This window comes from Solanum verrucosum, unplaced genomic scaffold (genome assembly GCF_900185275.1).
Source record: "Solanum verrucosum unplaced genomic scaffold, falcon-dt-bn FXZP01000262.1, whole genome shotgun sequence".
Taxonomy (NCBI): domain Eukaryota; kingdom Viridiplantae; phylum Streptophyta; class Magnoliopsida; order Solanales; family Solanaceae; genus Solanum; species Solanum verrucosum.
Window position 1 is genome coordinate 1,422,923 of NW_026020366.1, and position 72,089 is coordinate 1,495,011.

Sequence of the window (72,089 nt, forward strand, 5' to 3'; positions counted from 1 at the left end):
TAATAATCAGATAATGGTAATTCTTTCAATCAAGTTGTGATATTATTTTATTGTTTGGTGCTAACTAATAAAACTTGATATGCAGCATGTTGATGTGATAATGTATTATCTTCGCAAGTTTTGCAAGTATGGTCCTGATAATAGTGCAAGAGTTACTACTACTGACCCTTTTTTCATCAGTTGGGTTGTTCAAATTCATGATGCGTGGGAGGCCAATGGCAAAGATAAAAGTCTGATCAGTATACATCATGAGGTTGCACAATATATAAGAGGTGATAGGATTCTTGCTAATACTCCATGGGTGGATGTTGATCATGTATGCATTCCAGTCAATAGTAGTGCTGCATTCCACTGGTTTCTGGTTGTTTTTTCCATCAGAAAAAAGTGTTTATATATTTATGATTCTTTAAATGGTTATGGGGTTAAACATACCAATGCAGTAACAAGTTTGGTTCAAAAAATATCTAGAATGATACCTTTGTTCCTAGTTGCTACTGGTTATTATGCTTTAAGGAAAGACATTGACTGGATACAGATGTGCATATGTTGGAAGGCCAGTTGGTGATCCGTTGGTATATGGTAATCGTGAAAACATCCCACAACAATGCGACAATTCAACGTAAGTATAATGTGGCTTTTTTGTTGTTGATTATACTATGTATTGTACTAATTATGCTGATTGGGTAATATTTATAGGGATTGTGGTTTGTATACCTGTGCTTTTGCTGAATATGTGTGTTGTGGATATAGGAACGTATCTATGTCGGGTTTAAATGCTGAAAATCTTCGGTTGAGATTTGGAGCATTACTGTGGGAATATGGAAAGATGAAAATGGATACTGAATCTGTTAGTGAAGATGAAGCTTCTAACCAAGGTGGTCGGTCAAATCGGAGGGTCAAGGAGTAAAAAGTGTCATTTCTTAAGACAAAATTTCATGAATGTTTTATGCTTTTGAATTTTTTTTTGTAATTTTGGATAGTACTTTAGTTGCGTTTATGGTATTTAGTTCGTTGGATATTGTCTTTATTCTGTGATTATGCATTTATTTGGTTGTTTTTTTGATTAAATATTGTGATAAATTTATAGTGTGAGTTTGGTTTGTACATGTATGAGTTTGGTATAAATTTAGGTATAAATTGGGTTTTATCATTATTGAAAAATTATATTAAATGCTTTCATATGATCGCTTGGATTTCTTTCAAAGTTGCAGGTTGGTATACATACCAATGTGTTTACCCAGTTTGGTACTTTTTTTCTTTCATATGTAAACCAATTTTTTTCTTTAGCATAGTGTGTTTTTTTTTTGGTTTCAGTGTTAACCAAGAGTGTAGTCATAAGCCATTTATTGAAATATCGAAGTATTTTACCAAAAATTTAACCATTTAATGATTTTAAAAAAAACAGTCAAAGAAATACCAAAGTATTTTATTTATTTGTTAACCATTTAATAAACTTAAAATAAAATAGTCAAAGATTACATACCCTTAAACCAATTCTTAAAATTTATGATTTTATCAGGTTATCATCAATAAATGTTGGAAATATTTTTCATATTATTATTTACACCAATTCACATACTTAAAATACACTAAAATATGTACCATATTTTTATTTTGCGAGGTTCTAATTATATACCATAGATCGTCAAACTTGTAGTTTTTTACACCACCAATTACACCAAATAATTTATTAATGCACTCATTGTAATTTATGTATGTTCATATGTAAGATAATATACCATCATCATTATGACATTTGGTTTTAATATATACCATCATTTATACCAAGCTATGTACCAGTTGTAACAAGAGTAAACCAATTTTACAGTAAGTGAGTGTTAATTACTGTAGCGTCCAAACTAATATACTAACATTTATTACTTTTCAATTTATTGTTTTAGGTTGGTAAACTGCAAACATTTGTTTTACTAAATACACAATTATTATGATCCTTTATTTTTACCATATATTTGTTCTTATTTACCATAATTTTATCAAGAATTTGGCTTATATTTTTTATCAATATTTCTGGATATGTGACAACACGTAATCCAAAAGAGTTTATGATATCTACTATATGCAACCATTTATAACAACTATGTATTCAAAAATATGAATAAGATAACAAAAAGTAATCAGCTTTGAAATAAGGTAATGCAATTAAGAAACAGTACATCTAATAAAAGTAATATAGTTCAACTGTATAACTGCAAAGTAAAAATAACAACAAAAATATCACAAAGCTAATTATCATGAGTTTTTTTTGGGCAAGTCTTCTTGTTATGCACAACTATACCACATTCACTATAGGTTACTTTCCTCTTCTTCCCCTCTCCTTCGGTGAATCCCTTTTTGCGATCATTTTTTGGAGGTCTGCCAGGTTGCTTTCTTGTAATTGGTGGTAATACTACCTCTTCCAAGACATGTGATGGAACATCCCAAGTGCTTTCGCAAGGCAAGGGTTCAATTGGTATTGCATATGTATCTTGATAATTCTTATTACTATAATAAGCTGAACAATAATCATCGCGATGTTTATTCCTATGTCTGATTGCTGCAAGTGCATGACTACAAGGGATCTCATTATGTTGAAATCTGCCACAACTACACATTCGTGTATTAAGACATACTGTAAACCTCTTTGCACCATCTGTAATGGTATGAAGGTGTATTGTTGATGTCACACCCCGAGCTACCCCCAAGACGCGGACACGGGACCTAGGACCACAAGTGATCCCAAGCTAACCCTGCTGGCATGATCATGAGCATAATAAAGATAATAAACTGATGCGAAAGCTAATTCATAAATAAATCTGAAAAGATGGGGAATACCCATATACTATAACTGAATATATCAAATCTGAGAGTTTAATACAAAAGAAATATCAAACTCAAAACACTAAGCTGAATCTAACTATGTCTGAAATAAGCCTCTAAACTGACTAGAAATGTTAGGACATGCCCCAACTAGATCTAGCAAAACTGAAACTAAAGACTAAAAGTGATAAAGATAAATATGTCACTAGTCCTCGAAAAATGAGGACTCACCACTGATGCTGCTGAACTGAAGATCGGGAACCGATCTAAGCGTGATCTGGATGCTGAGAACCTGAACCTACATCACGAGAAGATGTAGCGCACGTATGCGTCAGTACTTGAAAGGTACTAAGCATGCAGGATAGAGTAAAACTGAAATAACATATAACTGAACAAAGCAATGAAGCAATGAAATAATCTGAACATAATATAGATACTGAAAATACTGAATACTGAGCTAACTGATGAAATGACCAAATTTATAACATGCTGAGACTGAATACTGAGCTAAATGTGGAGTCCGATGTATACGCCCCATCGAGAGGACCTAATATACCTTGCCAGAGGTATAAAGGCATGCTGGCGTGATCACTAAACTGATGTTGCCCACATAGGGGACTTACACCTACGTGGCTCGTAGTTCTGAGACTATATGGGTACGCTAAAACCCTAGTCCAACTCGGTATTATGCTACTCCCAATAGATTAAGTGGTTAACACATTATGACTGAGTTTCTGTAAATACTGGATAGCTCGAAACTGAACATGCAAACTGAGAATGCAACAATTAATCTGATAATGATGCATTTATAAACTGAGGCATGTAAAACTGAATACTGAAATATCTGACATAACATGTGTAATTCAAGAACTAAAGAAATACATAGCTAGGGTTCTGAAATTCATGCGATAAACTGAGCAATAACATGATAATCTGATTTGGAACATTTAAATAACTAATTCATGATGATCTGCTATAATTCTAGAAACCCTAGGTCTGTTCATAATCATGGAATCAAGAATCTGACTGAATTCTAGGGACCTAATGGGCGAAAGGAACCCACTAGTGAAATCCCACATACCTGGTGACGAATTCCACGAAGAAATCCTTTGATTTCTGGGCTGGAACTGAAGAAACCTCGCTGCGTTCTTGAACTAGGGTTCTTGACTTCTCTTCTCCTTTTAGCGTTCTAATTCTTCTAAGTTGGATTAATGATTTGACTTAGGTAAGTTCTAGTTATGTTTCTAGGCTTAAACTGATTAAAATCTCATGATTTAGGGTCTAAACGACGTATCTTAGGGGTTAAACGAAAAAGGAAAAGACCAAAAGACCCCTGAATTAACTGCTGTCGGAGTGACTGACGGACTGGACTGACGGTCCGTCAATCAATCGACGGTCCGTCGATTGGGTCCGTAGGTCGAGTCTGCCCAACAGGGCTTCACTAAAACGGGCATAACTTTTTACTCGAAGGTTGGAATTTAGCAAACTTGGTGGCGTTGGAAAGATAATTCAATTATATATCTAACCATAGGTCATGGTACACATAATTCATTTTGTGCTAAGAGTTATGACCATCTGAAGTTGATCCATCAACAATTTTCAGCTAACTGGCTGCTGATCCTCATCTACGGTCAAACCTACGGACCGTGGATCGAATGACGGTCCGTGCTGGTCGACCGTAGTTTGTGTTAGAGGCTGGTAAGGGAAGTCTCGATCCACAGACACAGACCACGGACCGTGGTCTGATCTACGGACCGTGGGTCTGTCCGTGAGTCGGGACTTAGCCAATTTTTCTGAGCTGGTTTGGGGAGGGGTTGCAGTGGTGAACCACAGACCACCAGCACGGGCCGTGGTCTGACCTACGGTCCGTGGATGGTAACCGTAAGTTGCACATGCAACTTCTCAAAATCTGTATTTTCGTTTGTTTCGAATACGGGGTGTTACATTATCTCCCCCTTGGGACCATTCATCCTCGAATGAAGACTAAACTAGCTGAAATAGAGGGAGAGGGCTGCAATCCCTACCACTAAACACTGAGAACTGAATTTCTAACTGAACTGAGTTCCAAGAACATGCAAATACGCTGAAAATGCAAGTACAAACTGAAGGAACATGATTCTAAGACTGAATTTACGCATGAATGACTGAAAAACTGAAGAGGAACTATTACCTCAAGCTGGAATGGAATCGGAAGGAAAGAGGTGATGATACTTGGACTTCATGGCTGCTTCTGCTTCCCAAGTAGCTCCCTCTACGGACTGACTCCTCCACAAAACCTTGACTGAAGTGACTTCTTTGTTTCTCAACCTTCTAACCTGACGATCGAGAATCTCAACTGGTACATCCTAATATAAAAGGCTATCTTTCAGGGCCACACTCTCTAATGGCATTATGGATGCTGGATCACCCACACACTTCTTCAAAAGAGAAATGTGAAAGACTGGATGCACTACTGCTAAGTCTGCTGGCAACTCTAACTCATAAGCCATTTTACCAATCCTTTTCAAGATCCGGTAAGGGCCTACATATCTGGGACTAATCTCATCACCCCTTTCATAGGTGACACTTTCAAGAAAACCCAATCATCAACTTGGAACTCTAGTTCCCTTCTTCTCACATCTGCATAAGACTTCTGGCGACTCTGAGCAGTCTTAAGTCTATCTCTAATGAGTTGCACTTTCTCCATAGCATTAAGGACCGAATCTGGTCCTATAAAGGCTGCTTCACCTACTTCAAACCAACCAACTGGAGATCTACATCTACGCCCATATAATGCCTCATAAGGGGCCATTTGAATGCTAGAATGGTAGCTATTGTTGTAGGCGAACTCTATTAGAAGAAGGTGATCATCCCAACTACCCTTGAAGTCAATCACACAAGCTCTCAACATGTCCTCTAAGGTCTAAATGGTACGCTCTACCTGACCATCCGTGTGTGGATGAAATGTTGTGCTAAGGTTAACCTGAGTACCAAGACCTTTCTGAAATGACTTCCAGAAATGAGAGGTAAACTGGGGACCTCTATTTGAGATGATAGACAAAGAAACCCCATGCAACCTCACAATCTCATTAATGTAAAGCTTGGCGTAATCCTCTACCAAATCTGTAGTCTTGACCGCCAAAAAGCGAGAAGACTTAGTAACCCTATCAACAATCACCCAAATGGAGTCATGTTGTCTGCGAGTACGAGGTAAACCTGTGATGAAGTCCATGTTGATCACTTCCCACTTCCAAGTAGGAATGTCAATCTCTTGAGTCATACCTCCTGGTTTCTGATGTTCTACCTTGACTCGCTGGCAATTGGGGCACTTAGCCACAAAATCTGCTATATCTCTTTTCATACCATTCCACCAATAGATTTCCCGCAGATCGCGGTACATTTAGTGGCGCATGGATGAATAGAATATCTGGAATTGTGGGCTTCTGCGAGAATATGCTGTCTCAATTCCCCCACATCAGGAACACATAATCTACCTTGATAGCGAAGTACACCATCTCCCCCTTGGGAGAAAACCTCCACTCTCTGATTATGGACTGCACCCTTAAGTTCAAGCAAGATTGGATCATTATCTTGCTTTTCCTTAACCTCCACTACTAAAGAAGATTCTGCCCCATTCTGAACCGTTACACCACCATCTGATATGCTCATAAGACGAACTCCTAGGCGAGCAAGTCTGTGAACATCTTTTGCTAACTCTCTCCTTTCTTCCTCAACATGTGCTACACTACCCATGGATAGTCTACTAAGGGCATCTACTACTACATTTGCCTTACCAGGATGGTAATGCACACTCATATCATAATCTTTGAGGAACTCAAGCCACCTTCTCTGGCGAAGATTCAACTATTTCTGGGTGAACACATACTGAAGGCTCTTATGGTCTGTGAACACCATACAAGTAATGTCTCCAAATCTTAAGTGCAAACACCACTGCTGCTAGCTCGAGGTCATGAGTTGGATAATTCTTCTCATGTACCTTAAGCTGTCTAGAAGCATAAGCTATAACCTTACCTCGCTGCATCAACATACAACCTAGGTTGACTCTGGATGCATCACAATAGATCACATAACCATCTGAACCCTCTGGTAGAGTCAAGACAGGAGCTGTAGTCAACCTAGTTTTCAGTTCTGCAAAGCTTTTCTCACAATCATCTGACCATTGGAACTTAACCTTTTTCTGAGTTAACTTAGTCAATGAAAATCCTTCCACAAACCTTCTGTAATAACCTGCTAGACCCAAGAAACTTCTGATATCTGTAGCAGAGGTAGGTCTGGGCCATTGTTTCACTGCTTCTATCTTCTGGAAATCTACTCGAATTCCTTCACTAGACACAACATGCCCAAGGAAGGCAACTGATTGTAACCAAAGCTCGCACTTGTTAAACTTTGCAAATAACTGTTGATCTTTGAGAGTTTGCAGAACAACTCTCAAATGACTTGCATGTTCTTCCTCATTCCTAGAGTAAATGAGGATATCATCAATAAAGACGATAACGAACAAGTCCAAGTACTGCTTGAACACTCTGTTCATCAAATCCATGAAAGCTGCAGGAGCATTGGTTAGTCCAAATGACATAACTACAAATTCATAATGACCATACCGAGTTCTAAAGGCTGTCTTTGGAATGTCACTATCTCTGACTCTAAGCTGATGATAACCTGATCTGAGGTCTATCTTTGAGAAATGACTAGCACCATGAAGTTGGTCAAACAAGTCATCAATCCTAGGGATGGGATACTTATTCTTGATTGTGACCTTGTTCAACTGCCTATAGTCAATGCACATTTTGAGAGAACCATCTTTCTTCTTCACCAACAACACTGGTGCACCCCATGGCGAAATACTAGGTTTGATGAAGCCCTTATCTAGAAGGTCTTTCAACTGCTCTTTCAATTCCTTAAGCTCAGCTGGATCCATTTTGTAAGGAGGGATAGAGATAGGCTGGGTATCTGGAAGGAGATCAATTCCAAAGTCTATTTCCCTTTCGGGAGGAACTCCAGGAAGATCTTCTGGGAACACTTCTGGAAACTCATTAACCACTGGAACTGACTCAAGAGTTGGGGTTTCGGAACTAGAATCCTTAACCCGAACTAGATGATAGAGATAACCCTTAGAGATCATCTTTCTGGCCTTAAGGTAAGAAATGAATCGACCCATAGGCGCTAAGCTACTACCCTTCCATTCTAAGATTGGTTCATCTGGAAACTGAAAATGAACAATCCTAGTTCTACAATCAACTGAGGCATAACATGAATGTAACCAATCCATACCTAGAATGACATCGGAGTCTACCATCTCTAACTCTATAAGATCTGCTGAGGTGACTTTCTGAGAGACTGTGACAGGGAAATTTCTGTATACCCGTCTAGATATAACTAGGTCACCGACTGGAGTAGAGACTGAGAAGAGTTCTGAAAGAGTTTCTGGACTAACACTGAATTGGACTGCTATGTAAGGAGTTACAAAAGACAAAGTAGCCCCTGGATCTAACAATGCATAAACATCAAGATCAAAGACTCGTAACGTACCAGTGACTACATCACGAGAATCTTCCTGATCTTGATGAGCCTGAAGAGCATAAAGCCTGTTTTGGCGCTGTCCGCCACCAGTACCAGAAGAGTTACCCTGCTGAGTCGGGCGACCTGCTGGTGCTGCTGAAGTTGTAGACTGAGCTCTACCATTATTTCCTCTTTGACCTTGTCTTAAAGGACAATCCTTCAATCTATGACCAGACTGTCCACACCCAAAACATCCTTCTTTACCTGCAAGGCACTCGCCCGGATGGTTCCTACTACATTTCGGGCAAGTTGGGTAGGTTTTGGTGCCTGAAACACTACCTTGAGACTTAGAGCCTGACGCCCTACCTTTCTGATCATTACGAAACCTGGGGGATGGAACACTAGCTGATGAAAGGGGTGGAGTCGAAGACTTCTGCTGAAACTGCGAGCGATTTCCACCACCCGATTTCTGTTGGGAATACTCATAGTTACTTGTTCTTGCTTTCTTAGTCTCCTTAGCCTGTTCCCTAAGCTTATCACCCTCAACCTGCTGAGCATGAGTCATGAGCCTAGAGATGTTCATGTCTCCCAACAACATAGCATTCCTGCACTCCGTTTTCACTAAGTCTGACACTCCATAGAGAAACTTATTCATCTGAGCCCTGGAATCAGCAACCATGTGAGGAGCATACCTGGAGAGTTGGTTAAACTTGAGCCCATACTCTTGGACAGTCATGTTACCCTGCCTTAAGTTCATAAATTCCTGGGCCCTTGCTTCTCTCAACTCTATGGGGAAAAACCTGTCTAGAAAGGTTTCGCTGAAACATTCCCAAGTAATAGGAGCAACATATGTACCCCTATTCTCCTTCCACTGAGTATACCAGATATGAGCTACATCCTTAAGTTGGTAAGATGCTAACTCAACCCGATCATTCCCAGTGACCTGCATTACCTCGAAGATCTTCTTGATCTCATCCAAGAAATTCTGGGGATCTTCACCAGTCTGCGATCCTAAGAACTCAGGAGGATTCATCCTAACAAAGTCACGGACCCTCGCTGCTGCTGATCCACCATTTGCATTCACAGGAGCTTGAACCCGCTAATTGTTCTGGTTAGCGACACTCTGAGCCAACATCTGAATGGCAATCCTGAATTCAGCATTCGACACTTCTTGATCTGGAACTAGAGGAATTGCGTTTGCGTTCCTGGCATTCGCATTCCTAGCATAAGCTCTACGAGGAGGCATGATCACTGAAATGTAGAACGTCGAGTTAAAATGGAATTGAGATCATACCTTACGCACGATAAGAGTAACAAGAAAATGAAGATTTTTCCTAAAGACACTTTGTAGCCTCACTCTCATTAGATGTGGTGCGCACTACACACCCATGAAAAGGAATCTACCTAGTGCGGGTTTGTCACGACCCGGGATCACCCCCTAGTCGTAACCGGCGTACTCGACCTCGAAGAGGTCTAATACAAGCCTCTTAGCATTCATTCATCGCATAGACACTAAAACCATAAGGAATTAAAAACTTTCTTTACCAAGAAAACATTTCATTAAAAAAAAACAATAGCAAGCAGAAGACTTTCTAGACTTTATACATGATGTCTCAAAACCATCTAATACTTTAGATTACAAAATTCGGGACCAATCCCATACACAACTTAAACAATACTAAAAAGACATAAAAGGACATATGGGGTATTATCCTCGAATATATGAGGACTCACCAAGTCTTCATCTTCAACACTTAGAAACCTATCAAATAGCCATGACATGTCACCATCTCCAAATCCCTACACTTTAGTCAAAAAGGGAAAGAAAGGGGTTAGCACAATTAAGTACTAAGTATGGAAGCCATGCAAAAACATGCTAAAAGGGACGTTTATTGGAGAAACATGCTTTTATGCCATTTGGTAAAACTTCATGAAAAAAAATACAAGTATAAGAGTCACAATATCCAACCATAACCAACATACAAGTCATTAACCACTTTAGCACATACTCCACACATAACCCATTCCTTCACCTTAAACCATCCACCTCAAGTAACCCTTGGACAACACTTTGTGCAATGTATGGATAGCGTCCCATACCACCATCCACACTAAAGCATCATCCTAAGGCCACCAAATGTGAACTTACCACTTATCATGCTTCATATCACAAGCCATCATGCACAACTAGTACCAATGTACAACACATGAACATAATTGACAAGTAAGCCTTTTCATCATTTCTTGACCTCTATCTCAAGTTACCCAAAGCCACACTTAAAGTGAAACATGAAGTGACCGCCCATACAATCTCTTCATATACACCTAAGTGTTCCTAAGAGTTACCATAGATAAGGAGATTTACCATTACAATATAACATACTAAGTCAATGTTCACGTATAAAATCATAGCCAACCGTATACATACTCAACATATATTCATATACAACTCATGCTTAACTTTAAAGGAACACATGCCATTTCATTACCATAGGACCTCTACCTAATATAACCTTAAGACACACTTGAGTAAGACAAGAAGTAACCGCCCATACAACCTCTTCAAGCACACTTAAGTGTTCCTCAAGATTACCTTAGATAAGGACATTTCCTTTACAACATAACATCAATAGACCAACATTCTTTAAGAAACCATTTTTGGAGACATTCAAGCACATAAGGGGACTTTCACATAATAGTCGTTAGACTTAGGGAACTCACTTTAGTATCTTCAAAGCCTACTCGTGCCATGTGTAGATAACATCCCATACTACTACCTACACGTTGTAGAACCTATCCAATAACTAGAGTGTGCATCCCACATGATGGGAATAGGCATAACCGACATAGACCATACTAGTTAGGTATGGAATCCGGAGTCTATCCTACTCCGTGGAGGTTGTTCTACTTGCTAAAGGTAGAACTAGTAAGCAACCCATGTAGGCACATGGTTTAGGGGATGTCCAAGGAAGTTCATTGTGCCTAATCTCATACTCAACTAGGCCACCTTCCTAACCACATACACTCGGTGCTAGCCTTGTTTTCCATAGAGTATTCAATCACATATGTACTTAGAGAAGGTTCTTTTTCTAGTTCAACCAACTCATAGTACCTCTTCCCAAGAAAGGCCCCATTTCTTAGTCATGGCCAATCAAGGTTCATAAGGATAGCTCATTAAATTCCCCTGGAAGGGTGCCTTAGGCCTACCGATTTTTCATTAAGGGTGCCTTAAGCCTGCCGGTCCAAGGTTCATCATTTCACACATGAGAAGGGCTACCACCATTAGGTCTACCGATTTCATGGTTTTACATTTACTTAGGAAAGCTAGACTTATGAAAGGGCACCATTTCTTAGTTTTTCCGATTTAAGTCTTGGCCTAGAATTCCTCTTTTAGCATTTATAGAAAGGGCACCATTTCTTAATTCTGCCCATTTCACACATTCATGCATTCAAGACTTTAAGTAACAAGGAGGGACACTTTAGTCTACCAACTAAGTCACAACATTTTCATTTAAGGATACTTCATAATCCAACATCATTTCATAGATACATCATGAGAAATCATACTTTAACTCACAATGCTATCCACTTTACATAAGATCATCACAAGATCACATAAAACTCATTCACATCATACCTTCACATATAGCTTCACATAAAACTCATTCACATCATAGCTTCACATATAGCTTCACATAAAACTTTACATATAGCTTCATATACGACTTTACATATAGCCTCATTCATATATAATAATATAACAATACAATAACACTCATATAATGCCCTTCATGGCCTCAATTCACAATAATACAATATTCCAACATTATGCAACAACTTCCCCAATGCCTTCATGGCTACAATTCACAATAATACCACACAAGAACAAGATATAACACTTCCACCAAAGGTGGATTCAACCTACCAACAACAATTAATTCAATAAAGAGAGTTCAAGCTTTCTTACCATAATTCAAAGCCATAGCCAAAATCACCAAAAATCCAAGCAATCACCAATACTTCACTCATAAGGCTTACCACCCTTAATTAACCCATTATCAACAATTAATCATGAATAAACATTAAACAACACAAGATATATCAATACAATTCACTTTACACATAATTCCATCAACTTTGAATTTATAGAAATAGACCCACTTCATAAACACATTTTGGGGTTTTGTAGAATACAAGGATTCATGGATTTTTTCATCTTAAGACATCAAATAAATATCAATAATATCATAACTTATCATTTGAAATCATTTCATGCAAGAACCCATGAGTTTGAGTAGAAATTAGGCTTATTCACAAACTTTGGAAAAGTTGAAAACAATTTGAAATTGGCTCTAGGGTGATAGCTTGCCCTAGATAAAGAACTCCCATACCTTTACTAAGATTCCCCAAGAAATTTGATGAAGAAAACGTCTTGCATCCACAACCCTAGCTCCCACTTCTTTTTCTTCTTCTCTTCTTTCTCTCTTCTTCTCTTCTTCACTCAAGAACCCTAACTCTTACTCTTTTAAAATGGAACAAAAAAGATCCACAATCAGCCTAACACAACAATATAACCTCAAAAGAAATGATTTGTGAAAAGACCAAAATGCCCTTAAATTTCCGAACGGACTCCCTGCCAACTGCCCAACTTTCAAAAGGCATAACTCGCTCATACGAACTCGGAATCGAGCAAACTCGGTGGCGTTGGAAAGATCGTTCCAAGGGCTTTCCAAACATAACTGGAACTACTCCTGGATCATCCTGAGCTAGGAGTTATGACTGCTCAAAGTTGGCCAAAAACTCACTGATTTCCACACTTGGCCGAATTTCCAGATTCTGAATTTTTTTCCAAAAATGACTACTTCCAATTTCAAGCTTCTTCATATTCATTTTAAATTGTCGGATGTTATAGGCTTTTCAGACATCCTAGGACACTTAAACCTAATGCTCTGATACCAAGTTTGTCAAGACGCGGACACGGGACCTAGGACCACAAGTGATCCCAAGCTAACCCTGCTGGCATGATCATGAGCATACTAAAGATAATAAACTGATGCGGAAGCTAATTCATAAATAAATATGAAAAGATGGGGAATACCCATATACTATAACTGAATATATCAAATCTGAGAGTTTAATACAAAAGAAATATCAAACTCAAAACACTAAGCTGAATCTAACTATGTCTGAAATAAGCCTCTAAACTGACTAGAAATGTTAGGACATGCCCCAACTAGATCTAGCAAAACTGAAACTAAAGACTAAAAGCGATAAAGTAAACATGTCACTAGTCCTCGAAAAATGAGGACTCACCACTGATGCTGCTGAACTGAAGATCGGGAATCGATCTAAGCGTGATCTGGATGCTGAGAACCTGAACTTACATCACGAGAAGATGTAGCGCACGTATGCGTCAGTACTTGAAAGGTACTAAGCATGCAGGATAGAGTAAAACTGAAATAACATATAACTGAACAAAGCAATAAAGCAATGAAATAATCTGAACATGATATAGATACTGAAAATACTGAATACTGAGCTAACTGATGAAATGACCAAATTTATAACATGCTGAGACTGAATACTGACTGTACTGAAATATGGTCAATGCAATAGAGTCTGACTAAACTGTGGGAGCTACTAATAACCGACATAAAATCACATGAGCTAAATGTGGAGTCCAATGTATACGCCCATCGAGAGGACCCAATATACCTTGCCAGAGGTATAGAGGTATGCTGGCGTGATCACTAAACTGATGTTGCCCATAGAGGGGACTTACACCTACGTGGCTCGTAGTTCTGGGACTATATGGGTACGCTGAAACCCTAGTCCAACTCGGTATTATGCTACTCCCAATATATTAAGTGGTTAACACATCATGATTGAGTTTATGTAAATACTGGATAGCTCGAAACTGAACATGCAAACTGAGAATGCAACAATTAATCTGATAATGATGCATTCATAAACTGAGGCATGTAAAACTGAATACTGAAATATCTGACATAGCATGTGTAATTCAAGAACTAAAGAAATACATAGCTAGGGTTCTGAAATTCATACGATAAACTGAGCAATAACATGATAATCTGATTTGGAACATTTAAATAACTAATTCATGATGATCTGCTATAATTCTAGAAACCCTAGGTCTGTTCATAATCATAGAATCAAGAATCTGACTGAATTCTAGGGACCTAATGGGCGAAAGGAACCCACTAGTGAAATCCCACATACCTGGTGACGAATTCCATGGAGAAATCCTTTGATTCTGGGCTGGAACAGAAGAAACCTCGCTGCGTTCTTGAACTAGGGTTCTTGACTTCTCTTCTCCTTTTAGCGTTCTAATTCTTCTAAGTTGGATTAATGATTTGACTTAGGTAAGTTCTAGTTATGTTTCTAGGCTTAAACTGATTAAAATCTCATGATTTAGGGTCTAAACGACGTATCTTAGGGGTTAAACGAAAAAGGAAAAGACCAAAAGACTCCTGAATTAACTGTTGTCGGAGTGACTGACGGACTGGATCGACGGTTCGTCGATTGGGTCCGTAGGTCGAGTCTGCCCGACAGGGCTTCACTAAAACGAGAATAACTTTTTACTCGAAGGTCGGAATTTAGCAAACTTGGTGGCGTTGGAAAGATAATTCAATTATCTATCTAACCATATGTCATGGTACACATAATTCATTTTGTGCTAAGAGTTATGACCATTTGAAGTTGATCCATCAACAATTTTCAGCTAACTGGTTGCTGATCCTCACCTACGGACCGTGGATCGAATGACGGTCCGTGCTGGTCGACCGTAGTTTGTATCAGAGGCTGGTAAGGGAAGTCTCGATCCACAGACACAGAACACGGACCGTGGTCTAATCTACAGACCGTGGGTCTGTCCGTGAGTCGGGACTTAGCCAATTTTTCTGAGCTGGTTTGGGGAGGGGTTGCATGGTGAACCACAGACCACCAGCACGGGCCGTGGTCTGACCTACGGTCCGTGGATGGTGACTGTAAGTTGCACCTGCAACTTCTCAAAATCTGCATTTTCGTCTGTTTCGAATACGGGGTGTTACAGTTGATGCGCGTACCTTCATTTAAGAGCATTCATTATCAATAATAAAACCAAAACATAATATGCATAGTAGAGAATTGTTAATACTTACAAGCATACGATGAGACAAATTTCTATTGTCCTCTAACATTTCATTGTATTTACTTGTCAAGGTTGTTGTAGTATTTCTACCTTCTTCGTTGTGTTTCTCATTCCAAGCTTCAATTGTTTTTCTAACAAATTCCAACAATGGTACCACTGGTAACCTTCTTCCAACAAGAATAGCGTTATTTAGTAACTCTGTAATGTTACTTGTTAGTGTCCAAGTCCTTTTTACTGGTGAATGTGCGCATGACCATTTCTCGTAATTTGCATTTTGTAGATAAGCACGGTATTTTGGATTAATTTGATCCATCTTTGTCATCAATTCATCAAACTCTTGAACAGTGTAAGCTTTTGCTAAACTGAAGAATAATGGTCTAACCTCTTATGTATCTCTGTATGTTTTCTTTAGTAAATTGGTCCATATATGGTATATGCATGCGTAATGTCTGAATTCGGGATAAACAGCTGCAGTAGCATTCCAAATGCTCTTATTTCTATCAGAAACAAAGCACATATCTTCCCTTTCACCGAATGCATTTTTAAAATTCTCAAAGAACCATAACCATGAATCATCATTTTCTGAATCAACTATTCCGTATGCAAGCGGCAAGATGTGACCTATACAACAAATATCTTCAAAATAAATACAACATATATTGATTATATATAAAAACAAATCAATCTAGTTGCGGTAATGGTATAAACAGTACCTCTTGGATCTAATGTGCTAGCTATCAACATTGTGCCTTCGTATGTTGATTTTAAATGTGTACCATCCACGACTACTATTGGTCGACAATACTCCCAGCCTCTTATACTTGCATCAAGTGCTGTAAATGAATATAAAAAATGATTTTCATCTGCTTTTTTATAATTCACAATTGTCCCTGGATATGTCTTCTCCAATATATATAGATATGTTGGAATTTTTCCATATGATTCGGCAGGGTCACCTCTTAATGTCTCGAAAGCTTTTTTTTTACCTCTCCATGCTTGCATGTATGTTAATGAAATACCATGTATCCTTAGCATGTCTGCTTGTATGTCTGTTGGTGTGTAAACGGTCTTCAGATCGACATACTTTTCAACCAACATTGCCCCAAGCACACCACTTGTTGATTGTCGCTTTGATTGAATCCGGTCCTTCAATGGACATGAATGTGTATCATAGAATTTCCTCACTTTGAATAACTTTGAATTATTCAAACATGAGGATTTAAAAACCCATGAACAGTTTTCTGTAGCACACTTTAGATAGTAACTGCAAAAACTCATCCATTAAATACATGGTAAGTTGTTAAAATATATTGATAATTTTTAAATCAACATATATAATAACTCACCAGGTAGGACTTGATCTTTTTGCAACGAAACAAAACTCTCTTAGAAATGCATATCGCTTCATAACTTCCGATATAGTTTGCTTGTTTATATAAACTTGATCCTCGGCCACCAAATAGTGTTGAGGATTTGCAATTATTTCCGTTCCTTGTGATTCTTCAATGTAACATTCCAAAATTGGATCCATGTTAGTCAAACATAGTGTGTTGGATCCCACAATATGTTGACGCGTTGTTTGGACATTTGTTTGGTACTCAATGGATTCCATAGCTTTGTCCACACATGTCACACATAAAGGATATTTTGAAAAGAAATCTGAATTGCATCTCTTTTGATCTAAATAAACTTGCACTCCCGTATCGTTATGTATCTTCATTGGTGGAGATGGACCACTCACGAAATACCTTAGTTCCAAATGATAAATTGTTGTGTCCACTCCCAATTGTGAAGCTATAGCTGTAAGCAAGCCTTCATATTTGGCGGTTGGATCATACATAACTCCTTCAATATTGTAATCCACGTAATTGCCTGTTTAAAATAACAAATTCTTTGTTAATATTAAAAGGAACTTTCAGAATTACCTACTACAGTCATCAACTTATTTAGATTTGTTCATACATTGATTTTCGTTGGTATATAGGCCATTTATTGAATACCAAATTATTTACCAAAAATTTAACCATTTAATTATCTTAAAAAAACAGTCAAACAAATACCAAATTATTTACCAAAAACTTAACCATGTAATTATCTTAAAAAAACAGTCAAACAAATACCAAAGTATTTACCAATATTTTAACCATATAATAAACGTAAAAAAAAACAGTCAAAGATTACATACCCTTAAAACAATTTTTAAAATTTATGATTTTATCAGGTTACCATCAGTAAATGTACGAACTATTTTGCACATTATTATTTACACCAATTCACATACTTAAAATTCACTAAAATATGTAACATAAATTTATTACGAGGTTCTAATTATATACCATAGATCGTCAAACTTGTAGTTTTTGACACCACCAATTACACCAAATTATTTATAACTACACTCACTTTAATATACGTTCATAAGTAAGATACTATAATTTGACCAAACAATACACCAAATCATGCATCAAGCTATTTGTTTGGTGTCAGCTATTAGTGACAATTATACCAGATCAAATACCTAAACAAATACAGAAATACATATTGAAAACTTATTGATATAAAATATTTGCTACCATACGGAACACATCATACCAATTAAACATAAACTTTAACTAAAAACAAATTTTACACATCAATGTACAACAAAATCATACGAAATTGTTGAAATTACACCAAAATTGTATGAATTAATTTTGCCGATCCCGAACGTCAACCAAATTGTATGAATTAATTTACACCAAAATTGACAAAATATATAAAACGAATAACTACCAAAAAGTACAAAATAGATATTTGTGAAAAATAAAATTCAATCACAAAATAAAAAATCATGAGAATTATTTTTTATATAATTACCTGCCGAGTCCCATCGCCCATTGTGTTGAATTAGAATTGAGAAATTATTGGTATGCATTTTTTTCAATAATCATTTTTTTTTTGGCCGATTTTTCAAGTCAGAGAAAGGAGTTATGCTTTTGGTAGGAAACCTTTTTTTATGGGAGATAATATATAGCATATTTGAATAAATTAGGGAAGGTAAAATTATTGGAGAAATTTATGGGAAGTGGGATAAGCATGGCTGATTTGGAAAATCTTTTTTTTTTTTAAATTTAAATTATACTTTTGAAAAAAAAGTATTGCTATATAATTGAAAAAAAAAGTATTGCTATATAATTGAAAAAAAAAGTATTGCTATGTTGGTGTAAATACAATTGTTAATTTGTATACTTAAAAAATCCGCCCTTTTAAAAATTAGGTGTAAATATCCGTAATTAGCGACTAATAATAGGTTTAACCAATGGCGGACCCAGGATTTTCCTTTAGGGGGTTCGAAAAATAAAAGTATAAACGTGTAAATAAGCCTTTAGAAATGGGAACCTTGAATTCTTTTGGGTTTAAAACCACACTTTTAGCACGTTTTTTAAAGTAAAAAAAAACCTAAAAAAAACTTGAAAAACAAACTGAAATTAAAAAAAAAAAACTACAAAAAACTGAAACAAAAAAAGAGAAAGATAAAATGCTTACACAAAGATTCGAACCATTGACATACAACTTAATTTCAGGGGGACTTGCCACTACGCCATCAGTTTCTCTTTGTTATTGAGGGGGTTCAAAATATATATATCTACAGAAATACATAAAATTTACCTTATATATACCGTGTAATCTTTTGCCGAGGGGGTTCATGAACTCACGTGGATCCACCCCTGAGTTTAACAGTACTTTTCATCATATGTCATAAAAATCAATGACATTTTTCAACATATGACATAATATATTCGATATTTGTATAAAAATGTCACTGTTTTAGTGACATTTTCACTATATATATGTCGATCGAATCAACGACATTTTGCAATAAATGTCTTAATATATTCGACATTTGTATTAAATGTCGCTATTTTAGCAACAGTTTTGCTAAAAGTCGCTAAAATCAATGACATTTTACAACAAATGTCACTATTTTAGTGACATTTTTTCTAAATGTCACTAAAATCAATGACATTTTGCAGTAAATGTCATAATATATTCGACATTTATATTAAATGTCACTATTTAAGCGATATTTTTTCTAAATGTTACTGAAACCAATGACATTTTGTAATAGATGTCATATTATATTCAATATTTGTAGCAAATGCCATCATTTAAATGACATTTTCGCTAAATGTCGCTAAAAACAATGACATTTTGCAATAAATGTCATTATCATAGTGACATTTTGGACCAAATGTCATTATTTTTACGATATTTGATACCAAATGTCATTTTTTTTACGACATTTGACATCAAATGTCATTGTGTTATGACATTTTGTTCTTAAATATCGTGAAATTCTTTATTTTCCGACATTTGTTTCAAATGTCACCAAAATAATGTCGTCGTATGTATATTTTCTTGTAGTGGTTGCTGAAGGATCATCGCTAGAAACAGTGAACTCGTCGTCTAGCTATGGAATAAAGGAAGAGGAAGTGACCTCATATGAAGAAGATCGCGAAAAGGAAAAGAATTACAGAGGTGTTAGAAAGAGGCAATGGGGAAATTTCCTACTGAAATTCGTGATTCTATGAGGAATGGTGTTTGTGTATGGCTAGGTACATTTGATAATGCTGAAGAAGTTGTGTTAGCGTATGATCAAGCTGCATTTGCTATGAGAGGTTCGATGGCTATACTTAATTTTCCTGTGGAGATAGTGAAGGAGTCGTTAAGTGAAATTAAGTGTAGATTTGATGAGAATTGTTCTCCGGTGATTGATGAATTGAAGAAGAGATATTCAATGAGGAGAAAGTGTGAGTAGAAGAAACAGAACAAGAAAAGATGTTGTGGTGTTTGAAGATTTGGGTGTTGAGTATTTAGAGGAATTGTTAATTTCGTCACAAAGTATCACAAATTGGTGATTTCTTCCCCTGTTTTTCAGCTTGCTCCGTTTTATATAATGTTGAATTAGGACTTCATTTGTTTGATTGTTTTTTCATGGGTTAGGGTTGAATTATTAATTGGGTAAATTTTTGTAGTGAGTATCCTAGTTGGCAGGCCTATGTGGCGGAATTAGTGCCATGTGGCTTGCTAAATCACTTATGTTAAGTCTTAAGGGTAATTGTGGTTTCTTAGGATAACGGCAGGGGTATTTTTTATTCTAAAATATAACGAAGGGTATAAATGGTCTATATCTCATAGTTTAGGGGCAATTTTGACCCTTTTTCGTATTAGCTATCACATATAATATAAAAAGACAATCCTTAAAAGTATCGATAGCTTTTTCATAAGCGAAAAAATTGAAAAAAGAGAACATCTCTTCTTATATTTTGGATACAAAATCTCAATTTAACACTATGAATTAATATAATCTTATTTCGATTACATGTTAAATTCTATATGATGACAAAATTAAAATACACAATAGAAGATAATTTACAAAAAGAGTGATTGAGATAATATGAAAATATGTTCACTGAGAATTCGTTTAAAAACTAATGCAACAAAATTAAATAATACAAAAAATTGCTATCAATAATTTAGACAATAAAGAATTGCAAAAAATATAATGTTATTTGACCAATAAACACTTCGCATAAATCATATTTATTTTTTGTTGTTATCTTTAAATGCGTAAAATTATATAATGATTCAATTTTGAAGTAATATAACCGCGCACTGTAAAACTATTTAATGATTCAATTTTTAAGTAAAATGATTGTTCATCGTAAAACTATTTAATAATTTAAGTTTTGAGTAAAATGACCACGCATCGCGCGGGTACGTATACTAGTATTTTTAATATATACAATATTCTTGGGCGAATTAATATTTATGAAGAACTCTTCTTATCACAATTTTTTGGCTGTTAAAACATCTTTGGAAGAAGTCATCATTGTTTCTTGTGAAAAAATTGTTTTAGAAGACAAACAAATCATTTTTTGGGTGGGGGAGGGGTGGTTTATAGTCTTATTCTTGAAACGACTTTTTTGGAAGAAGTTATTTTAGTTTCGGATTATAACTTTTGTTGATATACTGTTTAATTCCTAATTTAAAAAAAGATAAATTATGCACATTCAAATATTGAAAACAAACAATATTAATGATTCAATGTTTAGACCTAGAAACTACATCTTAATATTCAGATGTGCATTCAGATTCAAACGTCTTAATCTCAATGAAAACAAATGAGGCCTTAGAGTTGATATGTCTCTCGTTACAAAAGTGGCTCACATATGCCCATATCGTTACAAAATAGGCTCACACATGTAACACCTCGGATCCGAAAGAGGGCATTATGGCTGACTTTAGAAAACTGCAGGTGGCAACCACGAGGACCACCCACGACCCGTGGATGGGACCACAGATCGCAGGTGTGGTCCGTGGGTGGCCCTGCAGGAGAAGAGCATAAAGCTCAGGACCACGGCCTGACCAACAGACCATTGGCCCGACCACGGTCCATGGTTCGAGGCCCAAGAACCCTTTCTGACCTCCATCAATGGTCCACCAGGACAGACGGTAGGTCAGACCACGGTCCATCGACTAGAGTCCGTAGATGGGAGGTCGACAATTAAGTCTAGGGGCAGTTGAGTCTTTTTATAATTAATTAACTTCTATACTACGTCGTTTTACCCTTCATTAAGACCTCTATATAAGTATTTTAACCCCAAATTCAAGTCATTCAGGCATTCTTCCTAATTCACAAAAGAAAGATCAATTCTCATCTCCAAAATATTTCTCTCTCTAGAAACTTGAAGAAGAAGAAGGGTTCAAGCTAGGATCAAGGTCAACATTCAATTCCTCAATTGAAGATAAGCATTTGGCTTTGAGGTTTGATATTTTTCATCCATGGATTCCTTCCATTCGTGGAGTTCCCAAATTCCTCTATTTTCAAAGTTAGAAATCCCCAATTGAGTTAGGGTTTTCTTCAATTATCACGAGTTCTCTTGATTATTGATTTAAATGATTGAATTATGATCTCTTATGAATGAATTGATGAAATACTATGATTTTATGATGATTTCCCCATGAACTCATATTTTCCCATGTTTTCAAGTTATAAATAATATGGATGTGGGATTTTGATTGTAAGGGAAGAGTTTTATGAAATTAAGCATGTATTGCTAGCTTTACATGAATTTATGATGAATTCCATATCTAACCCATGTTTTCTAAATGTTGATGATTGAAAGTGAGTTTTGAGCCTTGAAAGGTAAATTAGGGACTTATGCATTTTCTTATGAAATCTATGCAAATGTTTTAAAGATGCTTTGAGAGTAAAGCATCAAAGGTGATGTTGTTGTTACGTTATTAAAAGGATATTCTCATATATGCACAAAAGTAAGATGTGAAAGGTTTTCTCACATAATAAGGATTCTATGGTTGAGAGTTTTTCTCACCTAATTGAGTCAAAGATTAAGAGTTATCCTAATGAAACTAGCTTTGATTGGTGATTGAAAGATACCTTTCCATGGATGATGACTTAGCTTGGATTGGCAAGGTGATGTGCCTTTCCATGGATAAAATAAGAACAAGAAGAAATGACTAATTTGTGGGATTTATGCTTAGCACCGAAAGAATATTGAGATGGAAGCTCTTCCGTTAGTAGATGCCGGGTTTCTAGAAACAACCTTCTTATCCCTTACCTATGTACCCCCATAAGATGATTTTCTAGATAAACATTAGCTAGTGGATCCACTTTAGCTTAGATTTATGGTCTTTACCTTGGCAAGTAGGACACCCCTTTTCAGTGTGGGAGACACTAGGGGATCATGTTATAGCTCACATGGTCTATATGTTGGTTAAGATTAATTCCCCACATTAATAATGAACTAAGGTTACTTCAAGAAGTATCTCATTGTGTTCAAAGACTTTAAATGATGTTAGCTTGCATTGGCCATGGTTTCATGACTTATGTTTTCCAACCCTTTTTTATATCATGTGTTTAGCTTGGTCAATTGCATGCCATGAAATGAAATGTCCTTTTTACCATGTTTTAAATGTTTTATGCATAGCTGTTATACTTGTTACATTGTTTTGTACTAACGCATACTCTTGCCTACATTTCTCCAAATGTAGGGTCCGACAGTCAGGTTTCTCAGTTTCGTGACTAGTGGTTGATTTCGAGATTTCCGAGCTTTGGTGAGTCCTCATGTTTTGAGGACTGATGTTCATTGTTTCACCTTCTTTCATATATTTCACTTTTGGACATGATGTATGGGCTAGACCCAATTTCATTCTATTTTACTAGATGACTATAGTGAGACAAGTGTTTTAGACTTCCGCTTTTCTTTTATAAAACTATTGGACTTGGACTATTGTTTTACTCTTATTGTTTAATTTCTTATGTGTTAAAAGCTAAGTGGCTTGTATGGAGTCCTTAAAGTTACAAAATTAATTTTAAATTATTTTTTTATTTTTAATATTTAATTTTTTTTATGTATTTAATATTTTTCACACATAAATTATTTTTTGACTTCTTTGATTATTATTATTTGAATTTCTTATTCTTATTTCATTTTTTCTATCATTTGTCAGTGTAAAATAAGAGAAATAAGAAAGAAGTATGAATGAAAAAAAAGAAAAAAAAATTAAAACTATTTTTTTCGGCTATATTGTAATTTAGTTTTTATATCTGTAATTTTTTTTAGGACATCTATAATAAAATTTATAAGAAAATAAGTGAAGAAAATAATTTTGACAATCAAAATAATAAATTCAATTAGCCGTAGAATTTAAAAAGTAAAAAAAATATGTGTGAGAAGAATAAAATATACCCCTCCTTGAATTAATTTTTAATAAAAAAATGTTCTTCACTTTCATTAGAGGAAAATGATATATGTGAGTCATTTGTGTAACAATAGAGATATATATGAGCCACTTTAAAAATAAGAATATATGCGTTCTAAATGACAAAGTTGAGGAACTTATTATCAAATCCCACGTGAATGGGCCTCCTCTATATTTGAAGCAATTATAATAAACTTTAGACATTACGGGTACACTAAGTTAAAAAAGATGTGAAGGATAAAAAAAAAATAAAAAAATACTAATTGTAACAAACTTGTCCACATTTTTCTCCTGATGGAGTGCTTTTATTGAATTGCGGGTTTTAATGTTTTAGACATTTTGCAAGGATGGCGAAATCGAGCGCGGACGATGAGGAGCTACGAAGAGCTTGCGAGGCGGCTATTGAAGGCACAAAACAACAAGTTGTAATGTCGATCCGTGTTGCCAAAACCAGCGGCATCATAGGCATTGCCGGAAAATTGAGCCGTGGTGCTATGGCTAAACCCAGAGTTCTCGCAATCTCCAGTACGACTTTTCAACTTTTGTTTTTCAGTGTTGTTACATGTAATTTCACAGTTTTCTCCTTCATAACATGTGCTTTGTGCAGCAAAAGCTAAAGGCCAACGCACTAAAGCTTTTCTTCGTGTCTTAAAATATTCTAATGGTGGAGTACTTGAGGTAAATACTTACTTTTTCACTACTCCACATTATTTCACAATGTTCTAATTATGCAACATTTATTTGGTTCTGTATAAGGAAACTCTAAACTTGCCGGATTATTTTACTTACCCTCATAGATAGACGGACCCAACTGAACTTGTGCTAACTACCTCTCACAATAATGTTATGCTTCCACATGTAGCCTGCAAAGTTGTACAAGCTTAAGCATCTTTCAAAGGTCGAGCTCGTAACTAATGATCCAAGTGGCTGTACATTCATGCTGGTAATACTCAAACCTAAATTATTTTCCAATTCCACGTCCATCTAATATATGGACCTTATTCTTCATACAGGGTTTCGATAATCTCAGAAGTCAAAGTGTTACTCCACCTCAGTGGACAATGCGTAACGTTGACGATAGGTATTTCTATAATAATGACTACTCTCTATTTTATCTGTATAATCACTTTTCTTTTAACTAATTGTAGGAACCGCCTTTTGCTTTGCATCCTAAACATCTGTAAGGATGTCCTTGGTCGTCTTCCCAAGGTTGTTGGCATAGATGTGGTAGAGATGGCTCTTTGGGCAAAGGTACATATAAAAGTTCCGCCCAGTATCTTCCAACATATAGCCTAGGCCCTCGCTTGAAACTTGACTTGCTTCATTTAGTTACTCCATGTCATAAGGATTTTTTTAGTTAGTTTCGCCTAATTTGGTATATTAGAAAAATAGTTTTCTTGCTAAGCATTAATTTCTTTATGATGTAAATTATTTTAGAATTAATTGTTATGCAATATATAATACACACAAGCTAAGTATATGTTTGCCTATAGGTTGAACTACTAGCAATTTCTTCTCCCAGACATGACTCCCAAGAAATGAAATAGACCCACCAAAATCTCTTCTTTCTAGGGTCCTTCTGATCACCGGGAATCTCCATCTCCAACCTTCTCTTTTCTAAGCCTTCCTCTACTCTAATGGACGGTATCTACTTTGCGATAGGTTCAAGTCTTTTGACCTCAAGAGAATTAAAGGAGTGCTAGGGGAATGGTACGAATGGCCTGAGAGGAGCAGAAATACCACCACTTGAGCTTTTTTTAACAAGGTATTTTATGTGTGAACAAGATGCATGATTCAATGGGCATCTATTCCTTCATTGCAGAACAACTGCAAATTGTGGAGTATGTTCTTATGCATTCTTGGTGTGTGCTGGGTAGTGCCAAAAATCACAAAGGAGTTGCTGAATAGCTGGAAGGAGATAGGAAGAAAAGAATCTGGAGAAGACTTATGGGAATTAATCCCAACATGCATTTGGTGGGCTTTGTGGAAAGAAAAAAATGCAAGATGCTTTTGAAAGAGAAACAACATTCATAAGATTAGAATGAATTGCCTATGGTGGGGGATATAGAACTTTTTGTTGATTTCATAGGAAACTTGTAATCTCCCATAGGGTAGTTTTTGTTATGCTCTGATGAGATTGTAAGTGGCCTATGCTTTGATGAGATTGTAAGTGGCCTATTCTCATCATTTGTTTGACGATGAGTTCTGTTGTGAATACACAGTTACCTTTGCCTCCAAAAGTATATGTTTTCCAGAAATCTTCAATCCCACCTTCAATTCTGCATATACAAAACTTGAGATACCAATATTTTTATTTATTCCCAATTCCATGATTATATGACTAAAAGTTCAATCCCACTTTGGCCTGTCCATGAACCAGAGAAGCCTAGGTGGTGGCATTGATCAACTTATTGCCTCTTGTCTTCCTCTTAAAATCCCTAATGTTTCCACTTTTGTTAATTTAGTGTTGTATCTCCCCTCCCCCCTCTCCCCCTTCCCCCCTGATTTTAACTGCACAACAGGCATGTGAATGAAGTGATAAGGTTGCTCTTAAGATAATATAGTCATTCATGTTGTTTCTTCGTTTGATGTGAGAAAATAAGATCATTCCCATTATCTGATAAAGTATACAAATGTATTGTCTAGTTTCTGAAGATGGACTCAATTAGTGTCAATTTTTCTTCTTCTAATCTATATTATCAATTACATATTTGATAGAGCTAGTTATCTCTTCTTCTTTTTTTGAGCAAGGTAAAGTTGTATTCCTTAGCAATGTGGGTATGGTGTCAACCATCAAAAAAATTACAATGCAAGTAATCGTAATTACAGAGCCTAGGAAGTTTGCTAGCTGTTCTACCTCATCTATACCCTCTTCTTTACACCAAAAATATAAGTATTAATGCAGTTTTCTTTTACTTTATGCATTGGATAAGTAATATTCTCAAAACATCTTTATTTCTTTCCCTCCAGACTGACCACCATATGTAAGAAGGGACTAGGCTCCACCCTTTTTTCCGTTTTTTACTCCCACCTCTCCTCATCCAGCAGGTTAGAAGATCTGCCGTATGCTCAGGCATCATCCATGGTTTTTGGAGGAGATTGAGAAACATATGCCACACCTGAGAAGTCACTCTACAATGAAGAAGCATATGACTATTTGTTTCCTCCTTTTCATAGCAAAAGAAGTACCTTGAGACAATCTCAAAACCTCTCTTTTTCAGTTTCTCCCTAGTCAGACATGCTCTTCTACATACCTGCCATGTGAAACACTTGATCTTGGTAGGGATATTAGATTTCCATATTTTTTTCCAAGGTCCATGGATGTTCCAGGCTGTGAGGACAAATTTCTTCAGTGCAATCTTCCAACTGAAAATTTTCCCTCCCTATCATGTCTCAATCTTATAGTAGTAGGGCTGGTATTTAAATCAGAGAATCATTCAATCTTTGGAGTAAGTTGGCCACTCTCTCCTCCAGTCATTTAGAAGCCTCCTAAAGATGATATTCCATCCTTGGTTAGTGTAGGTCTCAGCAATAGATGCTTCAGGGTTGTCACAGAAAGAAAATAAATCTGGAAAATCTTCCATGAGTGAGTTCTGGCCGATCTATTTGTATTTCCAGAATAGAATTCTAGTCCCTTCACCCACCTTATAACTTATGCTCCCAGACAATTTAGGCCACAAATTTCTGATAGTCCTCCAAACTGAGACCCCATATGTGTTAGTCACAGTATTGGTTGTCCATTGCTTAGTCCGTTCATATTTGCTAATGATAACATCCTCCCAAAGAGCATGATCCTCTTTACCAAACCTCCACAACCATTTTGATAATAGACATATGTTTTGCAGCCCTAAATTCTGAACACCCAGCTCACCAGATTTCTTACTGAGTTGCAAGGTGAATACCCTTTCCTTCCTTGTTACCCAACCAGAGGAAATTCCTCCTCAATTTATCCAATCTCTCCTCCATCAATTCCTTCTCAATTGATAGAGCTAGTTATCTTTTACTTTTGTGCCTTATATCTGTGGAAGGAAGATCACAAATGTGTCTGTTAAAGTTGAGATTCTTATCTAAAGAAGAAGTTCTTTTAAGTGAAATTGATGGGAAAGTCTTTCCGAAAGGTCACTACACTTGGAACAACCTTTTGCATGTTCTGCCCTTTAAAGTTCTAATGTTACAATTTTTGCCTGTTAGTAGTTTTTATCAAGTTTGCTGAATGAGTCCTCTCAAATGGAGAGTTCTTCCATTAAATAGAAAGAATTTTGATTTACATGCCTAAAAATCTGCTATTCACACCCCTAAATATTTGCTATTCCTAATTATAATATCACTAAAAATATGCTACATGAATCCCTCATATCTCCTATATATGGAAATCAATTGACACAATCATTACACAAATATTTAGAGCTATTACATAGATATGTACAACTATTTAGAATCTATCCAACATACTAACATCCCCCCTCAAATTGATGTCGGTGAATTAAAAAAACATCAATTTGCCTACCAAAAGCTAATGACGTTGTCGTGTCAAAGATTTTGTATAAACATCAGCTATTTGAAGATCACTGGATACATGTGGAAGAGTAATGGCCCTCTTATCTACAAATTCTCTAATAGAATGACAATCCACTTCTATGTGTTTGGTCCTTTCATGATAAATCGGATTATGTTGCCAGAATGGAGAGGAGTGGGACTAGATTGAGGAAATCCAATTTCTGCAAGTAAACCACGAAGCCAAACAATCTCTGAGCAAGCAGCGCGACTCAGATTCTGTTGAAGATTTTGAAACACGGTCTTGCTTCTTGCTCATCCAAGATATCAAGGAATCTCCAAGAAACATACACCAACTCGTGACAGAACAATGAGTATCAGGACATCCAGCCCAATCAGAATCATTGAATGCAGTAAGCTGAATCAGAGAACTACTAGGAAAGAATAATCCACTAGTAGATCTTCCCAAGGGATATCGAATAATACGACGAATAACCACCAAATGTAGATGGCAAAGAGCCTGCATATATTGACTCACTTGTTAAAATGCAAAAGAGATATCAGGCAGAGTAATAATAAGATAATTTTGACTCCCAACTAGTTGTTGATACAAAGTTGGATCAGGAAGAAGATCTCCTTCCGCACGATGATACTTTACATTCAATTCCAATGGAGTATCTACAAAGGAAGATTCTTGAAGACCAACCAAAACAATCAAATCTTGAGTATATTTGTGCTGGTTCAAGAACACACCTAAAGAATCATAATGAACTTCTAACCCCAAAAAGTATGTAAGAGTACCAAAATCTTTATATGAAAGTAATCCTTAAGCTATGGTTGGAGGATAGCAATTAGTGAAGAATCAGTTCCTGTGATAATAATATCATCTACAAACACCAAAAAAATTGATGTTTTTTGAAGAAACAAAGATGAATCATATTTGCTCTCCTCAAAAGAGAATTAAAGCAAAGTAGACCGAAACTTGTCAAACCAAGCTCTAGGAGCTTGTTTTAATCCATACAAAGACTACTTCAACTTACATACATCTGATGTAGGTGATGAGAACAAACCAGAAGAGGGTTTCATATAAATATCTTCTTTGAGATCACCATGAAGAAAAACATTTTTGACATCTATTTGATGAACATGCCATTTTTTTGACGCAGTTATGGCAATAATAGTTCGCATTGTAGTCATTTTTTCTACCGGTGCAAAAATCTCCACATAGTCCATACCTATGCTTGTTTGTTAACAAGGACCACCAATTGAGCTTTGTACTGATCAAGAGTTCCATCAGAATGAAGTTTAATTGAATAAACCCATTTGCATCCAATTGGACGGACATTCAAAGGACAAATAACAATATCCCATGTGTTATTTTCTTTAAGACCCAAAAGTTCTTCCTCCATTGCTTTTTGCCAACATTCAAGCTTGGAGACTTTTGAGTAACCTGTTGGAATAGAGATGGTGGATAAAGTAGAAGAAAAACCATACAAGTTAGGGCTACGAGATATGCTAGTTGATCGGCGAGGAGGCATAAGAGGAGAAAGCCTTGAAAAAATCTCAGATTCTGGTTGTGGAGCAGTCTCAAGTGGCAAATCTGTTTCGGGAAGGGGTAAAGTTGGTCGACGTCTTTCATATACAAATCCAGGTTTGAACAGCTTAGAAGATGATGACAAATCCTCAAAAATGGAAGAGCAGGAGAGATAGAAGATGACTCAACATGAGTAGGAAAGAAATACTGATTCTCAAAGAAAACAACATTTCTGGAAACATGAAACTTATTAGAACTTGAATCGTAGCAAATAAAACCTTTCCACGAAGTACTATAACCCATAAAAGCACATTTAGTAGACTGAACATAAAATTTATTGCGTTGAGAAGGAGGTAAATGCACAAAACAAATACAACCAAATATATGAAAATTATGATAACTAGGATTTTTGTGATAAAGACGATAATATAGAGACTCAAGATTTAATACTTTAGATGGCAGTCTATTAATCAAATATACAACACTAGACAAAGCTTCCACCTAGTATTTAGACGGGATAAATGACTGAATCAATAAAGTATGATTGACATCTAAAAGGTGATGATTTTTACGCTCAACAACCTATTTTGTTGTGGTGTATATGCACAAGAGCATTGTGAGATGATTCCTTTCTCAAGCGAGAAATTATTGAATTCATGAGACATATATTCTTCACCAGAATCAGATCTTAATATTTTGATAGAGGTGGAAAATTGTGTTTCAATATAAGCCAAAAATTTCTGGAACATGGAAAATACCTCAGATTTGGAACGGAGAAAATACACCCATGTAAACAGACTATAATCATCTCAGAATGTCACGAAGTACTTGAAATGAGTATGAGAAACAATTGGTGAAATGCCCCAAACATCACTATGAATGAGATCAGAACACTTTGCAACATAACTACCAAAATTAGGAAAAGGAAGAGTTATACTTTTGTCTAATTTACAAGTAGAACAATCAAAAGAAGAAACTGAAAATTATTTTTTATTTCCCAATAAACCAGAATTTGATAAATGAGATAACACAATAGAATTTGGATGTCCTAGATGTTTATGCCAAAACTCAGTCTTACTAGTTGTAGAAGTACAAGCAAAAGAGAGACCATGAGGAAAATGGAAAAGTGTATAGGAAACAATCTCCCAACTTTAGGCCCCTTCGCGAATCATCCCCGACACCTTATCCTGCACAAGGCAACCATTACGTGAAAAATTCACATCACAATTGTTGTCTACCAATTGACCAACTAAAGTAAGACTAGTTGAGAGCTTTGATGATACAAAAACATTCTTGAAAGTTTGAGTAATATCCCCAACCTTGGTAATGGGTAAAGTACTACCAGTGGCATTCTGAATTGGTGAGGGACCATGATGCTCATGAACATTTTTTAGCACACTAGCTGAGTTAGTCATATGATTGGACGCACCAGAATCAACAAACAAAAATAAGATGTAGTATCGTTACCTTGTATCCCTAAAGTTGAAAAGGCTGACACAATCATTTGTTGTACCATTTCAGGAATAAGAACTTGTCCAGCTGCTGGAGTAGCAAATTAATTGTTACTTCCCAATGAAATGAGCTATCAGAAGTTGGACCATTTATCCCTGCTTGAAAGACATTGATCCTGCGATTTTGAGGACGTGTGGGACACTCCTGGATGATATGCCCATGTTGCTTACAATAATTACAAAACTTCTTACCATAATTGCTAGCAATATGGCCATATTCTTTGCAACTATAGCATTGAGTTCGGCTCATATCCATTCCCCTTCCTTTTCCCTGAGCAGCAAATGCAACAGTGTTAATGTTTTCTTGCTTGGAAGCGTTTTGTGTGAAAAGATGCTGCTCTTCACGAAATAATTCCCTGAAATAGATATCCAGGGAGGAGACGGATCACGATTCATCAAGTTAGAGCGAACACTCAAATTCAAATCGCAATTTCATAAAAAAATTGTCTCTCTTGCTTTGCTCATGAAATGCTTGAATTAGAGATAGAGATTCAGCAAGTATTTTAGCATAAACAATATCAGTAAATTCAGCCCACAAGGTCTGAAATCTAGAAAAATAATCCTGAACAGAGAGACCTCCTTGAGAGTAATTAGCAATTTCATGCTCTAGCTGAAAGCGTCTTGCACTATTCTCTTGATTGTAAACCTTTTATAAATGATCCCACATGGCTTTTGCAGTCTTGTATGGCCTGAGATTAAGGACAATTAAATCCATGTCGTTATCCGAGCATCTTTAACCTTCCACTGATCGTAACTTCGTACAATCAACTAGAGCAGGATCACTTCCGTCCATATCCCTATAATTCTTTTCCGGTGACAAATAGTTGAAACTGAAACTCCCAGGCAGAATAATTCTTCCCGGTGAAACGAACATTGAAGGACTCAAATTGATGTGAAGTCATGTTCTCGAATACACAAGAGCCCTAAATGTGTAGGACTAACTATTGACAAATAGTCAGGAAGACCAAAACTTTCAAAAAAATATTTTTTTTTCTTGAAAGGAATCACTGAAGAATGACTTGAAGAATCAAACCAGTAGGCTCTAATACCATGTCAAGTTTGTTGAATGAGTTCTCTCAAATGGAGAGTTCTTCCATTAAATAGAAAGAACTTTGATTTACATGTCTAAAAATCTGCTATTCACACCCCTAAATATCTGCTATTCCTAATTATAATATCACTAGAAATATGCTACATTAATCCCTCATATCTCCTATATATAGAAAGCAATTGACACCATCATTACACAGATATTTAGAGCTATTACATAGATATGTACAACTATTTAGAGTCTATCCAACACGCTAACAGTTTTACATGTAAGAAACTCTCTATTAATCTTGCTTAAGCATCCAGAGTCGTTTATGAATGTTCTCTTATAAAATATGCAGTTGGAAACACTCTACTGGTTAAGGAAGGAAACTAGTGGTAAAACAAATAGTCATTCATTATTATAAATGAAGTGTTGTCACTTGTTTCTCTAGTTAGAATGTCTTTGCAGGTCATATGCACATTCACTATTTAATTGAACATAAACACTTACCTTTTTTTTGACATTAGAAATAGTTATTCATTGCAATGAATTACATGATATGTTTGTAAACAGGAACTAAAATAAAAGCGATTGCTTGATGCATTTTATGTAATTCTAATTTATATAGGAAAATACTCCAGCAATTACCAAGCAACAGGCTAATCCCCAAGATGGGCCGGTCACTGCTGTAGCAGAAGAAGGTGAGATGACAGTTACTGTTGAAAGAGAACTGGTATCTCAAGCAGAGGAAGAGGACATGGAGGCTCTGTTAGGCACGTATGTAACCTCTTTCCCACTTCTCTTGACATTGCATTGTGCTGATTTTTGCTCGAAATCTAAACTTCTTATGTATGCTTTACTTAAGTTGACCTCTTGCCACGACTTTATCATGTCATGGAGGGAGCTGGCAAGCTAAGTTGTTCAGACTCTCCAACATTCTTGCCACACCCGTGTCGGATCCTCCAAAAATATACTACTTTTGGAGGATCTGACACGCAACTGTCGACATCTTTGAAGAGTCTGAGCAACATAGCTGGCTAGTATTCTCACTTCTTTTTTCTTTAAAAAAGCACTTATCCTCATGCATCATAGAATTAGGGTCTGTAGGTAGGAGTGTTACCTACTTCAAAAGACAGATTCCTTGCTTTTAGATGAGTAGATTTACAAAACATACAGTTTTAAGTGGAATAATGATTGAAACCTGTCTTGAAGTACTCTGAATAAAAATAACTCTCTACCTTGTTTTGTGTCTATTCCCCTCCAGTCTCTTTTGTGCTTTATTCCTAATGGTGTACAAGCAGCGATCCCATGTCTAATCACTTTATTAATTGCTAGATTTAAAGTTTATGATAGGTTCAGTTTTGTCTTGAAATAATTAGGAAACAATTCCTGAAGAGCAGAGTCGAGTACAAACAACTGAAGTTTTGGTTACAAAGTGTGCATATGACTATGAATGCAAGACTTCAGAGTTGTAAAATTAGTGTGAAATCTTGTGGTTACAATTGGTCTGTCTATGTTAACTTCTTGCTGAATTAACAAATGAACATAGTAATTCAAATGCCAGTACAATTTCTGAATTTTGTGTCTACAGTGAACCTACAGTTTGGTTGTTCTAACCTGCAAGCTGCTTTACTGCTGAGCTTATCTTGCATCAGTCAAGCTAGTTGCTGATAGAAATTACCTCGCAATGCCTTGAACTCTCCATGCTATGGAGAATTGAAGAATCATCTACTTTTATATATTTAAAAGGGAAAAGGGTCTGATATATTCTTCAACTTTGTCATTTAGAGCTGATATATCCCTCCCTATAAAATCGGCACATATATACCCCTTATGTTACACAAATGACTCACATATACCCTTTTTCTGAAGTGAAAAAAAAATCAATTTTAAATTTATTTTTTAATTTTTTTTATAAAAAAATAATATTCATGGAAGGGGGTATATTTGATCCTTCTCACACATATTTTTTGGCTTCTTGGATTCAACGACTAATTTAGATTTATTATTTTGATGGTCAAATTTATTTTTTCACTAACTTTCTCATATATGTCCCAATTTTTTTTTATGGATATAAAAAATAAATTACAACATATTCGAAAAAATTGGTTTCGAATTTTTTTTTTCATACTTTTTTCTTCTTTTTCATTCGCACATCTTTCTTTCTATTTCTCATATTTTTATACTAAAAAGTAAAAGAAAAAAATAAAATAAGAATAAGAAATTCAAATAATGATACCCAAAGAAGTAAAAAAAAATCATGTGTGAAAAGGATCATATATCATGGTTTTTTAAACAAATCAAAAAAATAAATATAACATAAAAGTTTCACTCTGTTAAATAAAAAGGGTGTATGTGAGCCACTTATGTAACAGTTGGGGTATATGTGGTCCATTTTTATAATGGTAGGGGTATATGTGAGTCACTTTTGTAATGAGTGAGATATCAACTTTAAATGACAAAGTTGAGGGGTATATCAAACCCTTTTCCCTATTTAAAATACCTCTTCATCTATTATATGTTTACAAGACCATATACTTCAAGTGTAGTTATGCTTTTTTGCAACCTTGATTAGTCATCTAATGTTGAGTTTGATATTACACAATAGGGGTTTAAAGAATCAATTAAAATATTCTAAATAACCGTGTTGGCTATCATTGTTTTCTTAGTTGGAGAATCTAAGTTGTTGTAGACAGCACTATTAGCAGACACTTGTTTGGTAAGGAGGAAAATGTTTTCTTGAAAAATAAGTGGGTTTCTTTCTTAATTTGTAATGTTTGGTAGGTCAGCAAAAGAAATATTATCTCAAGAGTATTTATATGTTATCTGGCAACACACTATGGGGGTGGGATGTGGTGGGGAGTAGAGGCTTTGGGGTGGCAAGGATTGGGATGGTTAAGGAGAGGGAAGGGGGTGGGTGGAGTAGAGATAATGAATCCATATTTTTAAGGAACTTGTTTTTCTAGAGAAAATATTTTGACCAACCAAATATGGGAAAATTGGAAAACATTTTCTGGAATGTTTTCTTTCATGCCAAACACACCCTGTACTGTGTTCTCCCTGATCTAAAGTTTCCTACTAAGTTGTGTTGCTGTTTTTTTATCGACAACCCTTTGTTTCACCCTTGCACTATTTTGGTTGATTTCCTGATTCTGGTTTTCAAATTCAACAGTTATGTAATGGGTATTGGTGAAGCTGAGGCATTCTCTGAGCGGTTGAAGCGAGAGCTTCAAGCTTTGGAAGCTGCTAATGTGCATGCCATTTTGGAGAATGAGCCATTAATAGATGAGGTGACCCATTTATTTTTGTGAAGAGTTCTTATTGCTTTGATGCTAGTGGCAGAGAAGAGTTTGGTTTCTATTTCAGGAGTTGCTACAGTTTTCCTCTTTATGACAATTGATAACCTTTTACTTTGATAAGACTTTTGGCTCGTTCTTTATGAACTTCTTCTCTGCCAAGAGCAATAGCAGGCAAAGTTTGTCTTGTTCTCTGTTCCTTAGATTCAACTTACTACCATTTCCCCGATATGTATGCTCTCACACTTGATTATGTGTAACATTTATATCTTGCCTTGGGTAAGATGAGGTGACCATTCCATATTTTGCCTTTAGTAAGATGAGGCGACCATTCCATTTTTTAAATAAAGATAAATGTATGCTTCTGTGCCTAAATTTTTGGTCCTACCAGGTCTTGCATGGGCTTGAATCGGCCACCAACTGTGTTGAAGATATGGATGAGTGGTTGGGCATCTTTAATGTAAAACTTAGACACATGAGAGAAGACATTGAATCAGTAAGAATTTCTGCATGGCGCTTCTGTTTATTTTATTTTATTTTATTTTTAGTTTTATTTTTATTTTTTATTTTTTTTGGCGCTTCTAGTTAATCTTACCAGAAATGTTTATTTTTCTTTTCCTAGTTAATTGATTCATATATTTAATTGGCGAATCACTTGAATGTGAAACTTAACTTTGAATCATAGTTCTTTCCCTTCTTTGTGAATCCACCACAAAAATTTGCTTGTAGTTCCTTTCCAGAATTCATGGATTTTAACACTGTAGTAACTAATTAATCAAAAAGGAATATGAATCCCTTCTTGATTCAAACCATAAATTACTTATCCTAAATCTAAGTAACTTATTATGCTAAAAAGTTACTTCAGTAACTGAAAAAGAATTTCAACACTTCTCCTTTGCTTTAATTATTGCAATTTAGAATATGCTCCTCCTCAATTTCGACTTTGGCAGTAGATGCTGAATTATTTTCATTGTTTTTGAACTTGCGAATTTTCTTCTTTTGATTTTTTGCTTAAAAACATTCTCAATAATCTTGTCTTGTTTATAAGCTCTTTTGAAAGTGCTTTTTTTTTTGGTACAATGATAGACTTGCAAGGAGTTGTTGCAAAAAGTTTTCTTCCATCACGATATCCCATATAACATAGGTTTCAAAATATGATTTCATTCTCACCAGTCAAATTTGCTAGTTTTCATCGGTGAAAATTTTTGGGGCATTAAAAGAGAGATTGTTGCTTGCCATAGTTGAAAAGTGGGTTAAAAATTGATATTGGTTAATGCAATTGAGTGGAAGATCTTATCTTGTTCCAATAGGTGAACAGTGGATAAATACAATACATAATGTGCTAACTAAGGAAAGAAATACGTGTCGATGCCAAAAATTTAAAACCCAATCAATTTAGCCAGACACACACCGTTACGTGCCGGTGCGTGATGAACAAAAGAACTATATGAGGGGTGCGTGACAACCACTCTCTTCACAACCAGATGCCAGTGAAGACTGGTTTGGCCGGAAAATATACTCCGCCTCCTTCTGTGGTGGTGATAGTAGACTGACCACTTTAAATCAGTGGAATAGAAATCTAAACTTCTTCCGTAAACCCAAAATGACACGAGCCTATAGGCTCCGATACCATGTAATTGAATGGAAGATCTTATCGTATTCCATTAGGTGAACAGTGAATAAATACAATACATAAGGTGCTAACTATGGAAAGAAATTAAGAGTGATTCCTATAGATCTGCAGTGATCCCTTTAAATCTGCTGCCTATATATAGCTATGTATATTACTAAGATTAAGTCTACATACATTCTATAACAGTTATTTTTTATTTTTTTTGGCGCTTCTATTTAATCTTACCAGAAATGTTTATTTTTCTTTTCCTAGTTAATTGATTCATATATTTAATTGGCGAATGGACGGAAAGAAGCAAGAACTCGATTGTAAGAACCTCCTTCAACATGAAGGCGATGGAGTGCATAGTGAAAACACTGAAGGAGGTATCCAGGACAAGAGGAAACACTGTTAGGTGATGGAAGAAAACAGAGCCTCTAGCAGAGATCTTTTGTGCCCGTAATTTTGACAAATATGGTAGGTACATAAGCCTTATAAATGGAAGAGGGGGAAGGAGATCCGTCATCATTATCCCAGAGGCAACATTCAATGCTGGGTAGACAGGGATTGTAGGAAAAACGGAAAGGTTCATTAACAGCCATAGGATGAAGAACAACCTAGAGGAACATAGGCTAACAGACAACAAAATTCCTTATGCAGAAATGCTCAGGAGCTCTAAATGAGGGAACATAGAAGGTATAGAAGCTTATAAAGGGGTTGAAGTGAAAGATGAAGGAATCATTAGCATTGAAGGCTCGTTGCTAAATCAAAACGAGGTTTTAAAAAGGAGTCTGGTAGGTGAATTTAATGCCACAACTACCCTAACTGAAGTGAGAAGATGGGCTAATAACCTTTGGAAGCTGGCACATGGACTTATGTCTATGAGATGGGAGAGGTCTCTTTCTTTTCGAATTCTCTTCCAAAGCTACAACACATCAAGTGATGGAGGGTGACTGGAATTACATGAAAATTTCTATCAGACTCCAATGGTTGAACCCTAAGGAATGAATGATATAGGAGAAGAAGGAAATCGAGGCTACTTGGGTCCAAATAATCGGTCTTCCTCCCCACCTGTGGACCCAAAGAGTGTTCAAAGCCATTGGCAATTTTTATGGGGGGGTTGATGAAACAGAGGAAACCAACCTAGGGAATCATCTTAAATGGGCAAGAATTAAGATCCAAGGTGATGGTCGCAATATTTTGAAAGAGGTGATGGTTGAAAGTTATGGGATGATCTTCAAAATGCAGGTCTAGGCTGAAATTCCGGTGAGGTATTCCACGGGAAAAGAAAAATCCCCCATGGTCTTTACCCAAAAGTTCTTTCAAAGTAACACGATGGGTAAGGAGAGGTACGATGATACCTATAGAAGTCAAAATAAGGGAGGTAGGTCAGACCTATGTGCCAAGTCACATGTTGAGACAAGTGGGGATCATTCAAAATTAAATGAAGGGGCTAGTTAGAGTCCATTCAAAATTTAAATTGGGCCTAAAGTTTTTATCAAGTTAAAGCTCAAGCCCTACAACTTTTACATCAAATATGACCAAAAAGAAAAAAAGCATGATGCACAGACCTCTTTTAAAGATTTTGAAGCCGTAAAAAACTTAGCTATTTAGTTCCTTGAAATTGTTGAGTCATGAGAGATAGAAACTGAGATGAAGGAGAATAACAAAAGTAGGGAAGAACCACCTTCTGAAGAAGTTTCACACATGCAGCAGTGCGATACGACACAAACTACTGAAAATAAATCGCAGAATCTGAATCAGACTGAGAAGGATGGAACAGACATACAAGTACAACAGATTTTTGAGGCAGAACCAGTGGCAATTCAGAACTCAGCAGATCTTGAAACAGTTGAAACAGAGGCATCAAGCTGGGTGAATTCCCACATTCTAGATTCAAGCAATACTTATGGAGTAGCTTTTGAGGGTTTCAAATCTAAAACTTTGTCTCTCCTCGTGAGAATTGACGAGAGAAAAGTTGCACTGGACAACAAGGAGATGAGGAAAGCAAATGTGACACCTTAGAGTTGAGGCATAGGCAAAAATGAGTTGAAAAACTTATGGTCAAGCCTGAACAAGGAGGTAGAAGGGGTAAGAAGAAGGGGGAAGACTCTCAGCTTAACATATAGATGAAGATCAAAATTCTGTCATGGAACGTGAGAGGTCTTACCAACTCGACTAATAAAGCTCTTGTTAAGACGTGTTTAAACAAATAGTAAGCATATGTAATCTGCCTTCAGGAAACAAGAATTAATAAGAGTGTAGAGGAAGTGGCATATCAACTGTGGTCGTCTAGATGGATGCAATGTGGATTTATAGAAGCGGATGGAAGCAAAGGGGGTATACTAATTATGTGGGACAACAAAGTGTGGAAGGGATCAAAGGTTGAGGAAGGCAACTTCTCGATCACTTCTAGATTCGAGTCAGTTCTTAACTCTTTTTGCTGGTTCTTTATTGGAAGAAGTAGAAGCTATGAAGTCAATATGTGATGATCACTTGGTTACGAGGGGGAGGGGGGGGGGGACTTTGTTTAGACATATGGTAGAGAGAAGTGGATGCAACAGACTCACTAACATATGCTTGAATTCTCCAGTTGGATAGAGGAGCTAGAACTTAAAGATCCAACTTCGATGGGTAGGAGTTACACTTGTTTTAGGGGGATTAATCACCAAACTGCTGCTAGGTTGGACAGTTTTTTGTATTCTATGGAATGGGAGGAGAACTTCAAAAGCATCAGACTGAGAATTCTTCCAAGAGTAGCTTCTGATCAATGTCCTATAATTCTTGAATGTGAACACTGGGAACAGAGACAACCTTATTTCAAATTCGAAAATTGGTGGCTCAAGGTGGAGGGATTTAAGGATATGGTACAGGACTGGTGAAGTAGCTTTGTTGTTGATGCGTGCCTTGATTACAAATTAGGGGCCAAGCTCAAAATGCCAAAGAAAAAGCTAAAAGAATGGACTAAGAAGACTTTTTGCTTACCTAGCCAACAGGAAAAACAATCTCCTGGAGGAACTTTTTGAGCTTGACAAAATTCAAGAGGATACGTTTTTTTTTTTTGTTGATGAAGTGACAATAAGGGTTACAATACTAGTGGAGCTAGAAGTTCTGGCTAAAGAAGAAGAAGCTAACTGGAGGCAAAAGTCTAGAACCCTTTGGTTGAAGCAAGGAGATAAAAACACTAGATTTTTCCGAAGAATGCCTACAATTCATAGGAGATACAATACTATCGACAAAATCATGGTAAGAGGTGAGGAGGTACAGGAACCCAAAGAAATCAAAGAGGCAATAATAGAGTTCTTTTCCAATTTTTACTCACAATCTGAACTATGGAGACCTTTTAACCTAGAAGGATGTCTTACAATCTGTGTGGAAGAAAATGAGTGGCTCCAAAGACCATTTATAGAGACAGAGGTGCTATAGATCATCAAGCAGTGTGATGGAGATAAGGCACCTGGACCTCATGGATTTACTATGGCTTTCTTCAAAATATGCTGGATACTAAAAGAGGAGCTGATGCGGACCATTCAAAATTTCCATCAATGGAGTGTTTTAGAGAAGTCCTTCAATGCCACTTTCATAGCATTAATTCCAAAGAAGCTTGGCGCAATGGAGTTGAAAGATTCAGACCAATCAATTTAATAGGAGTGGTATACAAAATCATATCTAAATTGATAAGTGGATGACAAAGATGGTAACTACACCATATGGATGTGGTATCTGGAGATCAATAAGAAATCTTTGGCCTTTGTTTCTTTCTAGAATCAGATTCTAGGTGGGTAATGGAATGAAGGTGTCATTTTGGGAGGACAGATGGATAGCCCAAAGAACCCTGAAACCAATTATTCCCAGACTTATATACACTAAGCCTTCAACAAAATGCAACTGTGGCTGACATGTGGACAGGACAGGGATGTAACTTACATCTTAGGAGGAATCTAAATGATTGGGAGATGGGGAACATAGTGGCCTTCCATGATACAATGGCACAATTTAGCAATTTGACTAAGGAAGAAGACAAGGTTGTGTGGAAGATTGGTAGCAAAAGGGTTTTCAGTGTCAAGTCAGCTTACAAAGACCTTAATCAATCAAATTCAAATGATAGGATGGAGCTATGTCCATGGCGGATGATATGGAGACCTAAAATCCCATACAAAGTAAACTGTTTCACATGGTTACTAGCAAAGGAAGCAGTGCTGACACAAGAGAATATAAAGAAGAGGAAGTTCCAACTATGCTCAAGATGCTATTTGTGTGAGGAACAGGCAGAGATAGTTAACCATCTCTTTTTGCATTGCAAATGGACAGATCAATTATGGAGAATATTCAGCAGCCTTAGAAAGATCACTTGGGTGAAACCAAGAAACATAGTACAACTCCTAAATTGTTGGATCAATATTGGCAATACTACAATTAAGGAGGAGAGATGGAGGATTGTCCCAGCTTGTATATGGTGGACAATGTGGAAAGAAAGGAATCAAAGATGTTTGAGGGCAAGAAGAACAATGTGCAGAATTTCAAAACGAATTGTATAGCTCTTTATTATTTTTGGTGTTAACATAAAGTCTTAGTACAGGCAGAAGAACTTTTTGATGTTTTAGACTATTTGTGACAAAAAGCACAGATGGAGTCAGTCTAGTTTGTAATACTTTTGGAAGGGGGGCTACTTTAATGTAGTATACCTGTGGATAAATAGAAGAAAAAGTTACCATTATCAAAAAAAAAAAACAATATGTAGATTGGTGGATGAACACCAAATGACATTTTTGAAAGGAAGACAAATAATGGATGCAGCTTTGTTGGCCAATGAGTTGGTAAATTCTAAAGTAAAACAAAAGAAATTAGGCATCTTGTGCAAGCTAGACATTGAGAAGGCCTATGACCATGTTAATTGGAATTTCCTCCTAAAAATTCTAAAGGAAATGAGATTTGGCAACTGGTATAAGATTTTGCATTTCAAGTATCAAATTCTCTCTCATTATCAATGGGAATACCGAGGGTTTCTTCTAGTCACATAGAGGTCTTAAACAAGGAGATCCTATGTCCCCATTTCTATTCCTACTTGCAATGAGAGGGCTGAATCATATGCTTAAGATAGCAAAAACTAATGGTTGGATAAAAGATTTTAGTGCTCAATCAGGCAGGGAAAACCAATTGGAAATTACTCATCTGGTTTATGCAGATGATGCCCTCATATTCTGTGAAGCAGAGGTGTTGTAGATTAGACATCTAAGGGAAATTCTAACTATTTTTGAAGGTATTTCTGGTCTTCATGTCTACTTTTCCCTATCAATTAGGTTGAGAATTTCCAATGCTTAGCACAAAACTTGGTCTTCCACATTGGATCACTACCAACTAAATACTTGGGTATGCCATAGGTGCTAAAAATAAAGAGTTGGAGGTATGGAGTGAGGTGCTACAAAGATGTGAATTTTTTTTATCAAGGTGGAAGAGTAAGTATTTATCCCTCGGCAGACTTACACTTACTAAAGCAGTGCTTGATGGTCTTCCTACATACATTGTTAAGAATTCCTACATCAGAAAAAGGATGGGAATTTGGTCTCCTTATATGGACTTGGACAATCCTCCCTTCATAAGCTAGCTTTTGAGGTTGAGTTAAGCCCAAGATCCATCTTTACATGGTATCAGAGCCAGGCTCATCCTAATTTCTTTGTTCATCGATGTTGGGCCCCCATATTATAGAGTCCACGCTCCAGTTAACGAGGTCTGGGCGTGCGGGGGAGTGTTAAAAATTCCCACATCGGAAAAGGGATGGGAATTTGGTCTCATTATATGGACTTGGACAATCCTCCCTTAATAAGCTAGCTTTTGAGGTTGAGTTAGGCCCAGGATCCATCTTTACATACATGATGAGCCTATTTCCTATTCCTAATCCTAAAAGCATATAAAAAAGAATCAATTTATTGAGAAGATCCTTCCTATGGAAAGGGAATAAGCAGAAGAGAGGCTACATTCTACAATATGGTGAAATGGGATATTCTTACCCTTAGCAGAGAACAAGGGGGTCTTGGACTGAGGAACCTCTGCAAACAGAACAATTGTCTCCTACAAAAGTGGTTATGGAGATTCTGCACAGAAGATGGGGCCTTATGGAGAAGGTACATAGCAGGAAAGTATGGCTTACTTAGCTACTAGATAGCTGAAGAAGTCATGAGCACATTTGGTTGTAGTGTCTGGAAAAGAATCAGGAGACTTTGGCCTTACTTTATCCACAACATCTCCATTGGTGGTGGTAATGGTCTGAAAAATGCGTTCTGAAATGAAGTTTGGGTAGGGGAGAACAGCTTGAGAAACTTATTCCCCCAATTATACTTTTTGAGCTTGCAGAAAAATGATACTATCTCTCAGGTGTGGAGCCAACAAGGATGCAACCTACTCTTCAGGAGAGCAATAAATGGCTGGGAAATCAGACAAGTAGCAAGCCTTCTGGGAACATTAAACACTTGCCCTGGTATTTTTATGAGCCCAGAGAAGCCAATCTGGAAATTACATAGCAAAGGCCACTTCATAGTCAAGTCATGTTACTGGAATATCGATTCCAATCAGAGAGCAACAGACACAGGGCCTTGGAAGGAAATCTTGGAAGCTAGAAGTCCACCAAAGGTGACTTGTTTCTCATGGCTAGTGTGCAGAAAAGCCCGCCTCACACATGAGGCACTGCAGAAAAGAGGATGGCAAGTATGTTCTAGATGTTTTATGTGTGAGTGGAAAACATAAGTCAATAGTCATTTGTTTATGCATTGCAACAGTGCCACAAGCCTATGGAACAATTTCTTGTGCATTTTTGGAGTTAGCTCGGTGATGCCCAAGACAACCCTGGAGTTGATGAATCAATGGTCAGGAATTGGCAACAGAGAGAGATATGAAGATTGGTGGAAGACAATATGAGCTTGTATATGGTGGACCTTATGGAGAGAAAGGAATGATAGGTGCTTTGAAGATCAGAGAGTCAACATACTGAAGATTAGGATGAAGTGTATATGCCTGCTATTTTTTTGGTGTAAACAAGAGTTCGTAGGGGAGGCAGTAGATTTGGTAGATATCATAGGAAACTTGTAAATGTACCCAAATGGGGGTGTGCCCACCACTCTGTGGGTTGTAAGTTTCTAATTCATCATTCATTGAATGATGAATTTTATGTGTGAATACAAAGTTTACCCTTATCTAAAAAAAAAAAAAGAAAATGCGTTGAAAATAGCCTCGACGGGTTAAAAATGGGTTGAAAATAGCTCTTTCTAAGAACTCACATATTCCATAAGATCAGTGAGACTATATACCACTGTTGGCACTTTTTGAAAAGATGGTACAACAAAAAAGGGTTGAAACTTTCAATAATTTTTAAGCATAGGAGAGCTTAAATAGCCAATTTGAAAATATAATCAACAGAAAATCTGCATAACAAAAATTCAAAACGCTAAATAATCTCAACAACTAAAACAACCTAATAGAAATTTAAAATTCAAATTCATCCTAAATCTAACTAACTTATTATGCTAAAAACTTGCTGCAGTAACTGAAAGCAAATTTCAACAGCTTTAGACCACATTCAGAAGTCTTCCTTTTTTTCTTGGACTTTGTGCCAAGTCAAACGGTACAACATAATTGGGATGGAGGAAGTAAGTACTATTTGAATGTAGACCTCTTTTGCTAATGCTATACTGGTTCTTTCACAATATGCAGATAGAAACCCGCAACAACAAGCTGGAAATGCAGTCAGTAAACAACAAGGCATTGATTGAGGAACTTGATAGGCTTCTTGAAAGACTACGTATCCCTTCTGAGGTGTTTCTCTATCTTTCTTGGAGCTAGGTCGTGGTGACATCTAATAAATTAATTTTCTTCACATATTCATTCTTGGTTTTGTAGTATGCAGCGTGTTTAACAAGTGGTTCATTTGAAGAGGCAAGAATGCCTCAGAACATTGAGGCATGTGAGTGGCTAACTAATGCTCTACATGGTCTTGAATCACCTAAATTGGATCCTAGCTACTCAAACATGAGAGCTGTATGTTCACTTGCTTATTCGTTTCTGTCCTTTTCTTTTTGCTTCATTTTTGTTATTGTGCTTCAGCATATAAAGTACACAGATAAGGTTAATGTAGCTATGCATGCATATGTTAAATTAAGTACAAATTTGCCCATTCAGGACTTGGATGACTGGTTCCTATGAAGTGATTTGAGTAAATAAATTGTTTTGAATTATTGGGAAATCCACAGTTGGACCTGGCCTGGTATAAGAATGATTGAGTTATTGCAAAATACACGGTCATAGCATCTAGATAGTACTGGATTCAAGTTCCTGCAAGTTTTTTATGGGCCAATGTTCTATACTGAAACTGGACAAGAAAAAGTAGAAATCAAACTGTCCTATCTTTAAATTTTTTGCTTGTTTACTGAATGAAGTGAAACCAAGTTGTCCTGTCTTTGCTATTCTAGCACTCGTCGGATAGGCGTTGCCGCATTGGGCCATCTCTACATTTGAACACAAAAAGTTACTTATATCAAAATTAGTACATTACTTGTAAAAGATGCAGCAACTTTTAGCTGTGAAATCCCTGAATCTCTTACAGGTGAAAGAAAAACGAGCAGAAGTTGACAAGTTGAAAACGACGTTTGTTCGAAGAGCATCTGAATTCTTGAGAAACTATTTTTCCAGTTTGGTGGATTTTATGATGAGTGATAAGAGTTATTTTTCTCAGGTATGTAGATCAGTTTTACTTGAACTAATTGTCATGAGTTTTCCAAAAATAGTTATTTGAAGACTGCTGATAATATAAATTAAACAGCGTGGGCAATTGAAAAGGCCTGACCATGCTGATCTCCGATACAAGTGCAGGACATATGCTCGTCTGTTGCAGCATTTGAAGGTCAGATTGATTCAACTTGTCGAATTTTAGCATTGTTTTATACTTCCTGGTGTCTTTCTCTCAATCCTTTGCATTTGCAGAGTCTTGACAAGAATTGCTTGGGCCCTTTAAGAAAAGCTTATTGTACCTCCCTCAACTTGCTTTTGCGCCGGGAGGTCAGAAAGCTATTATCTTTATTAATTTGTCTTTTAATTCTCTTATTGTGCTTTTATTTCTTCTTTTGCTTCTTTCTGTTGAGTAGGTTACTTAAATGCCTATTAAGTTCACTGGCCGTTATTTGCACTTTTAAGCTGGTAGACATCTGTTTTCTTCATCTCCAAACTCTCAAAGGCATGTATCACCTGTTTGTCTATAGCAGCTTTCCCATCAAAGAATTGCTGGTTGAACCTTCTTTTAAGATGAATTTGTCTACTTTAAGAAGCACATTTTGTTGGGACGTTTAGCTGGCAAAATCATTAAGATCATTGCAGTAGCATCTCAGAAAGAATTCAGAGAGCAAGCTGTTCTGTTGGAACAATAACAAGCTGTAGAGAAAGGGTAGCTGTGGAGACACACAGAGAGAGGAAAGGCAACAAAGGTGTTAAAGTGGAGTAGCAGCATTGGAAAGAAGAAGAATGGAAAACAGATGTAAGGGAATTGAGAAATTATAGAAAGAAGAACAAGGGTACCACAACATTGTCAGTTCAAAGACATTCCTTCATGATCTAGGAGTGTGAGAGTCCTTTTCAAGAGCAAGAGTTCTTTGCTGCCAAGCAACTTGTAGTTCAAGTGTAAATAAATTTGGTAATGCCTTTTATGCTAGAAAATTCGCTGAAGGAACTAAAGATAATTGGACCACATAACTCTTACTATCAAAAGTGATTGAGTAAATTCCTGAAACTTACTCCATATAGGGTGCTGAAATCAAGACTTAGCATAGGGTTAATTGTCTAGTGAAACCTAAAGCAAAGATTTGCATTTTATTTGATTCATGCATAGGAATAAGACTTTATAGTGTGCTCTAAAACCTTGTTTCACTTTTAGCTCGAACCTCTGTAGGAGTAAATCTTAATTCACATATGAAAAAGGTTTTCTCATATTTTCCCTGTCTGTTCTAGGACCATTACAAGTTGTATTCGTTAGAATAGGAATAAGTATATACAATCCTACTTAGAATAGGAATCCTATTGGAAAAGGAGTCCAATGTAGTATCTATGAATAGGGTCTCAGTGTAAAATGTAGACACAACAATTCAATCATATTCTTCTCTAATATCTCTCACATGGTATCAGAGCCATGGTGAGAAAATTAAATCAGCCGTCACTGTGCAATTTTTCGGTGACCTAAATTGTTGTCCGAATAAAAAAATTTTGCCTGTGTTTTTCAAAAACAATTTTTTAAGCAATTTCTTTTTTCCAGTGGGATCACCTCTAAATTCCGAGGCTGACCATATACATTTTTTCATGATTCTGGACAATTTTCTGGCGATCGGATCCTTTCAAATTCACAATATGTCGTTCGGGATTGATATTTTTGGCTCCAAAAATATAGGAAGTTCAAGTGCTATGTTGATTTGTAAATATCTAAGTATGATCATATATGATTTTGTAGGATTTAAATTGATCTTATAAAATCATATCTAATATGCTATTGAATAGGTTAGGATATTAGATCAATAAAATCCCCCTTGATTCTCAAATCTGCCAGAATCAAGGGATTTGATTGCTAGTTAGTTTAGTTTTCTATACTATAAATTTGTATCTCTATGGATGAATAAGTTGTACAATTTTGGTACCAAAACTTACATGGTATCAGAGCAAGGTTATTCTTGTAACTAAAACAACACTGCTGTCAAGAAAATAGAAGCCAACGACATCAATAGAAGCCGAGAGTTCTATTAACAATTTTGACAAGAGACAACAATGAAGCCGTGGTGTGATTTTTGCAAAAAATATGGGCACAATTGTGAAACTTGTTGGAATATCAATAGGAAACTGCCTAGCTGGAACAAAAAAATGGCAGACAACGATGGTCAGACCCTTCAGTGTACCAGCAAAGAACCAGAGCTACAATCTTCTCTAGAAACGCAACCTTTCACTAAGGAACAAGTAGAGCTGTTGCACAAATTTCTCCAAGTTCTCCAAACCAGTAAATCTGATTCTTCTACTCCCAAAAATACAGTGCCACAAAACACATTAAGTTAATCCATAGCGATGTTTGGGGACCTTCTTGGGTAGCAAATGTAAATGGAAAAAGGTGGTTTGTGAGTTTCATAGATGATCACACTAGACCAACTTGGGTGTACTTATTGAAAGACAAAAGTGAAGTAAAACATATGTTTGAGGCTTTTTATGTTATGGTTGAGACACAATTTCATGAGAAGATTCAAATATTTTGGAGTGATAATGGGAGAGTATTTTAATGACCATCTAGGCAATTTTTTCACTTCCAAGGGAATAGTGCACCAAAGTTCATGTCCTAATACACCCCAACAAAATGGAGTAGCTGAGAGAAAAAATAGGCATCTTATGAAGGTAACTAGAGCCTTAATATTCACAAGTGGAGTCCTTAAATTTCTTTGGGGAGAAGCTCTTTTGACATCCACTTATCTTTTTAATAGGATGCCTTCCTGTGTTCTAGATTTTAAAACCCCTTTTAGTATGTTCAAGACATACTTCCCTACTTCTAGATTGACCACTGATCTACCTTTGAGAATCTTTGGATGTAGTGTATTTGTTCATGTTCATGTTCATGATCATAATAGGAGTAAACTTGATCCACGTGCTAAAAAAAGTATTTTTGTTGGCTATGCCCCTAGTCAAAAGGGATACAAGTGTTATGACCCAAATACTAGAGAGGTTATTGTCACAATGGATGTCACCTTTTTTGAATCTCAATTATTATTTGGAACTAATCTTCAGGGGGAGAAACATAGTGAAGATTCAATGGATAGTAAGGATTCTCGCGACCTCACATGCGAGAAACAAAAGGATCTACCTTTTATGATGGATACGGGAAATAGTACTTTTGGTAGTAACAACCTTGATAAGGTAAGAGATCCCAACTTATATAATGAAAATAAGGAAACTGAGACAGTAGAGTCTTTTCATGATGCAATTAATGACAAGGACATGGAACAAACAAAGGAATTGCAGGTTTACATGAGAAGAAACTGGAATCAAGAAAAAGAGATTAAGGACGCTCATCAGAACCAAAAGTCCACTCCGCAAGATCTTATTGATATACAAGGTAATTCTCCAGAATCTAATTCTGATTTTCTCTTTGTTATTTTAGACCTTGATCTTCCAATTGCCAAACGTAAATGAGTAAGAAAAGTCACAAACCATCCCATGCCAAATTTTGTGTCATATAGAAACTTGTCTCCTTCCTATACAACTTTTCTTTCTCAATTATCTGGAATGGAGATACCGAGAAATGTGCAAGATACTTTGAATGTCCCCAGTGGAAAGAGGCAATTCTAGAGGAGATGAATGCTCTTAAGAGAAATGAAACCTGGGAAATGGTGGAACTATCACGTGAAAAGAAAATAGTGGGTTGCAATGGGTTGCAAGTGGGTGTTTACCATCAAATTTAAATCAGATGGGTCCTTGGAGAGGTATAAGGCACGTTTGGTAGCAAAAGGGTTCACTCAAACCTATGGAATTGACTATCTTGAGACATTCGCTCCAGTTGCCAAGTTGAATTCAGTCAGGGTTCTTCTGACCATTGATGTTAATCTTGATTGGCCCCTTCAACAATTAAATGTGAAGAATGCATTCTTGAATGGAAAACTCGAAGAAAAAGTCTACATGGATCCTCCTCCGGGTTTTGAAGATATGGAACTAGAGTGTGTAAGCTAAAGAAATCTCTCTACGGGCTCAAACAATCTCCAGGAGCTTGGTTTGAGAGATTTACTCAGTTTGTAAAATAGGGTACACTCAAGGGCAAGCAGATCACACCATGTTCATTCGACACTCTCTTGAGGGAAAGTGTATGCTGACGATATTATACTTACAGGAGATGACTTGCCCGAAATGAAGAATTTAAAGACACAGTTGGCATCGGAATTCGAGATCAAAGATTTAGGACATTTGAAATATTTTCTTGGCATGGAAGTAGCAAGATCAAAAGAAGGCATTATGGTGTCACAAAGGAAGTATGTACTAGATCTTCTGAAAGAGACAGACATGAGTAGTTGTTGTCCAGCTGAAACACCTATTGTTTCGAATATAAAATTTGGAAACAAAGAAGGAAATTCAGTTGACCAAAGTCAATATCAGAGACTAGTGGGGAAGTTGATCTACTTATCACACACTCGACCTGATATAGCTTTTGCTGTAAGCTTAGTGTGTCAATTTATGCACTCTCTGAAAGAAGAGCACCAAGAAGCGGTCTACATGATTCTTAGATATCTGAAAAGTTCACCAGGGAAAGGATTATTTTTCAGAAAAGGTCAAGATAGAGGCATTAAAAGCTTTACAGATGCAGATTGGGCAGGTTCTACTTTTGATAGGAGCTCTACATCAGGATATTGTACTTTTATCTGGAGAAATCTCGTGACTTGGAGGAGTAAAAAGCAGAATGTAGTAGCTCAAGCAGTGCTGAAGCTGCATACCGATCTATGGCCCATGGGATCTGTGAAATGATTTGGCTCAAGAAGATGATGGAAGAACTAAAAAAGTTGTTTGTGTTACCAATGAAGTTGTACTATGACAGCAAAGCCGCCATAAGTATTGCTCACAATCCTCCTCAACATGACAAAACAAAGCATGTTGAAGTGGACATGCACTTCATAAAAGAGAAGATTGAAGAAGGAAACATGTGCATGCCTTTCGTCACAACAATTAGCAAATTGCGGATATTTTCACAAAAGGCTTGTTTAAACAAAAAGTTTTAAATTCTTGTAAGCAAGTTAGGCATGACAAATATTTACATGCCAACTTGAGGGGGAGTGTTGATTTGTAAATATCTAAGTGTGATCATATATGATTTTGTAGGATTTAAATTGATCTTATAAAATCATATCTGATTTGCTATTCAATAGGTTAGGATATTAGATCAATAAAATCATCCCTTGATTCTCAAATTTGCCAGAATCAAGGGATCTGATAGCTAGCTAGTCAGTTTTCTATACTATAAATATGTATCTCTATGGATGAATAAGATTGTACAATTTTGGTACCAAAACTTACAACTAATCCTATTCTAAGTAGGATTGTATATACCTATTACTATTCTAACACTCCCCCTCAAGCTAGTGCATACAAATCATATGTATCTAGCTTGTTACAAATGTAATTAATACGAGGACCGATGAGGAGTTTGATGAAATATCTGCAAGTTGATCACTCGACTTGACAATATTGACAGTCAACAATTAATTTGCTTAGTCTTCTCATAAAATACAGGATTTGATGCATAATGCTGATAAAACAAAGAGTGATAAATTACAGTGTTGAACTTCCCAAACCAAACTTGCAGACTGTTTCAGACCATAGAATGACTTACACAATTGACATACAAGGCTACTAAACTCCTCCTGAGCAACAAAATTAGGTGGTTGCTCTATATAGACTTCTTCACAATGCAACGGTCGCCAGAAAGTGCTCAAAATCTAGTATAAAGTATATGGATAGTGTTGAAATCAATAGATGAGTCGATATTAAACAAGAAAGTCACCGAAAAATTGGCTGAAATATGTTCATACACCAGAGTATTAGATTTGATGGCTAAAAGTTGTCACAATCTAAGAAATAAAATTATATGGGTAGGGTCGAAATGATGGCATGACCCTACTAGAAAATGGAAATTACATAGGAAAGTTCGAATTGATGGCACGACCCTATTGAAAAAGAGAAATAATATGGGTAGGGTCAGAATGATGGTAAGACCCTACTGAAAAAGAGAAATTATATGGGTAGGGTCAGAATGATGGCACAACCCTACGCAAATCAGATTTGAGGAGTCACCGGAAAGACGAATGGAACTATGCAAATCAAATGTGATGAGTAACTGAAAAAGACACACGATGCTATGCGACTCAGATATGAGAAAGTAGTTCAGAAAAATCGACAGTACTACGCAAATTAAATATGAAACGTAAACCGGAGAGATGCACGGTGCTACACAAATCAGATATGCAAAAAAAGGTAGTCACCAGAAGATGACACAGTGCTACACAAAGTAAATATGAAAAAGTAGTCATCGGAAGGATGACACGGTGCTATGCTAATCATATATGAAAAAGTAGTCATCGGAAAGATGGCACGGTGCTACACAAATTAGATATAAGAACGTAGTCATCGAAAATATGGCATGGTGCTACATAAATTAAATATGAAAAAGTAGTCACTAAAAAGATACACGGTGACCCAACTTTTGCTAACATAATCATTGACCAGATGGGCAGCATATACTAGTAATAGCCACCCGCTAGCTATGGAAGCTCTTTGATTTTCTACCAAGATCGTAGAAACTCTGATACCATGTGAGAAATATTGGAAAAAGCTATTATTGAATTGTTGTCTCTACATTATTACTGACTATATTTATGGACACTACAATAGACTCCTTTTCCAACTAGGACACTACAATACAATCCTATTCTAATTAGGACACTACAATACAATCCTATTCTAATTAGGACACTATATACTATTCCTATTACTATTACTATTACTAGTCATATTCTAAGTAGAATTGTATATACCTATTACTATTCTAACAATGCTTATGTTTGCTATTCTTTCCAGGCTCGTGAGTTTGCAAATGAGCTTCGTTCCAGTACAAAGGCATCCAAAAATCCTATTGTGTGGTTTGAAGGTTTGACAGGTTTGAATCAGAGCGTGAATAATGCAGACACGTCTGCAGCCTCTGAGGCATATGCTAAAATGCTCACAATATTTATCCCACTCCTTGTCGATGAGGTTTTCTTCTAGTTTCTTTTTTTTCCTGGTATATATGCGTATGAATGTCTATGTTGCTTTCTCTACCCAACGTGTATCATCAGTTTTTTTTTTCTAAATTTCCAAATCCCAGAGTTCTTTCTTTGCACACTTTATGTGCTTTGAAGTTCCAACACTGCTTCCACCAGAAGGTGTTGCCAATGGAAACAAAGCTGGAGATGATATGAATGATGATTTAGACATCATGGATATAGATGAGAATGACAATAAATCTGGTAATTTTTCCTGGTTTCTGCTCTTGCCTTGTCCTGCTTGGAATTTATCAAGGACCACCATCTTGCTATTTTGCAGGACAGAATTCTGCAGATCTAGAGGCACTAAATGAATCACTACATGATTTGCTTGATGGAATCCAAGTAATGTTACAGTTTTCCCTTACAATAGTCTTGTTTTCTAATAACAAAAGTTTTTGTTAAGTGCCGATTATTCTTTCTTGTTTGATTTTTCCTGTTTGGTGCAAAGAGGACATTCCTTAGTGCATAATTTGTTTGATTTTTGAGACGCTTAATGTACACTTTATCCGATTCTTTGTATACTCAAACATCAGTGCTATTGAAACAGAAAAGAGATGACACAATAGGTCAGGTTAATAGAGTGAGGAAGACCTCTCAAGTTTCACTTAATATGGATGCTGAATACAAGACTACATCAGAGTCTTGTCTGTGTTTAGTTCATTTATTATTCATTGGATATGCATTCTATGATATCTGTATCTTCAAATCACTGTGGTGTTGATAATTTATCTGGTGGACTATAGCTTATGTTACTATCAATTCCATGCTACTACCTTAGTTGTCCTGTAGAATTTGAAAATTATTTTTGTAAATAGGAACAAGAATATCTATTTTGCTTCATCAAGCAGACTGCTTGACATTTTTTTTCTTTTCTTGTGTCAATGCCATTGTACCTGATCTTAGCAGATGGACTTTGGACCTCTATGTTGTACCACTGCTTCCTTATGTGCCACAGAGAAGCAGGCCCTTGAGTAAACCAAGTCCGCTGATCTTTTTGTTGCATTGTTTAACATAATTTTTTGTCCTTATCATGAGGAATTAGCACTGGACTATTTTGTCAAGTTTTATATGTTCTTTTGATACTCATTTTTTTTCTGCCCCCTCTCTCATTTTCTCATACATTGTGGTTTGGAATTTATGATTGCCACAATAGCGTGGTTCTTTTTCATGGGCATAGTTGTTGATTGGATTGTTGTTTCACTTAACTAAAGATCTTTCATATTTTTCTGACGAAACAAAACTATAAAAAGAATATCACTGATAATATTATCTTTACCTGTTTATGTGCTTCAGGAAGACTTCTTTGCTGTGGTGGATTGGGCAGGCAAAATTGATCCTATGTGCTGCATATCAATGCATGGAATCACGGAGCGTTATATTCCTGATCAGAAGGCTGATACAGCAGGATTTGTGCGTATCTTGCTTGATGACTTGGAATCAAGAATTTCAATGCAGTTCAGCCGTGTGAGCTACTGTATCCCTCATAGCCATCTATATTTTGCAGTTCAAAAGGGATGAAATTTTCTCAGTTTTCCCTGAACTTTGCAGTTTGTGGAGGAGACATGCCATCAAATTGAAAGAAATGAGCGAAATGTTAGACAGTTGGGAGTTTTATCATTCATACCGAGGTAAACTGAGTTTCATGTTATGTTTTTTGTTTACTTCCATAGTTCTTTGGATTAGATTTACTGTCATAATGGTTCAAATTATGTTTGTATTTAGATAGAGTTGGAAGTGCATAGTTATTGTTAATGGAAGTAAGTCGAGATTGTCAAATTAAACTTCAGCCGCTAAACTAAGAGCTTTCTACTTTTATCTGTCCTCCCATTTTGAGTGTAATCTAATTAGTGCAACAGGTTTAGATATGCTAGTATGCTACATTATAACCCTTTTCCCGTATTTACTTCATTGGGAGATTAGTCTCACTATGAATGGTATAATGTGAAAGTTCTTTCATGAGGATATTATTTCTTCCCCTCCCCAGTATGGAAATGAAAAGTTGATTGATTTTCTACGGCTCTTTTATGTATACACGCAAATAGTTCCTCCAAATTTGAATGAAAGTTTGCCTGCCTGTGTTATTTCTATTATTTTCTGCTGATTTCTCTTTATCACATAGGAGCAAGAGTATACCATTTTATATTTTATGTCCCCCAATTGAATAGTGCCTGAAATTTTCCTTAGTATTTATGAAATGTGGGTTTCTGCCTTGTCGCTGTTACCTCTTTGTTACAGTTGATTAGCTTCATTATTGCTTTTATGCTGTGAGCTTATTATAGGTCTGAGCCTTGTAAAATCCCTTCAACGACTCTTTGAATAACCTTATTTACAACTACAGGCAGTAAGCCTTTCAGTAATTCAGCCTCAAAATCAGAATTTGTACTTATTTTGTCTCAGAATGCTTTCAAGTATTTATTTCGGCCTAACTTGTCAATCATTTCATTGGGAGTATGATTTTTCATCTAGATTTGCCACCCTTGCAACCCGTATGGAGCAGTACATTCAAGGACAATCAAGGGATTTGGTTGATCAGGCATACACAAAGTTTGTGAGTGCTTCTGTCTTGCACTTGTTTTCTTAATGCATTACAATGACCATTAAGCTGTGAAATGAACAGTTGAAAATGTTAGAATGACATAATATGTGTTACTGGTTCTCTTGTTTTACCATTTTTTTCCTGATGGGAGTATTGTGATAGGTAATGCAGTGACTTATACTGTTTAAATATCCAATAATAGAAAATAAAAGTAAGCTGAGTGTGAATTGGGAAATACTTGCAGAACTCTTTTTTCTTTCAAGGTGCAGTGAGTTTAATTTCTTAATTTGTGGTGGTTAGTTATATTTGTTGCCTTATGTATGTTGTATTTTGTGGCTCGATTGTTAATTATTTGGCAGGTCACTATAATGTTTGTTACTTTGGACAAAATTGCTCAAACAGACCTGAAATATCAAGATATCATGCTTTTAGAAAACTATGCATCATTTCAAAATAGGTATTGTTCACTTTTGGGTTCAGAAATATATTTATTGTACCACAAAATCTGCTTCTAGTGCTGATTGAAACAGTTGTGCAGTCTATATGACCTGGCTAATGTCGTGCCAACCTTAGCAAAATTCTATCACCAAGCAAGTGAATCTTATGAACAGGCTTGCACACGCCACATCAACACAATTATCTACTATGTAAGTTATCCTATTTCATGCTTCATGGTTGTGTAATATTTCCTTACTATGCTTTTGCAGTGTTATTACTTTATTTACTCTCTCTGATGAGATACCTTAGAACCTGTGCTTTCTCCCAGCAATTTGAGCGACTCTTTCAATTTGCTAGAAGAATCGAGGATTTGATGTACACGATTACACCAGAAGAGGTTAGTTCCTTTTTCTTTTGAACTCCTCAGGCTATTGATATTTGCAGACTGCCCATCACTTCAGAGTATCTTAATTTGCCTTGTACGAGGATGGTGTCTTGACAATGCTCTGATACTAGATAACTTGCTAATTTGTGCCAGTACACGATTTCTATCAAAATTAAGGAAAATTGTGTAGTCTTAAATCTTTATTTGATTAATTTTACTTCTGTTGAACTTCTCCGTACAGCAACTGAAAGAATATATGACCAAAATAAAACTCTGGATTGAAAATATTATTTTTGCTTGGACATTTGAACATTTGTGATGAATTGCATGTGAGAAATGATGCAACCACATTCATTATCGGTTTAAAATTCCATGTCTTCTTTTTTGGTCTTTTTCTCTCTTTTCCATTTTGGTGGGAAGACAGGTTGAACCTTGTAGTTCAATAGTTCTTTTTAATTGTGTCATGCAATTCTCTCTTACTAACTTTGAAGCTGGATGCAACTGGTGTCTCAGAACAATCTCTATTGTTTAAATTTGATATAAAACGACTGATGTCCTACTATTTAAAATATCTCTGTTACAATTGCTTAAAATAAAAACTACCGAAAAGACGAAAAACTTGGATCAGATAAGAATAAGTCTATCAGTACTAATCAAATGAAAAAAATGGCTATATCTATCATTTGATTGATGTGAAAGTTCAGTTCAAGCACAGAAGGAATAAATGGCAAAGGTATATATGAGTGCCTTAATGACAGTACAGAGGATACTCAGTATATCTTATAGAAGATGATCTGATGCCAAATGTTCCAGTTAGACTTGTTCCTTGTTTAAGGTTTTGAGTTCCGCTGCCGCCTGTCTTGGGAGTACATATAGGCTTGAAGTAATGACCAATAAACAACGTTTATGATTTTTACCATTACTTTAGCCTCTTTATTAGAACCAAGTGGCTCGATGTTGCATCCTTTTTGTTCCTTAGTTGTGCATCAAACTTTTAGGTTAAACCCAATTGACTATGACTTAGCCTTTTAGGACATCTGGTTGTCAGTATTGAGGTAAATAATCCAGGTATACAAATCAGTATTGATTTGTATAAAGTTTGGTTGCTATTTTAGTTTCGTATAAATAATACCAGTATAGTTTGGCTGCTATTTGTATTGAGTTATAAGAATTCAATAGCCCTACAAAAGTCCAAGGATGTTATTGTAAACAAAATTTTGTACAGTTTTACACCAAACACAAGTTTAAGTTATACATTATATATCGAATATTTAATACAATGAACGAACCACTAAATAAAAAATAATTCCCACCTCCCTAATCCTTGCATTACTAGTTTCAGGACTAGAATACCTTGTTTGTTACCCAAACACCCCTATATTTCGTTATCATCTTGTGCTAATGAAGTGTGGCATCTTTATTAGATTCCATTCCAGATTGGATTGTCAAAAGCGGATCTTAGGAAGGTGGTGAAATACAGTTTATCTGGGGTAAGTCAAGTCAATGAATTGATGTACTGGATTTGGGTTTGTTTGTTAAAGAGAATGATAAATTTTGGTTTAACAGGTGGATAAGTCGATCAGCACAATGTATAAGAGATTGCAGAAGAACTTAGCGTCGGAGGAGTTGTTGCCTTCTCTATGGGATAAATGCAAGGTATATTGGTCTAATTTTTTCGTGTTGCTGCATCTGTGAGCACCATTGTAGTATTTGTGTTTGATTTTATGATAAATTTGCAGAAGGAGTTCCTGGAGAAGTATGAGAGTTTTGTCCAACTTATAAATAAGGTTTACCCGACGGAGAGCATCCCTTCCATCTCAGAAATGCGGGGGCTTTTGGCATCCATGTAAACAAGGCAGAAGCTCGCTCTAGTTTTGATTCTTTTTCTTCGCATAATATTCTTTTTTCATCATCATTTCTCTTTCATTAACTCAGGATTCATCTTTTCAGCTATTTAGGATTAAAAAACATATTCGGATGCTTTCAAATAATAGTAATTAGTTTACAAAAAATATTCTCATGTTTTATTTTACATTAAAAAAAAAAGAATAGCCAAAACTATTATCATACTCTTAAGCAAATAAATTATCCTTTTCATTATTTCCAAACTATTTTTAAAAGAAATATAAAGTAATGAAGAATTCCATTAAATATCGAAAACAAGTATCAACAATTTAACAAACTATTAATTCAAAATAAATGCTATAATTACAGTTTCATTTAATTCTAATTCGTAAAAAATACTTTGACATTTGCCTCTCTCTCTTGAAACTCGCTCGCCACTCTCTTTGGCCTCTCACTTTATACAAAAACAAATGTATAGATTGTATTTGTGTTTGTATAAATCGAGAGAGAAATGTTTTACAAATACGTATGCATATTTCTACGTCCTATACACTTATAACTATACAAATATAAATATTCCTCTGCTCAATTTTCTTTTGCCTTTCTCTTTCTCGCTTTATACAAACACAAATTATACAAAATGCAATGTATAATTTGTGTTTGTATAAAGCAAAAAGAGATTTGATATACAAATACAATTGTTTTAACTCGATTCAATTTAATCCGAATTCAAATTTTATGCAGATATACAAAAACAAAGAACATATAAATATACAAACGCAATTTTCATATACACAAACACCTAATTTATACAAATCGCCACGATTTATACAAATCAGATGCCTGCGATTTTATATAGTCAAATACTGCCTGTGATTTTATATAAATTTGATGCTTCATAGCAATATAGTTTTCTATGAGTGCAAATAGACAAATTGTAGCTATAAAACGCTAATATGATTTTTATGTTTGCTAAACCTAAAATATACTCTTCATTCAATATACACTAAAATGATTTCTTTATAGTGGGCTTTGTGTTTTAGAAAGGAATTTTTACTTGAATAATATATTTTATTTCATTAATTATCATTTTAATGTTATTTTATATTTATTATTTATGACACAACTTTAGCTTTAATAGTCATTCGATATTCGATACCATCGAGTACATATATACTGTAGTGACATCAAGGAAGAAAAAGTCACTTCAGTGAAAAAACTACTAATTTACTCTTTGATATCATTTGAGAATATATGTATACTCTGATGGTATTAAAAATTGATTCAGTGAAAAATACTACTCAGTTACTCCTTGATACCATTAGGTTATATATATACCTTGGTAGTATCAAGTGTATATATATATAACTTTAATGTTAAATTACTATAATACCCCCAACTTAAAACACTCAATATATTATATATTCTATATTTTATATTATATTTATTTACTCTATATTATATTAAAAGCTGACACCTTTGCACATTGATGGGTAGTGACTTTTTCGAAGGATTGTGACTTTTTTTATATACTACCTTAAAAACATGAACTCTCAAACTTTAATGTTAAATTACTATAATACCCCCAACTTAAAACACTCAATATATTATATATTCTATATTTTATATTATATTTATTTACTCTATATTATATTAAAAGCCGACACCTTTTCACATTGACGGGTTGTGACTTTTTTTCATAGAGTTATCAAATCTCTGAAAAGTTGTGATTTTTTTAAGGGTTGTGACTTATCTGATAAGTCACGATAAACTCCTTTTCATACTAGCCTTTGTTGTCTATAAATAGAGGGGTTTTCTCAAACTTTTAAACTACAAATTTTGTAAGTTATCTATTATTCTTCTTAAAACAAGGAAGATTGTGAGAGTTGTTCAATTATGCAATTACAATATTTTTGTGGGTAAAATAGAGAGATCAACAAAAATTGATGCAACAAGGAGAATGAAATAACTCAACTTCAAAAGAGAAGACTATCTAGATAATTAATATGTCCTCATTTTCGTAGTCATAAATATACTTTCGCAACATCTTCTACTTGACAAGAAGTTCAATGATTTTATGTTGCACAAACTACAACTTGGTGTTCAATTTGTGAAAAATCTCAAGTTGTTGTAGAAAAGAGATTTGATCAAAAACATATTGGAAGAGTTCAAACTAGATTGAATAAGTACTCCTCTGTTTCCAAGTTATTTGTTGTACTTTAGTTTTTATTCAGTTTAATATAAAATGTTATTTTTCTTGGGGGTGGGGGCACATCTTTAACACCACAAAGTTAAAAGACATTTTTATATATTCTACATATCCTTGAATTAAAGTTTTCTTTATTTTTTAAAATTTAATATCAAATTAAAATTAGACAAATCTATATCTATCTTTTTTATCTATCTATTCTATATACTACCTTAAAAGAATAAACTACCTAACTTAAATGTTAAATTATTATAATACCCCCAACTTAAAACACCAAATTTAGTATATCTTCTATATTGTATATTTTATTATATTTATTTATGTATATTATATTATATTAAGGTCATACACCTTTTCACATTGAAGGGTTGTGACATTTCTAGAGAGTTATAACTTTTCGGATGAGTTGTGACATTTTCGAAGGGTTGCGACTTTTCTATAGGGTTTTGACTTTTCCGAAGGATTGTGACTTTTCCGAAGAGTTATGACTTTTTCGATGAGTCGTGACCTTTTCGAATGGTTATGACTTTTTCATACACTACCCTTTGTTGGCTATAAAATGAGGGGTTTCCTCAATTTTTTAAACTACACTTTTTAAAAAAGTTTTTCATTGTTCTTCTTCTGTTTAAAACACCCAATTTAGTATATCTTCTATATTTTATATTATATTTATTTATATTATATTATATTAAAAGAAGACACCATTTCACAATGAATGGTTATGACTTTTCCAAAGAGTTGTGAATTTTTCGATGAGTTGTGACCTTTCTGAAGGGTTGTGATTTTTATGAGAAGAAAAAATATGCACATGCTCATACAACACTTTGTTAACTATAAATGGAGGGGTTTTCTCACATTTTTGAACTATGATTTTTTAATGTTTTTAACTCTTCTCTTCTTAAAAACTCAAAGTTGATTTATAGACGTTGACAATCTCAAAGTTTAGTGAAATTAGAACACTCCCTCACATGAATGTTAAATTAATATATAGTACTCCAACTAAAAACATCCAATTTAACAAATCTTCTATATTTTATATCAATATTTATTTATATTATATTATATTAAAAATAAGAACTCCAACAATATAATAATAACTAAGTAATGCACTATGGGAGATGGAGGAGAAAATATATTTAAGAGGTGTAACTAAGAGATTTTAAGAGTGACTATCTTTCATTAGTAATCATAAGAAAATTTACATCCACTATTCATAGGAACTTATACTTTATCATTCATTTTATAATTGTTTAGTTAATATTTTTATTAAATAATATTCACATTATTTTTAAAAATAGTGTAGTGCATGATTTGATAATCACGTGCGTAAAAATTAGTTACCTTAAAAGCATGAACTCCTAACTTGAATGTTAAATTACTATAATATCTCTAACTTAGGTTGCGACTTTTTTGATTAGTTGTGACCTTTTTGATAAGTTGTGACGTTTTTCCAAGGGTTGTGATTTTTCGATGAGTTGTGACTTTTTCGATAAGTTGTGACTTTTTTTCAAGGGTTGTGATTTTTCAATGAGTTGTGACTTTTTCGATAAGTTGTGACTTTTTTCGAAGGGTTGTGATTTTTCGATGAGTTGTGACTTTTCCAAAGAGTTGTGACTTTTACAATAAGTTGTGACTTTTCCAAAGGGTTGTGACTTCTCGAAAAGGTCATGACTTTTCAGATAAGACACAAAAAACATTTGTTCATACTACCCTTTGTTGACTATAAATAGAGGAACTTCCTCTCATTTTTCAACCACAAATTTTTTAATCTTCTAATCTTCTTCTTGGATTTTAAAATTTTTTTGTGTGATTTATTGTTGTTGAGTGAGTTCAAAGTTTAGCAGAATATGAGATACCACTATTCTGATGAAGTAAGTCGTTCTATCCTAAGTGGTTATATTCCATAACCTCGAGTACTTGAGGAAAATAATTTTGATAATATAATAATTATTTTTTTTGCTTAATATATACATTACTATGTAATGTTTCAATATATGAAGTTAATATGATTTAGTCTAAATTCATTTGTTTTTGTCAACAATTTCTATTGAGATGTACTTATATGCTTCTGAATATCTTTTCCAAAATTTAGAGAATTGTCACGATTTGTTTTTGATGCTCAAAACAAAAGAATGACTTTATTTATCAATGCTACTTATGTGATTTAAACTCTCATGAAGTTTGCTTCAAAATAGTTATTACTATATAAACATTGTCCTTTTGTTTTACTGATTTACTATTTCTTAATATTTCAGTATTTTAGACGAAGAAAAGTTTATATGACTTGTAATAACGTCAGTTGAAGTTTGTATTAGTTTAATTTTTATTATTTATTTAAAATTTAATTTTATGAGATAAATATTTTCATTAATGCAAATATATATTTATATTTTGGTATGTATTTGCATTTAAGTTAAAGTATTATATATGTCACAAATGTATTATCAAGTTAACAAGATCTTATAACTTTAAAATATATTATTTTAAAATGTTTCGAGTTTTTTATAAAAAAAACTTACAACATATGTGAAAATATAAAATGTAGTTGTTCTCTTCAAATGTTCAATTAAAAATACTCAAATTATTATATTTATTAATTTAATTATATTAAAAGTATATACCTTTTCACATTTAAAAATTGTGATTTTTTTCAAAAAGTTGTGACTTTTCCAAAGAGTTGTGGCTTTTTTGATTGGTTGTGACATTTTCAATGAGTTGCGACTTTTCCGAAGGGTTGTGATTTTTTCAAAAGGATTGTGACTTTTCCAAAGGGTTGTACCTTTTCCGATGAGTTATGACTTTTCCAAAGTGTTGTGACTTTTCCGATGAGCAGTGACTTTTCGAAAGGTTGTAGCTTTTCTGATAAGGCACAATTAGCACCTATTCATACTACTATTTGTTAGCTATAAATAGAGGGGTTTCCTCTTACTTTTAAACTACGATTTTTTAATGTTTCCAGTCTTCTTCTTCTTATAAAAATCTCAAGAGTTATTTGCAACAGTTGATTAAGTTCAAAATTCAACGAAATTTGATGTACCACATAAAAAAGATTTGGTGAAGAAATTGTAGCAAATCATTCATCAATTCACACTTGTACTTTTTCTTTTGATTTTCATGAGCTAACAGTGACAAAAAATTGTGTGAAAGACAATAATAGTAAATATGAAAATAGTCAGATATTTTGGCTAAGATATTTCTTATTTGTTTTTTCATTTTTTATTCTTTTACCCTCAAAAAAGGAGTTCCTTTCTAATTTTGCGAAAACAACAGGCATCAACATCGTCTATTGAATTATTAGTTTTGATGTTCAATCCACTATTTTAAAAATAGATTTTCACTTTTACTTATAATATGATAATAGAGTCATGATAATATTTTTTTTATTAGACATGTAAGAAAAAATGAACGGAGAAAGTAAAGTGTTGGTGGCAAATATTTCAATCAAATGGAACACTATAGTGAATATAACATGAACAATATCTTCGTCTTCCTTCTTCATTTGCTATGTATTGTTCCATATATTTTTTCTTTTTTATATTTATATTAAGTATGAGTACGAAATTTTTTAAGTATGAATTTTCTGTTATTTTGTGTTCATTTTAATTTGAGAAAATGTTATGTCACAATATAAAAATATATAAGAAAATAGTGATTGATCATAAAATAATCGTAAATCAAATTAAAGATTCTATAATAACACTTAAAATTTTATTCATCAATTAATTTTATATCACGATACAACTTCTGTAAGATATTAGATACCCTCATTCGACAACGACTATATGATATGTATGCGGCAAAAAAAGGAGAAAACTACAATTCTACAAAGATAAGGTAGAAATTTAAACAAATGAAATATTTTTCACCAAAGGTTATGTTGTTTATATATTACCTCACTATGACAGTCTTACTCAAATATTAGTTCAGTACTAATATTAAGTAAAAGATAGATTACATATAAAGATAAAATATTGAAATATTTATGGTAATCCTTATTAGTGTCATGCACATACTAAATTTCAAGTATGAATATTTAAGAGAAAAATTATACTTAAATGGTGTCTATCATTTATGTTCATAACCTCAAGAGGAAAGACTATTGATAACATTTTTTTTATAGATATTTTTTCTTTAATTTTGTCGGTTAGATTTGTTTACAAAATTGACTGAAGTCAAATTAATAATACTAAAGAAATGTCACTTTCTCCCCACATTTAAACTTTGAATGTATTTTGATCTCAAAATACAGGTTACTCTATGACAATATCTACTAATCATTTCAAAGAATTTGTCCTATGTTCTTTCAATTATAATTATTTACTAAAAACATTAATCTAGTAATTTTAATTCTATTTTACAACATCGTATACAATATATACAATACACACGTGCAACACACGTGCCGTGAAACTAGTACTACCTTAAAAGCATGAACTCCCAAACTTGAATGTTGAATTACTAAAATATCCCCAATTAAAAATACTCAATTTATTTTATTTATTAATTTTATTATATTGAAAGTAGATACCTTTTCAAATTAAAGGATTGTGACTTTTTCATTGAGTTGTGACTTTTCCAAAGGGTTGTGACTTTTCCGAAGGGTTGTGATGTTTTCGAAGGGTTGTGACTTTTCTAAAGGGTTGTGCCTTTTCTGATGAGTTGTATCTTTTTCAAAGGGTTGTGACTTTTTCGATAAGCAATGACTTTTTCGAAAGGTTGTGACTTTTCAGATAAGGCACAATTAACACCTATTCATACTACTATTTGGTAACTATAAAAAGAGGGGTTTCCTCACACTTTTAAACTATAATTTCTTTAAGTTCTCTACTCTTCTTCTTATTAAAAAAATCTCATGTGTTATTTGCAAAAAATGATTAAGTTCGAAATTCAAACGAAATTCGAGGTATGTCATATGAAAGAGTTGGTGAAAAAATTGTAGCAATCATTCATCAATTCACACTTGTATTTTTTCTTAACATTTTCATGAGTTAAAAGTGACGAAAAGTTGTGGGAGAGAATAATATGAGTTGCATAAGATATTTCTTCTTTGTTTTTTTATTTTTTATTCTTTTCCCTCAAACGAAGGAGTTTCTTCCTAATTTTGCCAAAACAATGGGTATGAACGTAGTCAATTGAATTATTAGTTTTGATGTTAAATTCACTATTTCAAAAAATAAATTTTCATTTTTACTTATAATATGATAACATAGCCATGATAATAATTATTCTTTAATAGATATGTACATAAAAATGAACGGAGAAAATAAAGTGTTGGTGGCAAGCGATTTAAATCAAATGAAACACTAGAGTGAATATAACATGAACATATATTTTTGTCTTCCTTCTTCATTGGCTATGTATTGTTCCATATAAGTTTTCTTTATGTCAGAAGATACACTCCTTACTAACTATATAAAAATAGATAAGAAAATAGTGATTGATCATAAAATGATCTTAAATCAAATTAATGATGCTATAAATAATACTTTACATTTTATTCATCTATTAATAATTTTTATAATTGAAAAAATTAAATATTTTATATCATGATACAACTTCTATAAGATACTAGATACTTTCATTAGACAACAATTATATGATATATATGCGGCAGAAAAAAGGAGAAGACTACAATTCCACAAAGATAAGGTAGAAACTTAATGAAATGAAATTTCTTTCACCATAGGTGATGTTATTTATATATTAAAATTAAATTATTCTATTGAAGTATATATAATCATCATTCATGATAACAACCAAGTACACACTTTTGATAAAATTACCTCTCTATGATAACCTTACTCAAATACTAATAGAGACTAGAGTAATAATATTTTGATTGAAATCTCTTGCCACCAACACTTTACTTTCTCTGTTCATTTCTACTTATATCTATTAAAATATAATTATTCAGGGATGTATTATCATATTATAAGTAAAAGTGAAAATCTATTTTCGAAATAGTGGACTTAAAATTGAAACTAATAATTCAATGGACTGCGTTGATGCCTGCCATTTTAGCAAAATTAGGAAGAAACTCCTTCGTTGGTTAAAAAAATAAAAAAAATGGAAAAATAAAGAAGAAATATCTTACCCAGCCATCTGCCTTTTTTTCGTATTTGTTATTATTATTGTCTCTCCCACAACTTGATCTATTTATTTTATTAGAAAAATAATCCACAATGTGTGTATTTGTCATTGTTCACTCATTATGTGAACACTAATTATTAAATTCACAAAACCATAAAAAGAAATGAAAATTCCCGTGCACTATATATAGAAATTTACTGTGTGAAGCAAATTTCATAGATAATTGCACATTTCTTTATTTTCTTCTTTAATAGAAAGTCAATACCTAAATTTCAATGCTTAGAGCTTCAATGAAGCATTATCATGATCTAGAGGTACCCCCTAGATGTAACATGGCGCATAGAACCCCGATAGACTCCATACAAGCCACTTAGCTCTCATAACATAGAAAAAGAATAATAAGAGTAAAACAATAGTCCAAGTCAAAAATCTTTTATAAAACGAAAAGCGGAAGTCTAAACTCTTGTCTCAACATAGCCGTCTAATACAATAGAATGAAATTGGGCCTAGACCATACAACATGTACAAAAGAGAAGTACAAGAAAGAAACTAAAATAATAACTCCATCCTCGAAGCATGCAGATTCACCAAAGCTTGGGAAAATCACGAACTCAACAACTAGCCAAGAGACTCGGAAATCTGTCTGTCGGACCCTACATTTGGGGAAAATGTAGGCAAGAGTATGTGTTAGTACAAAACAAAGTACCATGTATGATGGCCATGCATAAAAAATTTAAAACATGCTAAAAAGGGATATTTCATTTCATGACATGCAATTGACGAAGTTAAATATCATATGAAAGAGTTATAAAACATAAGTCAAAAATCATAGTCAATGCAAACTAACTTCTTCTTTAAGATCTTTTGAACTCATACTTTATACTCCTTGAGTTACCTTAGTTCATTATTTATTGTGGGGAATTAGCCTTAACCAACATGAGACTATGTGAGCTATAACATGGAATCCGATATCTACCCACACCAAAAAGAGGTTGTTCTACTTGCCTAAGGTAGAAACTTGAACTTCTAGCTTAAGTGGATCCACTAGCTAATCAACCTATGTGGGCACATAGTAATGGAATAAGGAGATTGCTACTAGAAACCTGGCCTCTACTACGGGGGAGCTTCTATCTCATGAGATTACTTTGGAAACCCGACCGCTACTACCGGAGAGCTTCCATCTCACTATAAATATCTACTCGGTGCTAAACATAAATTCCCAAGGAATAGTGATTTCTTACTAGACTTAATTACTCATGAAAGAGAGCCCTTGGCCTACTGATTAATTCAAGCTAGTTTCATTAAGATAGCTCCTAGTCTTTGATTCATTTAGGTGGGAAGCCTTTCAACCTAAGAATCCTTTCCATGTGAGAAAACCTTTCACAACACAACATCATCACTGTCATTGGTACTTTACTCTCAAAACACCCTTAATACGTTTGCATAGATTTCATAAACAATGCATAAGTCCATTATTCACCTCCTTGAGGTCAAAACCCAATTTCAGTAATCAACTCTTAGAAAACATGGGTTAGATATGGATTTCATCATAAATTCATGTAAAACAAGTAATACATGCTCAATTTCATAAAACTCTTCCTTGAAAATAAAAATCCCTCAACTTACGGTTCATAACTTGAAAACATAGGAATCACATGGGTTCATAGGGGACTTCATCATAAAATCATTGGAATTCATCAATTCCTACATAGAAGATGATAATTAACTCATTTAAGTCAATAATAAAGAGAATCCATGATAATAGATGAAAACCCTAACTCAATTGGGGAATTCTACCATTTGAAATGAGAGATTTAGGAACTCCATGGATGAAAAGAATCCATGGATGAAAACTATCATACCTTAACTCCAAATGCTAGCCTTCAATAGAGAAATTGGAACCTTAGATTGAAACCCTAGGTGAATCCTTCTTCTTCTTCTTCTTCAAGTTTCTATAGAGAGAATATTTGGAGAGGAATTTGGGAACACAATAATCCATCAAGGATAAGAAATAATAACTAGAGAAAAATTGAAAATAGGTTTGGCATATTTAGATTCAATCAATAAATAGCCGCTAATCATTAATTCAAATAAATTACTCCCTCCATTCCATATTAAGTTAATTTTTGAGGTGTTTCACACCCTTTAAGAAAATTAGATTAAGACATAAATTGAACCTAGTTTTCTATTTTTACCCTTATTAATTATTGTCAAATTTATGATTAAAATAACTAAATATTAATTAATCACTAATTCCAATACTAACTAATGAAGGGTAAAATTGGAAGAACACTCTAAAAGTAATCTTGAAAATTGAACAATTAAGTTAATTTGAAAAATGGAAAATGACTCAAAAATTAACTTAATATGGAATGGAGGGAGTAATGTTTAGACAAATTGTTACACCCTATGTTCATTAGAGAGTTATTGCATCACTCTATCCAACATTAGCCCATTTCGCAAGAAATTAGATTGTCTCCACTGTTAAAATCTTTTAATTCACATCTTCAAAATTGAATTTGTAAATTATGAGTTTTATTGGTGGTAACGTTAACAAACTTAATTTGTTTTGTTTGGAGTTCAACTTGTATAATTAGAATACTCATTTTGTATGATTTGGGTGGTGAAAAACATATTAAGAAGATAACTCATTATTATTGAGTAACCTTGAAGAGGTGGTTTTGAATTTCGAATATGATATTTATGAGAAAGCTAAAGTGTGTCGTTTAGACTAGTTGAAAATAGTCTAAGGAGGTTGTCTACAAATATGACGCCGTTTGGTGGAAATTTGGATTTATTTTAAACTAGAATTGAAACTAAATAAAACAGAAGATCAAGTTCGTCAGTATAGCTAGTCATACTTAATACACTTTTATACATTACTATACATGTTTATTTAAGATAGATATATTTTCATATACTTTTATACAAAGTAGATACATTAGTTATGTAGGTGTATCCATATCATATTATACCATAATATATAAAAGTGTATAAACACTACTGAAAAAAAAAATATTTACTCTGCATATGTAAACTCATAAAATTATAGGTACACGGCTACAATATTGTGTTTGTGTTGAATTTCTCACATGATACTTAGAACAACCCTAAAGATGTTTCAAACAAAAAAATATAGTTTGATTTTTTTTTAAATATAAAAAAATTGAAAATTATCATATTGGAACCAAGTCTCGAACAATAAAAAAAAAACTGAAAATAATAATCAAGTCCTGCCCTCATTTCCACAATTGCCTTAATATATATATATAGTATAATAAATTGTTGTATCTTGGAATTCAGTTCATTATTTGAAAATAATACAAAACATGGAAATGTTCTTAAAATAACCCCAACAGCCAAAAGTTATCATCTTTGCTTAAATCTTAATTATCCTTTTTATAAGAGTTTATTAAATAGCAAATTGAGCTCTTGCAATTCTCTTGAGATTAGTGAAAAAATCAATGATTTACATGTTTTAGACATAGAAATATTGTATTCTTACGTTAGTGCACTTTACAATTCCACTAATTAACTTAATTGTAAGGAAAAAATAAAGTAACTAGATTCATCATGTAAGTGATTTTTATGTCTTTAAAATTTAAATATTCAAATTATTAAAAATATTTAAAATATTCTCTTGAGTCTTGACAATCGTGGAAAAACCAAAAGATTAAAAAGAGAAGAATAAAAAAAATATTTTTAAAGGCTGTGTTGTGATTATAAAATTGTGATAAAGAGAGTATTCTGGATTGACTTTTAAGTTACAAGTATAGTAAAACTTACTTTTAAGTCTGTTTTTGATTTTTGGAATTGTTTGATAAATATAAAATAATTTAAAATAAGTCAAAAATAATTTAAAATAAGTTAGTAAGTGTTTGACAAGGTAAAAAAAACTTAAAATAAGTCAAAAACCAAAAGTTTGTCTCTCCTACTTTTTATTTTTTGACTTAAAAATCATTTAAATTTGACTTTTTTATTTTTGACTTAAATTTGACTTTTTATTTTTGACTTAAAAACTATTTCTTAAGTCAATCCAAACGGACTCTAAGCCTCTCGATAACAATTACTTTTAACATTTTTTCAAAACTTTTAATTCGATTGCTTAGCTTCTTCTTTTTATAATATGAATATTAGTAGTAATATTATTACTTTTTGTAGTGTTTCTCCTTAGAATTTCTGTTACTTTTTATAATACAAAATATTGGACTTCGTCATCATTAATTTGGAGTCAAAATTTTTACTAACGTGATTTAAAATATAAAAAAATAAAATACATAAGGAAATTGAAGGACGTTCAATATCTATTATATAAAAAGTAATTTTAAGCATATCTAATAGTGTAATATATTCCATTGAAGTGAATAAAATCTTTTAATGATAAAAGTAAATATTTACATTATACTATTTGTCATATGTGGTGTATTAAAATTTTAAAATATTTGGTCAAAATTTGTTTATTATGACAATCTTAGAAGATCTATTCTTATTTATCATAGAAGAATAATTGTACAAAAAAGTAATTGCTTTTACACTTTCCTCTTTCCCTCTATAAATGTCTAACTTTCTTGGCTTTATTTTTTCTCTCTATAGAAAAAAGGACCAAAAATATGGAGAAGAAAAAGGGAACAATTCTTCTCTTCCCCTTCATGGCACAAGGCCACATTATACCTTTTTTAACCTTAGCATTTAAATTAGAAATAAAAGGTTACAAAATAATTTTGGTGAATACACCTCTCAATATCAAGAAACTCAAATCATCACTCCCTCAAAATTCATCTATTTCCCTTCTTGAAATTCCATTCAATAGTTCAGAACATGGCCTGCCTCCAAACACTGATTCACTTACTTTTAAACTTTCCTTGCATTTTATAACAATCTCCTCTTTTATTGAACCTTTATTTAGAAATCTTGTATCTAGTCTTATTGAAAAGCCACTTTGTGTTATATCAGACATGTTTTTTGGATGGTCAGCAAATATAGCTCATGAATTTGGAATTTTTCATGTCATTTTTAGTGGGGCTGG

General features: G+C 34.5%; 3 protein-coding genes and 1 pseudogene across 6 annotated transcripts in view; 3 read left to right on the forward strand and 1 right to left on the reverse strand.

Moving 5' to 3' along the window:
• Positions 1 to 15,851: 15,851 nt before the first annotated feature.
• LOC125837854 (uncharacterized) lies at positions 15,852 to 16,997 on the reverse strand. Its single transcript, XM_049516923.1, has 3 exons — positions 16,813 to 16,997; positions 16,180 to 16,730; positions 15,852 to 16,087 (listed from the first exon to the last, which is right to left on the reverse strand). Exons 1-3 carry the CDS (start codon positions 16,995 to 16,997, stop codon positions 15,852 to 15,854), a joined length of 972 nt encoding a protein of 323 aa, XP_049372880.1.
• Positions 16,998 to 19,842: 2,845 nt separating this feature from the next.
• LOC125837855 (ethylene-response factor C3-like) lies at positions 19,843 to 20,364 on the forward strand (annotated as a pseudogene).
• A 4,141-nt stretch (positions 20,365 to 24,505) lies between these two features.
• On the forward strand, positions 24,506 to 58,809 carry LOC125837875 (exocyst complex component SEC3A-like). 4 transcript variants are annotated; one of them, XM_049516948.1, is made up of 25 exons: positions 24,506 to 24,757; positions 24,840 to 24,910; positions 25,095 to 25,175; positions 25,246 to 25,313; positions 25,381 to 25,483; positions 33,433 to 33,581; positions 35,977 to 36,094; positions 36,492 to 36,596; positions 45,417 to 45,518; positions 45,603 to 45,740; positions 46,306 to 46,434; positions 46,522 to 46,602; positions 46,683 to 46,757; positions 53,334 to 53,507; positions 53,620 to 53,761; positions 53,838 to 53,902; positions 54,854 to 55,024; positions 55,109 to 55,188; positions 56,027 to 56,108; positions 56,456 to 56,553; positions 56,635 to 56,743; positions 56,863 to 56,931; positions 58,344 to 58,409; positions 58,483 to 58,575; positions 58,659 to 58,809. In XM_049516948.1, exons 1-25 carry the CDS (start codon positions 24,580 to 24,582, stop codon positions 58,767 to 58,769), a joined length of 2,658 nt encoding a protein of 885 aa, XP_049372905.1. In that variant the 5' UTR covers positions 24,506 to 24,579; the 3' UTR covers positions 58,770 to 58,809. The 4 variants fall into 4 exon arrangements, 3 of the variants coding, with proteins under 3 accessions (XP_049372905.1, XP_049372906.1, XP_049372907.1); XM_049516949.1 differs by having other exon boundaries at positions 58,486 to 58,575; positions 58,659 to 58,803; XM_049516950.1 differs by lacking the exon at positions 46,683 to 46,757 and having other exon boundaries at positions 58,659 to 58,803.
• A 13,198-nt stretch (positions 58,810 to 72,007) lies between these two features.
• LOC125837856 (UDP-glycosyltransferase 92A1-like) overlaps positions 72,008 to 72,089 on the forward strand; it is a 91,840-nt gene continuing 91,758 nt past the window's right edge. Inside the window, exon 1 of the mRNA XM_049516924.1 lies at positions 72,008 to 72,089. This exon is cut by the window's right edge and continues 95 nt beyond it. Within this exon, the coding sequence (XP_049372881.1) occupies positions 72,019 to 72,089 (71 nt within the window). The 5' untranslated portion in view covers positions 72,008 to 72,018.

What these genes read in the sequence shown, in the direction of transcription:
- LOC125837854 (XM_049516923.1), bottom strand. Translation starts at nt 16,997, where the DNA reads ATGGATCCAATTTTGGAATGTTACATTGAAGAATCACAAGGAACGGAA. An exon ending in AAAAGATCAAGTCCTACCTG is followed by an intron (nt 16,731 to 16,812) that starts GTGAGTTATTAT and finishes GAGTTTTTGCAG; the next exon opens with TTACTATCTAAAGTGTGCTA. An exon ending in TAGCACATTAGATCCAAGAG is followed by an intron (nt 16,088 to 16,179) that starts GTACTGTTTATA and finishes TTTGTTGTATAG; the next exon opens with GTCACATCTTGCCGCTTGCA.
- LOC125837875 (XM_049516948.1), top strand. Translation starts at nt 24,580, where the DNA reads ATGGCGAAATCGAGCGCGGACGATGAGGAGCTACGAAGAGCTTGCGAG. An exon ending in AGATGGCTCTTTGGGCAAAG is followed by an intron (nt 25,484 to 33,432) that starts GTACATATAAAA and finishes TAATTTATATAG; the next exon opens with GAAAATACTCCAGCAATTAC. An exon ending in TCAACACAATTATCTACTAT is followed by an intron (nt 56,744 to 56,862) that starts GTAAGTTATCCT and finishes GCTTTCTCCCAG; the next exon opens with CAATTTGAGCGACTCTTTCA.